At 48.4% G+C, this 71581-nt stretch overlaps 1 protein-coding gene across 8 annotated transcripts; it reads left to right on the top strand.

Moving 5' to 3' along the window:
- Positions 1 to 33059: 33059 nt before the first annotated feature.
- On the top strand, positions 33060 to 49243 carry CALCOCO1 (calcium binding and coiled-coil domain 1). 8 transcript variants are annotated; one of them, XM_059683105.1, is made up of 16 exons: positions 33060 to 33166; positions 35577 to 35756; positions 36090 to 36192; positions 36921 to 37111; positions 38820 to 38978; positions 39376 to 39524; positions 41852 to 41942; positions 44104 to 44259; positions 44461 to 44715; positions 45166 to 45291; positions 45750 to 45845; positions 46187 to 46295; positions 46525 to 46724; positions 47087 to 47193; positions 47425 to 47496; positions 48160 to 49243. In XM_059683105.1, exons 2-16 carry the CDS (start codon positions 35601 to 35603, stop codon positions 48335 to 48337), a joined length of 2148 nt encoding a protein of 715 aa, XP_059539088.1. In that variant the 5' UTR covers positions 33060 to 33166; positions 35577 to 35600; the 3' UTR covers positions 48338 to 49243. The 8 variants fall into 8 exon arrangements, with proteins under 8 accessions (XP_059539088.1, XP_059539087.1, XP_059539089.1 ...); XM_059683104.1 differs by having other exon boundaries at positions 33103 to 33194; XM_059683106.1 differs by lacking the exon at positions 33060 to 33166 and adding an exon at positions 34601 to 35484.
- The last annotated feature ends 22338 nt before the right edge of the window (positions 49244 to 71581 follow it).

The following is a 71581-nucleotide window of genomic DNA, read 5'->3' as shown; positions in this document are numbered from 1 at the left end:
AAGAAACCCAGTCTGAGAAGAAGGGGGGGGGAAGTATATTAAGTTAATAGAGCCCAATCCTTCACGGGCTGAGGGACCGATGGAAAGGAGATAAGAACAGAGATTGAGAGTATAAAACAAGATTGGAGGGAAGTAAATGCCAGGTTTAGAGGCTGGAGGGTACAAAGGGCTTGGGAGGTGGGAGGCTGATGTGCTCAGCAGGTATGGAGAGAATAAGCTGGGAAGATATCAAAGATAAGGATGAGGATGACTAAAAATGCTAATACATTTACATTTATAAATCTGTACACAGTTCTTCTACATAAATCTTATTTTATCCTGAATAACAAGCCACAGAAGCAGGTATTGATATTGTCATTTTATACTAGTAGATATTGAAACTAAGGCACAGAGAGGTTAAGTAACTTGCCTCAGGTCACAGAGCTGGTAAGTGGCAGAGCAAGGAATCAAATTGCTGTGTTCTGGTGCCAACTCCTGCAGATTCTGCGCTGGGAATCATCCAGGCTTGGGGCCTAACTAGGAGAGATTATGCCCCAAAGGGCTAAAGACCTGACTCTTGTACCCTTTTCAGCATATTCAGCACAGGAAACCTCTAGCAAATTAGTTTCCTTGTCTAAGCCTCATTTGTTAACTTGTCTAATACCTTAGCTTCTGAAAATGGAAGGCCAAACCCATCTATTTGGAAATTTTTTTTAGCTTCAAAATGCACAACTCAGTCCATGAAAAGGGTGAGTAAAGGGGATAGCCAGGGTAAAGGTCTCAAAGCCTTCAGTCTCCCCCGTCACCCCTCCCCATCCCCATCCCTGTCTCCTCCCTCTTTCTGTCTACTGACCCCCAGAGGCCTCTTCCCCACATTTCACTGCCTGAGCAGCTGTCTCCACCCAGCCATGGCTCACTTGCCCATGAAATCCAGGCTCATTCATCTTCATACCATATGAGGACACCTCAAGGCCAGAGAAATCAGCCTGGCTTCCCAGCATCGTGCCCACCCAGCCCAGAGTCATGATGGAGCTACAACATGAAACATTTTACATTGCTGCCCCACATCCCCGCCACCGCTGCTCCCCTATCACAGGTCCAACCCCTGGAGGGGTGGCCCTCCAGGATATCTCAGCCCAAGCTTTCTGCCCACTCCCTCCAGCAAACCTGCCCTCCCAAACCCTGCCTCCTCCATCGCTCTGCCTCCCCAATGCGAGCACACACACACACACACATGCACACCTACACATTTCTCCTCATCTACCTCCAGGGTCATTCCCTACCCCAAGATAACGCATTCTCAGTTTCACTCCTGCTTGTCTTCTAGAAACCTTCTGGGCTTCCTCTATGTCTCCCTCCATCTTCCCTCCCTTGGTCATTTCTAGTCTCCCATCATCAGGGTCATGGGGCTTGGTCCAGTTGCTCTTGACCAACTCAAGTCACAAGCATTTGCTGAGGGGGTGCCCAGCACTGCACCTCTGGGTCTGGGCTATCGGCCTCATCTTCCCATCCGTCTAGGGCAGTGGGGCCTGTGCTCCTCCCACTGGGTCTCCCCTCACTCTCCGGGGTAGAGTGTAACTCACTAATTTCTGCTCCAGGAGAGAGCACGGATATGAGAAAGAAACCCAAGGAGGGGTAAAATTCCGGCACTTAGCTCTGTAAGGTTGGCAGTAGTTCCCAACCTTGGTTGCACATTAGAATCGCCTGGGAATCTTTTTTAAATCCTGGTTTCTGGGCCTCATCCTCCGGAAATTCTGTTTTTTTTGTGTGTTACTAATGTTGTGGCCCCACCCCATAACAAAGAAACAGAATTTCCGGAGGATGGGGCCCAGAAATCAGGATTTTAAAGATTCCCAGGTGATTCTAATGTGCAGCCAAGGTTGAGAACCACCGGTTTAGGGTCAAGGAGACAGGCAGCTGGAGGGAATTGATTCCTTTAGGAATCCAGGGCCCCTTTTGAGGGGTGGACGTGCCTGGGGGCGGGAGGATGCCAGTCTGAGGCTCTAGGGGTCCAATTCCTGTCTGGGGTGGGATTATGGGGGAGCCAGATCCCAGACTCACTGCAGCCTTGCGGCAGACACCATTTACACACGGTGTTGCTGCTTCTGCCGCAGTCGCCTCCGTACTCCCTGGGTTTGGGTTTGCCCAGAGCACTGCGCCGGTGTTCTGTAGTTCAATCCAATTCGTATCCTCCCTTCTTGTCCATACTCACAGGCATGTCCTGTGCTCAGAGCTTAGTGCATGAAATTCCTGATCTTCGATTGATTCTTCTCTCCTCGAACCATTTTTTTATTTTATTTCAGGCTAAGGAGTTGGGGGAGCAGACGGAGGAAGGGCGAATAGTGACAACATGAGCCAATATATATCGAGTACATACCCTGTGCCAAGCATGTTACACTGGTAATCACATCGCCAATTCCCACAAGCCCACTGAAGCACCTGAAATTATTTCCCACATTTTACAGGTGCGTAAGCCCAGGTTAAGAGGTTGCGTGGTGAGGACTGGGCTGGGGTTCAAACTCAGCCCTAGGCCCACTGCTGACGGTCACCACAACCAGGGACGTCCTGGCAGAGGCTGGGAGAAAACGGGCGACGCCTGTAGCTGCACAGAAAGGAGGCAAACTCCAGAAAAGCCCCCCCCCCCCCACCACCACCACCACCACACCTGAAACCTAGGGGTGGAGGGGCCAGTCCGAGAAAGAACCCGACGGGAAAACAGAGATGGATGGAGACTGGGGGCGGGGGGGGGGGGGCCGTGGTAAACGGAGCTGAAGGACAACCATGCGGAGTCGTCTACGGCGGCATGGCGGGCGGGGAGGAAAGCTAAAGTCCAGGCGAAAGTGTGCACAGCGGGAGCGGAGACCCTGTGCGAGAGGCGCGGCGACTGCGGCAGAAAGAGGCAGCGAGGGAGGAGGGAGAGCGGGGAGAGGCAGCTGGAGTCCGCCGCAGGAGAGGGAGCGAGGCGGGGAGAGCGAAGGAGAGAGACAGGCCCGGAAAAGGGAGCCAGACGCTCGCGCCACCGGTCGTCTGGTGGGGGGGGGGGGGGGGACCTTCCTCTCAAGGACACTGAGAAAGGCAGATGGAGGGTGGAAAACCGGGGAGCAGCGGGCCCGGCAGGGCGGGCGCCGCGCCCGGTGGCGCTGCCCTCGCCCCGACGCCCCCGCCCGGCGCCCCGCAGCCCCGAGCGCGCCCCCGCCCGGGCGCGGGCATGAAATTGGCTGCAGCCGTAATGAGTCCGCGCGGCGCGGAGGAGGCTGAGGGCCCGCCGGGGAGCCCTGCGCAGCTCGTTGAGCTTGTTTATTGTTCAGGCCTAATTAAAACGTTCCGCCGCGCCGCGCCGCGCGGACCCGCCCCCGCTAATGAATTCTCGGCCGCCCGGCGATCGCGGAAACTGCGAGCCGGAAGGTGGGGGGTGGGAGGAGGTGGGAGGTGGCGGGGCTGGGGAAGGAGTGAAAGAAGGGACACACACACCGCACACGCGCGCGCACACACACACACACACACCACCACCGCCCCTTCCACAGCCCGAGGAGCCATTAGACATCCGGCGGTTGGCGCCGAGGTCAGGGTGAGCGCCGCCATCCCCCCAGTACCAAACTCTGGCAGGCGTTTGGAGGTGGTGGAGTGATGGAGGTGGGGAGAGGGAGGTCATGCGCGTGGTGTGTCAGTCCGTGGTGGGCCTGTGTGTGCCTGAGCACGTGTGTGCACGTGAGTGCACCTGCTCCCCAGAGCGCGCCCCAGAGCGGCCGTGCGCGCAGGACTCTGTGTCTGTCGGGTGGTGGGTCGCTCTGGCTGCGCACGCAGGTGTCTCCCCCGCAGGGGGAGTCTGAGCGTGGCTTACAATGTCTGGTCTCTCTGGGTATAACAGTTGGCCGTTTTGCTGTGTGCCTCCTTGTCACGACCTCAGTGAGGGCAGACGGAGCCAGTGAAGGGAAAGAGACAGACGGTGATGCTTGGGCAGCCAGGGCTCCCTGCCGGCCCGCTCCTCCTGCAGACGCGGGCGAGCACACACACGCTGCCCGCCTCCGCATGCAGTCAAAATAGACAAAAAGCAATCGAGATAACATTCATACATTCATACATGACCACAGAAACACACAAATGAAAAAATGCTCTCATAAGGACATGCCAATCACACACAGAGATAAAAAGACAAGGGCCTGGGGCACAAAGCCACCTGAATGTGTATGCCCCGCCCCCGCTCCCCAACCCCTCTCCCCCCACACACACACACAACCGCACACGCAGAGAAGGCGTGCAAACTTGGGTACACCCTTTTACAGACAAATGTGCACACGCACCACTGCCTGACACATGTCAGTGTACCCTCCAGTGGGCCCCAATTCTCTGGGAGCAAATTCAGGTCACCCAGACTGGCCTTCAAACTTTGCCCCTCTCCATTATCTTTATGATGGTTCCCAGCCCAATTCTTTATTCCCGTCCAGCAATGCTATCGTCTGCCTCCATTATAGCTTGCTCATCCTGCCTCAGAACATCAGGGGAGGTACTCCTCCCCTTCTACTCCATTCCATGCCCTGTTGGGTTTCTCCTTCCACACCCCACTCATAACTCCCCTCCTCCAGGCAGCCTTCCCAGATCCTGAGTTTTCCCTAGTCATTTGCCCTTGTTGATCTGTGCTGTGGTGCCAGCAGGTTACTTTGCATATGATGTTGGCAGAGAGGGGAACTCTAAACTCCCGGGGGCAGGACCACCTGACAGAGTATTTCTGTCAAATTCCAGGCCTCTCCCCCCACACCAGGCTGTGATGCTCCTGGGAGCACTGCTACCTAGTTTTGTTTTGTTTTGTTTGTTTTTAATCCTCACCCGGGGATATTTTTCCATTGATTTTTAGAGAGAAGGGAGAAGAATAGACAAAGAAACAGAAACATTGATGGGAGAGAGACACACCAAATGGTTGCCTCCTGCACAGGTCCAGGGATCAGGGCCAGAGATCGAGCCAGCAACCTGGGCATGTGCCTGGACTGGAATCTAACCTGGGACCCTTCAGTCCACAGGCCAACACTCTATCCACTGAGCCAAACTAGCCAGGGCAGCTACTACCACCTCGTTTTAACAAACAGATGGAAAAATGAAACTGGGCCTCAAGCAGCCACTAGGAAAGTCTCCTTCTGTCACATCCTGCAAGTATCTCCTTCAAAATGACCTTTCAAGGCCACTTGGGGGGAGGGCACACCCTCCAGTGTATTCACCTTGCTCTTAACCAGAAACACTGCTTACTGACTGGCTTCTGCCTTATTATCCAGGAGAAAACTTGGCTGTTTTCAAATATTAGATCCACCCTAAAGGATAAAAAGTGAGCTCTGGTGAGGATGCTCAGAGCTGTACTGCAGGCCCTATCGCCGATCCCCAACGAGAACTGTCAGGAATGACCCAGGCAGCTGCACCAGCACCTGCAAGCGCTGCTTTGAGGAAGAGGCCATGCTGTGGGCTAGTATCTTTGTTTTTTGTTTTTTTAAAAAGGCAAGATCGCCCTAAAAATCCCCTCACTGACTGCCTCCCGATCACCATGGGGTTGTTTTATCCCAGCCCAACCTCTTTGGGGAGGTCGGTGCCCTGCCTGCTTCTCCCACCCACTTCCCCTTAGTCTCAACAGCAGGCACTGCCTCCGTGCCCCTCTCCCTCCTGCAGATGGAGCCTCCCTCCCTCTCCCTGCCTTCCACCCGCATACTCATCCATCATATTTCTTTCTCCACCCCTGAATTTCTCTGTCTTCTGTTGATTTCTCTCCTCCCTTTTTCAATATCAATTTCTTTCCCTCTGATTTCTGTTCGGGCTCTGCCATTTCTTTACCTATGTCAGTCTTTCTCTCACTTCCACCCTTTTCTGTCCTGCCCCCCGCCCCCCAGATACACACACACACACACACACACACACACACACACTGCATTGCTCAGAGCAGGCACTGCAGAGGGAGGGTGTGTGGAGGTCTAGCTCACCAGATGACTGGCATTCTGAATAGAGCTTAGAATTGCTGTGTTCCTGCTCCCCTTACACACACACACACACACACACACACACACACACACACACACTTATGAGCCTCTCCTCCCACCTGAGTCCCAGGTCCTGAGAGGCCAGCAGGGCCCTTGCCCCAGAGCCTCCATCCCACCCTCTGCAACCTCTACCTGGCCCTTCTCACTACCTCCTCCTCCCCTCCCCTCCTCCCTCTCCCTCCCTCTGTCTCTGTGCACACGTCTCTAGTATCTTCTCAGCCAGGCCCCAGGTTGCTCCGTCTTTGGCTCTGGGCTCATGGTTTTTCGGTTTTCTCCTAAGCCTGATCGACTCCCCTCTCGGAGTCCCTGCCCGCCTCTGCTTTCTCTGGCCTTTGGTGTGTCTGCCTTTGTGTCTGCCTTCAGCTCTGTGCCCTTTGTCTTTCCTCTCTCCCTCCGGGCTCTGCCTCTTCTCTCCGAGGTCTCTGTTCACTTGTGTCTCGGCCTCTTGTCATCTCCAGGGCGCTGTGCCTGACTCTGCCTTCTGGTCCCACTCTGGGTCTTGGATTGAATTTCCTGGGTCTTTCAGTCCCTGCCTGTGTGTCTGTCTACCCCCTTCTCTGCCGCTTTGCACGGCCCCGCAGTTATGGGGGGGGGGGGGGGGCAATGCGGAGGGCTTTGAGGGGGCCGGGGCGGGCGACCCTTTGTGTGGAAGATTGACGGCCGGCCGCGTGGCGTAGCCGCCGCAGCACTGATTAGGATGCAGCACGGGCTCCGACTGCAGCATTCTCCTCCTCGCGGAACAGTCTCCGACTCCCAATGCTGGGCCCCGCCCTGCCTGCCTGCTGCCGGTCCCAGGGCTGTGTGCCTCACCCCTCCCCCGGCCCCAGTTCCTCCACTGGGAGCCACTGGGAATTCTGGGAGGGCACTCAGGGCCCCCTCTCTCACCCAGGTACCCACACGTCTTGTGCATTCTAAGAAAAAAGGAATGAGGAGAGGTGGGAGGCCGATTGGGGGTGCTTTGCTGGAGGGGGGCAGGCATGTGAAGAAATATGCCTGGGAGCTCTGCTCAGCATCCGGATGGAGAATTGCCAAGCAGCTCCTTACACCCCTCAGACAGGAACACGAGGAGCAACAAGTCCAGAGAGAAATGGGACAGGAAGGAGAGCAGGAAATATGTCGGCCCCTCTTTTATCCCCTCAGAGCACCTATCAGCCTTCTTTGTATATAGGAAGCCCCAATAAATTATTGGCTCGTATTTCACCAGTTCTCCAATAATTAGTGCCTAAATCAGTGGAACTCAATTCCTTTAAATATTCCTCCCACTCATCCACCCCTAACAATGCAGTATGAACCCCCAGGACAATTTCCCCTGCCAAGCCTGCCAAGCGTACCAGTGACCCTCAGGCCTCACTCAAAATCCCAGTCATTCCAACCACTCCTCCATCATCCACCCTCCTCCTCTCCCTCCCTTTCCCACCCAAATGCAGCTCTGGCCGCTGGGTTTCTCCCCAAAGACAGTCACTAGTAAGCAGTGAATACTAGAAGGGGAGGGCCAAGGGCAGCCTGGTGGGTGGGAGGGGATTCCAGAGCCAGCAAATAAAAAGCCCTGTCAGCATCTGTCACATCTGCCATCTCCCTCCATCATCCCTGTCTCTTGCCTCCTGGCTCCTGCCAATCAATCTCCCTGCTGACACTGACGGACTGAGCTCAGGTGCGGATCTCTGGAAGACGTGTAATGCCTGGTCTGCTTCAGACCCATTTTCTCCAGGAGTGTCACTAGACCCTGATTGTCTTCCTTTGAAAACTCCCAGCGAGCCTAGGAGTCTGTGGTTGTAGAAGGAACCCAAAGAGGAAGAAGACAAATTGTTCTCCCCGCTCAATATCTTGGTCTCAGCCCTGGTCTCCTCGGCATATCCCCAAAAAGTAGAACTTAAAGCTTCAGGCAATAGCAGAGAGTTAAACCTCAGGAAGATTTTTCCCAGCATTAAAGAGGTCTCAGTTAGTGCCTCCAGAAACCAGGAAATGGTAGGGGGGGCAAGGATGTGGTTGCTGGGCTGGTATGGCTCAGTGGTTGAAGGCCAGCCTGTGAACCAAGAATTCACGGTTCGATTTCCTGGCAGGGTACATGCGTGGGTAGCAGGGTCGATCCCCAGTACGGGGTGTGCAGTGGGCAGACGATCAATGATTCTTTCTCATCATTGATGTTTCTATCTCTCTCGTCCTCTCTGAAATCAATAAAAATATATTTTTTAATGCGGTTGCACAACCGAAGACCTCTTCTTGTAATATACTAACTGTCCACCAGGGGGCGAGGGACTTGAGCGGAACCTTCTCCGCTGCGACCTGCGGAGGGCTCGGCGGCCACACGAGGGCAGCAGAGAACAGAGCTCCCTGAAGAGCCAGACCCCGGCCCAGGCTGAGGTCTGAGATGGGTGGGGCCGGGCTGCCCGAGCTGAGGGAGTCTTGCTTCAGCAAGAACTCATGAAATTCCGAATTCAGGAAATATCGTGCAACCTTCCCCACTGGCATCCTTCCTCAGGCTCTCAGGACCCTGAAATGCCATCACCCATCCCAGCCCGCTTTCATTTTCTGGTCTCCCAGCGCTGGGGTTGTTGGCACAGAAGGACCCTGTGACTTTTCCTTCACGGTTGTGATGACACCCAAGCTCGAAAAAAGAAATGACGTTTCACAGGCTCCCAGGTGAATACTGGAGCCAGAACTAGAACCCAAGTTTTCTCAATTCTCAATGCAGGGTTCTTCCCACTGAGCCGGCTGATGCTGCTGAAAGAAAAGCACACTGTTCAGGCCTCAGTAGAAAGCCAGCTCACAACTCTTGGTTTAAAAAAAAAGTCAATATCAAAGCTACAACCTTCCCCGTGTTTACATATATAACTGATGCATATAGGACTGTTAACCAGAGACAGGGACCCACCCTCATCTTTAGGCACACCCCCCTCTGCCCTCAGAGTGCAGCCCTTTCCTCTCTCTTCCTACTTCCTGAACTGCAAGAGGAACTTTTCTTCATTTATAATTTGTGTTTTTCACTGATTTCCAGTAGCTCCTCAAAGCTGCAAACAGAGAAGCACTTTCCCAGTTCTAACCATGGTTCCTCTTACCACATCCCTGTACAGATGGAGAAGAGGGCCTCCCAGGCCCCAACTCTCTCTTCCCAGGGATCCTCTCTCCCAGGCTCTTCACTCCTCCCTCCCCTCCCCTCCCCACCCCTCCCCTCCCCTCCCCTCCCCTCCCCTCCCCTCCCCTCCCCTCTCCCTGTCCCTCTGCTGGCCTGCCTATTCTTCCTCCAGATCCTTCTTGCTACCATTGGCCTCCTTTAACCTCAAATGCTGAGTCAGCTAGGAAGGCAAGCGCAGAAAAGAGAGAGAAGGAAGGGCAGGAAGACGGGGGAGAAACCTAACTGCAAGTCCCCAGAGAGCTCTGTCCTGTTGGCTTTACCCTCAGCTGGGAAGTTCTGCTTTGAGTCTGATCGCAGTCTTCTGTCTAGCCCTCACTCCTTCCACTCTCCCTGGAGCTGGAGAGCTGATGGAGGTCAGGGTGACTGAGGGCTGGAGCCAGTACTGGGGGGCCACATGTGAAAACTCAGGCTCATGGGCTGAGTATGTACCCACATGTGAGCCACACACCACCCCTTCCGGATAGCTCACACACACATACTCCATGCCATTCCCCATCAAGGACTCCTTCCTTACAAAACAGGAGAAAAACATCTGTCTCTCAAACAATTTACTCCAACTTTCATCCTCTTTGGGAAACCCGTAAAGACGAAACCCTCCTTTCTTTCCCTCTCCTCGTCGGCCTCCTTGTCCACTCTGGCTTTTGGAATTTCCACCTAGACCCTCTGGGCGCCGCGGGCCCCACACACTCCTTCCCCCGTACCAAGGAGGCACCAGACAGAGGCTTCTCCCTGCAAAGGACTGAGACAAATGCCAATCACGTTGGGGCCTCTCACGGTGCCCATTCTGCGATGAATTCCCAAGGTCAAAACCATTCTGGTGTTATTAAAAACATAAATGTTGCATACCAGGCAGCGGGGGGAAAAATTATAAGGCAGCCAGATGAGAGGGAGACGGAGGGGCCGGTAATTGTCTTCGTCTTCCCAGAGTCAAGCTCCATGGGGCTGGAGCTGCACACAGAACATTGCTTTTTAATTTAACTCAGTAAGGTCAGCGGCAGCAAATGAGCCAGCGGAGGAATGGCACCTCTGAGGGAGGGCGCGGGGGCACAGCCCTCACCCTGCGCCTGCAGAGCCAGGCTCCGGGCCAGATCTCCAGGCAGTGCCAGGGGAAGCAGAGGGAAGGCGGCAGGGAGGATTCCGTGGCTCTAAGCCCTCCGAGGAAGGGAGCGGCTCGGGAGGTAGAGAAGGAGATATCATTGAGAGGGCTCCCTAGGGACTGGGATTTGAGTGCACAGGAAGGAAAAGGCTTCAAAGGGACTCGAGGTGTGGCCAAAAGGAGTCAGGCTGTTGGAGACTATATTCCCTTCCCATAGACCCATTCTACAGAAGAGAATAACAAGGGCCATGATTAGAACTCAGGGGTTCACCTTGCCCCCAATACCTGTGAACCCTGAATTCCAAGCCGAGAGAGTTCGCCAGTGAAGTGAAACACTCCGTCCTGTCCCCTTCATCTCCAAGGATCCAGTGGGGCAGCGGGAAGGAGGATGGGAGGAGAAACTGAGGCAGAACTGCCCTCCCTCAGAGCCTTCCTCGCAGCTTCCGCTCTGCCACCTTCCCTTCCGCAGCTCTGCTAGCTGTATGGGGGCCTCTCCATTTCCAGTGCTACCGTTAGACCAAAGAAGGGACTTCCCAGATCAGCATCTTGGTCAACACAGGCTGGGGTAGGAAAGGCCAAGGAACCTGGGCTGAGCACGATGAGATCAGGGGACCTGAAGGTGGAGCAAGTCACTGGGCATGGGGTGGGGGCTTTTAAAAAGCTGTGCAACTGTCAGAAGCAATGGTGTCCAAAAACGCTTTGGGATTCATTGGGAAGTTCTTATACAGGTCAGACCCCGACTCCTCCTGCTTCAGTGTTAGCCTGTTTCCCTTTCAGGAGGAAGAGTTTGACTAGTAGGTTTGAGACTTTAGGACAGAGTTTCAATTCTCTCTTTTCATCTAGAAGTGCCCTTGCTATTTGGCTTCCCTTCCAAGTTTCTGCTCCCCTGTCAGCGAGGCATCCTAACGCTCCCTGAGGGAACCTCCGATGTCGGTTAGGAATTCTGAGGCCCACCACTGTCACAGTGCACAACGCTGCAGGCATCCCCTCTCCCTTTGCAGGGGGTCTCCTCTCAGCTCATGGGCCCCAACCCTGCAGTTCTCAGTACCTGCCACAAGGTGGCGGCCAATGCGTCGATTGATCCAGAGTTAGAGCCAGGACCGGGTCCTCCACCCAGATCTCCAATCGTCCCAGCTCCTCCTCCCGGGGGAAGGAATCAACCCTGACGGTCTCTGGAAGAAGACAGCTTTCTGAAAGAATTCTGGCTCTGTGTAATAGGTGGGCTGAGTGAGGACTGGGACGGGGGAAGGAAAGGGAGGGTGGAAGAGAAGCCTGAGAGAAAACTCTGAACAGAACCAATGGTCAAGGGCAGTGCAAAGGCCAAGGCGAGGAGTCAGTGGGGCTGCCTGCTGCTCCCCACACCAGGCCCAACATCCCAGGGGCTCCAGAGCAGTAGGCTAGAAGGGCCTGTTAACTGGGCCAGAGGCAACCGAGGAGGAGAAGGACCAGGAGCTGCCGGTGAGGTCTAACCCAGAATAAACACCAGGATGCATACAGGGAAAGAAAGGCCCACGCTGCCGCCTCCCTCCTCGGGATGACGCCCAGTTGGACGCCATTATCTCTGAACACAGAAAACAGGGACGGGTTCGGTCAGTTCTCCCATGCAGTCCTGACCTACCTGGCACATGGAGAGGGCTCCTGGGAGAAAGGAGAAAATGCAGGCCTGCCCATGGGTGCTAGGCCATGTGGGTGGGGAGTGGAGAGGGAGGAACGACGACAAGACACACAGCTAGGAAACAGGAGAGAGAAGAACAAGGAGAGACCTGCAGGCACCTTGGCAGTGGTTTAGAAAGAGGAAGTTTGGCATCTAGAACCAGGAGGATTAATCAAGGAAGACTTCCCAGAGGAGGAGAGTATGGGGTGATATTGCTGAGAGGAAAGGGCTGAGAGGAAAAGAGAAGATGCTTCAGACTGTGGACAGACTATGAGGCTAGGAGATGGGGAGGGAGGACTGAATACTGAATAGCTGCCCAGGTGGATCTCACAGACCAGAGTCCTGGGGAGGGAGAGTGGGAAGTTAAAAGAACGGGTGTTGAGAGGCCTTGAAGCCCAGCTGAAAGTCACTATAGGCTTAAGCAAGAGGAAGGGGACCGCGCCGGTCTGGCTGCAGTATCCCTCCCTCTCCCCACCCCACTCCCCAAAGCCCAGAGAATACGAACAGAGTATAAGGTCCTCCAAATGGGGCACGAGAAGGGCTCCTAGATCAGGATTCGGGCCTGGGTTTTCCAGAGGCAACCACCACAGAGCAGGGACATTTAGGGAACCCTCTCCCGCTGAGGCCTCTGGCCCCTCTCTGTAAAACAGGGGGATGGAACTTATGGCCTTTGATCTCCCGTCTCCGAAACTGCCCTGCGGGTCCTTGCCCACCTCCCCCAAAATGGTCCAGCTCCTCTGAGATCCACCAGGCCCTCGCCCCACATTTTCTCAGTGTGCCTATCCTCCAGACCACGCCCCTAACCAGAAGAATCTATTTCCACATGGGGAGGGTGCTAGGTTCCAATTTCACAAGCTCAGGGTGGGGTTGTGAGCACAAAGTACAAGAGGATTCAAGGTTAGACTCTGGAAGAACTTCCCAGCACAAGGAGTCTGAAAGCTTCAGCTCGTGTGAAGGTCAGTAAGAATGAATCCATGGACTTACCAGAGGCCTCCCAGAGACAAGGACATTGGTTTGAACCTGCCCAGGTAGTGCTGACTAAAGAGAGAAGTTTTCACGCTGGGTATGGTCCCCCAGAGTCAGAAGTTTGCACACAAAGATTTCTGGGGACTCTACCACCCTAGGGCAGAATAAGTTTAGCCTAGAATAAGAAATGGCAGCCTGGTTAGAAGTTTATTCCAAAAACCGGGTGGGGGGGGGGGGAGAGAATAGACATGACCCCTCCACTCTTTGAGTACCCTCTCACCCTGGCCCACCTCCCCATTGCCCTCTCCAAGCAGAGCAGGGCCTATGCAAGTCCTGAGTGGAGATCTCAGGACCCAGTTTCCACCCAGTCTCAGATGCAGGAAGTTGACACCATCCCCCTGTGCCTGGCAGGCCAGAGGCACCCACTGCTCAGGCTACCCAATCCCCCACACCCTAAGCCAGTGATGGTGAACCTATGACACGCGTGTCAGAGGTGACACACAAACTCATTTTTTTGGTTGATTTTTCTTTGTTAAATGGCATTTAAATATATAAAATAAATATCAAAAATATAAATCTTTGTTTTACTATGGTTGTAAATATCAAAAAAATTCTATATGTGACACGGCACCAGAGTTAAGTTAGGGTTTTTCAAAATGCTGACACACCGAGCTCAAAAGGTTCACCATCACTGCCCTAAGCAGATACACACCACTACGTATCATAGCCTGGAACCTGCTAGAGATTTAGGCAAATCAAATCAAAGATATCTTCAGCGATGAGTCTTCAGGCTCCCCTGGCACACCACACACACATACACATATGCACACATTCACCTGTACACAGGCAGATAGACACACATATGCACACACCCATACATCACAAACATTCTCACACATAGTCAGCACAAAGACACATACTCAGAAATGCATACATTTACAGACAGGCATAAACCCACAAACTTATACATACATCAGACACACTTGTACACACACACACACACACACACACACACATTCATGCCTTCCTTTCTTCTGACAAAGGATCAAGAGCCCTGTCCTCTAGTTCTGAGGTCTAGAATGTCCAGGGGAAGCATGGAAATCCACAAGAAACCTCTTTCCAGTTTCCTGGCCCAAATTGGAACTCCTTTGCTCTATTCCCTTTCTCTAGGATTCTGGCCCACACCATGGAAGTGGAAGCTGCAAAAATATTTCATACAGCAAAGATTTCTGAGTACCTACCTCCTGCCACCCCCCACTTGCACACACCCACTTTGTGCCAGAAGCTGGGGCAAATGCATAGAAGAGTAAGACCTTTGCCCAGTGGTGTGGTGGAAAGAGCAAAAGTTCGGGAGTCAAAGACCTGAGTTCAAATCCTGCCTTTGCTTTTTCTTTTTTTAAATTAATACATAGCCTTTGCTTCTTAAGCTGTGTTACCTTGGGCACTTTACACAACCTCTCTGAACCTCAGTTTCATCACCTGTGAAGGGTGAGGGGGTAATAAAAGTCACCCAATCATTCTGTGAGGATTAAAAGACCGGGAAAGTCTCCGTCAGCAATGTGTCCACCCGTGGCAAGCGACCCCCTTCCCTTTCCCAGCCTCTGTGGTGAGCGTCTCCCCAACACCCTCCCTGTCCTGAGTCGCTGACACGGAAACCCGTCTTCCTGGGCCTCAGACCCCCAGGTGCGCGCATCTCGGGAAACTTGATCTTCGACTTGGCCAGCTCCATCCTCCGTCGACTCCCGCCCCCACCGACTCCCGCCCCTCCTGGTCCATGATGCCTCTCGCCCGCCCGTTTGCAGGTCGCGTTTTCCGTAATAACCTTTAATGCGGCTGGCCACGGCCCAAATGTTCGCGATGGAGCGCTGGGCCCCGCGCATCAGATGGACGATGAAGTGTTAATCATCCCCCAGGGAGCCGTCCCGCGGAAAGTCGTCATTAATTTCTCTGAATTACACCAATTCCGAGACATTCTTTATGGACAGACAGTGCGGGAGACAGTTATATGACAGGACTTGCTGTGCTAAGCAGATGTGGGAGAGATTGCGTCGCCCCATGAATACTAAACAATCGCTCGGAAGAAACCCACAGGCTTCCGCGCTCGGAACTGGGAAGCTGCCCGGGCCGCCCCCACCCTGACAGGGGGCGCACCCTGCAGGCGCCTGCAACCGCCGTGGGGAGGGGGCGAGCGGGGGTCGCACCTCCAACCCCTGCGGCTTAGGTGGCCCCCTCGGTTCTGCTCCGCGGCCAGGCCTCAGCCCGAGTGGGAAGTGGCTCTGGGAGTCTTACCCTCACCCTCCTGGACCCTCCGAGGACCCACAAACACCCTTGCTTTCCCCCTGTCTCAGCCTCTGCTGCCTGCATCCCGCCCCCCCCCGCCCCCCCCAGGGCCTGCCCGACTTCGGACGGCAGCCTCTCCCCGCCTCCCCCGCTCTGATCCGCCTCCTGCTCTCCCTGCAGGGCAGGCCGACCACCTCCGAGTTCCCGCCTAGCACTGCTTCCCCTGGCTCGTCCCCCTCCCCACCCTGCCCGCTCCGTCGCTCTGACCCCTCATCCTGCCCACCTCCCCTCCGCGCCCCGCTCCAGCCTGGCCACCTCTTTCTCTTGCCCACCTCCCCCGACAAGCCCGCCACCTCCCAGTGGGCTCCACTGCCCCATTACCTCCGTCTCCTCAACCTGCTGCCTCTTCCATTTTCCCCATTTCAAGCCACCCCTCCTGCACCTGCTCTCCCCTCTCCCACCCTTCAGGGCCTGGGGGTGGCAGGGCTCCGAGCAGAATGAACGGAGGAGGCTTGCCCCTTCTCGCCCCTCAGGCCCTCTGCCTGCCCCCTCCCTCTCTTCCTCTGGCAGCCCAGGGGGTGTTATTGAGCGCTCGGGTCATCTCCCCACAAGCAAAGCGGTGGGCGGGCGGGAGGGGTGAGGAAGAGGGTGACCGGGGAAAACCTGAGCCGGCAATTCATTCCCCCCTTAGGGCAGCCCCGCCCCCTCCCGGTGGCCTCCGGAGGACCGGCCCCAGCCCACCGCCCGCCCCCGCCAGGCCCGAAGGGACCTTGGGCAGCGCTGGGCCCAGTTTCTGGGTCACCCGAAGCCACTCCTCTTCAAAAGAGGACGGAGGCAAAAGGTGACTGTTCCCCATCAGGTCGCCCCCCCCCCCCCCACCTCCACCTCCACCTCCACCTCCACCTCCACCTCCACGCCAGCTGGAGAGAAGACTCCCCCGCAGCTCCGAGCGCGGGTCGGGGGGCGGGGGGGGGGGTAGGAAAGTGCGCAGCCTCTGCGCCTTTTCTCCTCGCAGATAATTTATGTCTGAGAGCCGAGCAGATGGCGGGTAATTTAGCAATTACCGTATGCAGGAATGGGACTCGTGCCTCCGCACGGAAGCCGCACATTCCCCGCCGCAGTCTCACCTTCTCTGCTGCCTGTTTCCTCTATTTTATCTCCCCAACCCCCTGGCACACCTCCCCGAATCCCAACAGACCAGGCGAGAGCCTTTCCTAAGGGTCCCTTCTCATCTCGATCCCTTCCCGTTTCCAGCGCAGAATTTCTGGAAACAGGAGCGCTGTCTGCTCGCTGGAAGTTCGTCCTCTCCTCTCACCTTAATCTTTCTTGCTGCTATAGGTGATCATATTGTCCTGGAAGACTGCGGGGCTCTGTCCCAACCTTCTCCCTTCCCCCAACGTCTTCAGATTTTCCACGGCATTTCTCCCGGATGCCTAGGTTCCAGATCCCCAGGCTTCAGAGAAATCACCCCAGGAGCTGAGGGGTCTGGGTACCTGCGTGGGCGGTGAGGGGAAGGCAGTGATTATTAGGTGACAGAGGTCCGAGAGCACTTTGGGGCTCTGTGTACACAGTGGGTGTGAAATAGCTGATTGAAAAGCTGATTTTGTGACATGAGGGAGGGCAGAGGAGACACGAATGAGACGGGAAGGGTCTGAAATACCTCCTCCCCCTGCCACACTTCCTCTGGGCACTGGAAAGAGGATGCTATACGACAGGCCCTAAGCCTCCTTAGGCTGAGGGTAAGTGTCCTCCCCTCCACCCAGCCCAGGCCCCCAGGACACCTACCACCAAGCGCCCAAGCCACCGTGCCCCCCACACCCTCTCTTCAGTGGGCTCCCAGATCGCTGACCCCCACCCTGTACACTAGCCTGAATGCCCTCCTTCTGACAGAACCCTGGCTGGCCTCTGGGCTCTGAAAAGCTGGGCTCTCAGGCTTTGAGACACCCCACCGCCATCCACCCCAGTTCCTCCTCATTCCTTAACACCAGAGGAGCACTAATTAATTAGCGTGTGCAACCAGCCATGGGCACGATCTTGTTCCTCACCACGGGGACCCGCTGTTAACACACCAGACCCCCTGGGACGGGGCACACACCAATTACACAGCCAGCAGCTCGGTTAATCACGGCTCCTGGTGACACTGGCTCACAGAGGAATCCCCGGCTTCCTCTCCCTACATCCACCCCACACCCATGCTCGCCTCATGGAGCAGGCGGCTGGAGGGAGATAAAGACTGTGGTGTCTGTGTGTTGGGGCGGGGGTGAGGGGAGGTGTTGAAATTGCTGGGAAACAGAAGGCCAGCATGAAGTAGCTGAGGGAAGAGTTGGAAGGAAAAGTAAGAAAGAAAAGAAAGTTTTCCTACTAATCACTTGGGGCTACAGATGGCCGCTCTGACATTAGTAACTGCAGCAAGAGGAGTGCTGGTTAGACAACAAGGACTTCCTAAGGAGGCCCTCGGGGAGGCCTGGGCCTGCGAAAGAGCAGCCTTCCTCCCTGTAAGCAGGAGGCGAGAGAAGATGGCCACTGAGGAGAAGTTGGAAGGGAGATAGGCTGCTCCTGGGGCAGTTCTAGGAACTTGCGTGTCTGCTCCATCCTGTCCCCCAGCTGCAGTTCAAGGGTACAGAGAGGAGGCAGCCTCACTGCAGACACAGATAGACGCCTTCCCCCACGCACGTCCCATTGACTTTGCCATTCCGCTGTCAATCCACAGCTTCTCTGAGATTTAACATATTGACTCTCCGAGCTGCAGAAAATTGAATTTTCTTCATTACGACTGTCTCCCGACAAAAGCAGCTCATAAATTCTCCATCTTTTTCAGGCTTCCCACCCCCTCATCACCCAACATCTCCCCAGGGGATTCACATATTTGAACATACAATTCACATGGCTGTAAAGGCATGACATGACCAGCACTCCCCACGGACACCCCACTCACGAAGACCATCCCTCACTTCCTGGACATAGATGCAGCCTACACCCAGACCAGGCCACTGCTCTCAGAAAGGAGGGCGTGCATCTCTCACAACCAGGGTCCACGTATACGGTACTCATATGCCCCACAGAGCAAATGCGGTTAATCCATACCAAGGGACTGAAAAGTCCCATGCCTCAGCCACGCTTGTACTTCTCCTGTGCCCTCACAGCAGTCTCACAGCTGCCATTCACATGCAGGATAGAGCATATGCCCTGGCATGCAATATTCACCCCGGTTTACCTTACCATTGCCTGGGCACAGCTAAAGGCCTCCCCCCACCACCACCACCAGTCTCAGAGCCTTGCACACACCCCCACCTGGGGATATACCCACAAGTAGGAAGCATGCACAAGTCTACATGCTTTGCACAGGCATGGACGGAGAAGAGGAAACATCTAGGCCTTGCAGAGAGTCCTCCTTCACACCATAGCAATCGCTGTTGTCTCCTCCCAACACCGGCCCCAGCCCATACCCATACTAAGGTGCCCTCCTCCATGGACTACAGCCTAGCTCCTCAGCAGTCCCTCCCCAGGCACAGACACCCCTCCCACCATCAAGGGGTGTATGTTATCATTGGTTCCCCACCCAGAGTGTGCTCTCTCCATCTGATTCTCCATCACTTCAGCCCCAGGAACAGAATTAGGGGAGGGCAGGGCCTCGCAGAAGTTCCTTTTGATACCTGTGCCAGCCTGGCAGCTGAGGCTATAATGGATGGGCAAGAGGCCAGGCTGATGGCCAGCACCATGTGGCTTGTGCCCAGGGCCAGATTGGGGCGGGAAGTAGTGGGCTAGGTGCCCAGGCACTCCACCCTCCAAAATGCCACACAATCTGTGAGTGAAAAGAGATAGAAAGAGGGACCCAAATAGATACACACAAGGCCATCTTCTGAGACCAAACTAAGCCAATTTCTGCCCCCATACTGGCCTCTTAACAGTCTCTCCCTTCCCCCCAACTCTGACCCAGGCACAAAGGGAAGTCACCCTGATCTGACAAAAGAGAGTCCAACCTGTTATTTCTTTTTGAGTATGACCAGCCCAACCTTACACAATATAAGCTAAAGGTTTGGGGGTGCAACCAGAAAAGAGGAGAAGGATGATTCCTCATTTAGGACAGGGGTTGACTTGGGGTGTCTCCTTGCATTTTTATGTGTATTATTTACTGTGCAAATGTCATGCCCAATGCAGATGAACATTTATTGTCTTTGCAATTTCAACCCTGTTTTTAATGGCATTTACACACACACACACACACACACACACACACACACACACACACTTATCTAATTCATCTATGATTGGCTCTTGTGTTTCTCCCAGCACCTGAATTTCTGAACTACCTTCCATCTTCTCCTTTAAGAGAAAATTTAGAGCTGCAGAAAGATAACCAGAAAAGTTGAGTTCCACAGTGCAAGGAATGCTTTCTGGAGACTGAGAGGTACTTCAAACCATCTATGTCCAAGAGACAAACAGTTTCCCCCACCCCCAAATCTGCTTCTGCTGCCAAGGTCCCCATCCACCAAGCCAGGAACCTAGGGTCAGCCATAATTTTTCTTTCCCTGGGTTGGGGTTGGGACAAGGTAGTCAGTTGCACTCATTAAGTGACTTTGTTGACATTTTTTAAAAAAAGCTAAAATTTTACTTTGGGGGGGAGGTGGGGCGGCCACACATTCACAGGCATCAAAATTATTTTTTTAAAAACAAAGTGTCCTGTTTTCTTCTCCTTCATCCCCCCCCCCAACACACACACACACCCTGCCCATGCTACCTCCTAAATATCTCCTGAGTACATCGCTTCCTTCTCTCTGGCAGATGCAAGTCAGTTCTCAGCAAGATGACTGAGCTGTCTTCTTCCTGCTTTCCCAGGCTCCAGTATTCTTATTGCTTCTCCATGCCCCAGGCACCGGGGAGGCCTGGAAGCTTAGGAGACATGCCCACCCACACAGCTTCCCAGAGTGGAGTGTTTTGAAAGGTGATAGAATTGTCAAGTTCATGAAATCAACTACTAAAATTATGACTACAACATAGCTCTGTTTATTTTGTGATGGTGTACAAATTTCCAAACTTTTGGATACAATATAAAAATAAAGAAAAATGATAGGAATACACTCTCTTTTGGTGAAAAAGACCACTTCCACCACCAATCAGCCTGTGGCCTGATGCCTTACCAACATTTTAGCTGCCTGAGCTCCAATCTGTTCTTCAGTCAAGAGATCTTTGACTATGAGTGGTTCACAAAGTTGGTGCTTTATGAATTCTGGTAGAATGAATGAGAGACAAATAGAGATACAGATATATGGGCAGATTTGAATCATTGTCATCAGAGGCATCTTTTCTCCCATGACAACTCTATTAACTCTACAATTTTGACTCAACTCCATGTTGATAGAAAGTGGCACGGGCACACGACTAACTCAATCTCCAGCCCCTTTGCAACGAGGTGAGGTCTTATGTAACTGGTGATAACCAATGGAATATAAACGGAAGTGTATGTTACTTCCAAGCTGAGAAAATTAAGAATGGTTGTGCCTTCTCCACCTGTTTGCTCTTCCCTTCTCCTGGCAGGATGACACCTGAGCAACCTGAAGCCACAGCATGAGCAGATCTGGATTCCTTGACCCCGAATATTCACATTGGACTATATGACACACAAATATTTCATGTTACTACACTGAGATCTGGGAGTTGTCTGTTGCAGCTGTTATATCTACTCTAACTAATGCATAAATCATAGTAAGACTAAAATGGCAAGAAACCAGGCTTGAGGAACCGTAGGATTTGAACTGTGATGGATATAGAGGGCAGAGGGGAGCACTTAGGAGACAGATATTCTTTTTTAACTTCCTTTTTTCCTTTTTATATATTTTTCATTGATTTCAGAGAGGAAGGGAGAGGGAGAGATAGAAACATCAATGATGAAAGAGTATCATTGATCGGCTGCCTCCTGCATGCTCCACAGTGGGGATCAAGCCCACAACCCTGGCATGTGCCCTGACCAGAAATCGAACCGTGACCTCCTGGTTCATAGGTTGATGCTCAACCACCGAGCCATGCCAGCTGGGCAGGAGTAAGAAATTCTTTATTTGGATCCTATACTTGCAGTGTTACCTTGGTCAAGTTATTTAATATTTCTTAGCCTTGGTTTCTGATAAAATTACATAACAATATGAGCCACTTCATAGTATTGGTTGTGAGAATCAAGTGAGTCCAAAAATGTAAAAGACGTCCTAACCAGTTCTCAGTGGTTAGAGCATCAGCCCATGCACCAAAGGGTCACAAGTTCAATTCCCAGTCAAGGGCACAACTCCTGGGTTGCAGATTCAATCCCCAGGCCCAGTCCAGCCATGTCCCCAGCTCCAGGAGGCAACCGATCAATGTGTCTTTCTCACATCAATGTTTCTCTCTCTCTTTCTCTCCCCCTCCTCCCTCCCTTCCAGTCTCTCTAAAAATCAATGGAAAAGATATCCTCTGTGAAGATTAACAACAAAAATATGTAAAAGGCCTTTGAAAGCAGAAAGCTACAAATGTCATTGGCTATTATTTCAGCAGTTGACACAAAATGCTTATTAAAAACCTTTTGAGGGGGCTGGAGGTAGGTTGAAGAGGGTAAAGGTGGTCAAATATATGACGACAAAAGACTTGACTTTGTGTGGTGAGCACATAATGAAATATACAGATGATACATTATAGAATTGTACACTAGAAATTTATATAACCAATGTCACCCCAATGAATGTAATTTTAGAAAATGTTTAATAAATAATATGTATGAATGAATGAATGAATGAATAAGAATAAATGGGTGGAAGATTTCTCAAAGCCACATCTTACTCCCTCCTGATAAAGGAAGGACTAAAGCAATCTGGACACTTTGAGATTAGAGTGGGATTGTGGGTCCATGGAGTGAAGCAGGAGCTACAGGGCCTGAATATTATGGAGAACCATAAACCACACTTCCGCCCAGCCCATGGAGCCAAAGGACTAAAAGGACAAAAGAAAACGGGACAGGGCCCTAAAAAAAGTCCAAAACAATAAGAATTTGCCCTAAAATTATGTTAATGTTTTTCCTATTGCAATGGACTGAATGTGTGTGTCCACCCAAAATCCACATGTTGAAGCCCTAAACTGCAATGTGATGGTATTTGGAGATGATGCGTTTGGAAGGTAATGAGGGTTAAATGAGGTCATAAGGATGGGACCGTCATGATAGCATTAGTGCCCTTATAAGGAGAGACCAGGACGTCCACTTGGTGGTGTGGCTGCGACCGCATGTGGTCAACGGCGTCCACCTCAGACTCTGCTGCACTCCATGTCCTCAGTACCAGCCACTTACCTTCCTGCTCATCTCACTCACTATGTCCAGGTTCACGAGCTGCCCAATTCCTGGGGGCAGAGACCGGCTGCCCGACTGCCACAGCACCATGCGGGGGGTGGGGGCACGCTATACCCACTACCCTGGGAGGCACCAGGATCATTTACAACAGAAAGTTCCTGCTGGGGTGCAAGAACTCACCCATTCCCCCTGCTGCCTCCTGGGGTCACAACTCCTCCAACAGCCCCACCCTCCAAGCTGGAGGAGCTGAAGGAACAGAAGGAGACAGGGGAAGAGATGGACACCTGATCCAGTGCAGATGACCTGTGTGTGGAGTTCGCAGCGGTTCTCAACCTGTGGGTCGCGACCCCTCTGGCGGTCGAACGACCCTTTCACAGGGGTCACCTAAGACCATCCTGCATATCAGATATTTACATTACAATTCATAACAGTAGCAACATGACAGTTATGAAGTAGCAACAAAAATAATTTTATGGTTGGGTCACAACATGAGGAACTGTATTTAAAGGGCCAGAAGGTGGAGAACCACTGAGTTAGAGGAATCCCTCCTGCTGTTGCTGCCACCACCTCTTCCTGAGGTATCCAAAGACCAGCGGGCCTCAGCTAGTCTGGAAGGGAGTGCTTGGTTCCTGGCCTCCCTTAGTTCTGAGGCAGCTAGACCAAGAACAGGAATGGGCACCTTGCCAAGCCCTTAAGTCTACTTTTTGTTCGGCCTGTAGGCACTCCTCTCAACCCCAGCCTCCCACGCTCAGGCTGAGGCAGAGACTGGGGGGTGAAGTATGTCACTGTCTGTGTGCTTAGTAAACATTCAAAGCAAAAAATAAGAGACCAGAGATGTTGCTTTTTCTCACTCTCCTCCATGTGAGGACACAGTGAGAAGTTAGCTGTCAACAAGGCAGGCAGCAAGTCCTCAGGAAGAAACCAAATCAGCCAGCATCTTGATTTTGAACTTCCAAGCCTCCAGAAATGTGAGAAATAAATTCCTGTTGTTTGTGTCACCTAGCCTATGGTATTTTGTTATGGCAGCCTAAGCAGACTCCAACACCTACTTCCCACCGAGTTCATAGTTTGGAAACACTAAGTAACAGCCTACAGTAACTGATACAACAGCTGCTTCTGTTATGTTTGTAAAGCACCCAACATGAGCACCTGGTACATGACAGCCGCTCGGTAAATACCAGCCATTATGATTTTTTGAGAAGCATCTTGTTATATTGGAAAAGATATGGGTTGTTCAATGAGATTGTTCTGAGAGACCTCGGGTAAGTTACTCTTAGAGTTTCCGTTCTTCATCTGTAAAATCTAACAGCACCTTGCACAGTTACTGTGATGGTTTGTTAGGTGAAAGAGCCCTCTCACATCATAGGCACTCCACCAGTGGTAGCTCCTCAAAGCTTTCCAAGAGTCCAGGACCAGCTTCCATTCAAAGTTTATTATGCATCAGGCACAGGCTAGACAGGGGTGGGCAAACTTTTTGATTCGAGGGCCACAATGGGTTCTTAAATTGGACCGGAGGGCCGGAACAAAAGCATGGATGGAGTGTTTGTGTGAACTAATATAAATTCAAAGTAAACATCATTACATAAAAGGGTACGGTCTTTTTTTTTTTTTTTTTTTTTTTTTTTAGTTTTATTCATTTCAAAGGGGCCGGATCCGGCCCGCGGGCCGTAGTTTGCCCACGGCTGGGCTAGATGAAGAAATACCAGAGGTAAGAATTTTACAGAAGAGAAAAAAGACTTTAAACTTCAGGAAATAGGATTCATTTTGCAGCAGCTCCTTCCACAACCTCTTAAGAGCCTTGTCAATCTTCTCCCAGCCACAGTCAGGAGTTAGCCTGTATTCCGAAAACCACAGTTCAAGATCTCACAGCCTCACTCAGGAGTATTTTTTTTTTTATCCCTATAACTGTCACTCCCAACAGTCTTCACAGTATTATTCCCTGTGTTTAAAAAAAATCGTCAGTGACTAACTTACTCTTTCTAATAGGAATCAAGTCCAAACCTTTTAACATGATGTATTGATTAATGAAACACTACTGCTCTGGCCAGGTAAGCTCAGTTGTTAAAGCATCATCCCGCTACACCAAGGTCACAGATTCAATCCCCAGTCAAGGCACATACAAGGGTTAACCAATGGATGCATAAATAAGTGGAACAGCAAAGTCAATATTTCACTCTCTCACTCTCTCCCTTCCTCTCTCTCTCAAATCAATAAACAAAAAACATTTATTTTAAAGAGAAAACACTATCTACTATAAAATATAAAGCCCAAAATTCTAGTGGTGTAGCAAATGGAAATTAAATTATTGGTTAAGTGAAGTCCCAAACACATGTTGATGATTAGCAGGTAGTTCTCTGACAAGTGGTGATTAAGGGAGCTAGATTCCTTCCAACATGTGGCCCCATCATCTTTAACATTTGGCCTTCAAGGTCACTGTGCTTAAGGTCATATCCATCAAGCCAGAAAGGAAAGAACATGAAGGATCTCTCTTGAGAGGTTTCCATGAGCCAAACCTGGAAGTGAAACAAATTACTTAAAGGGAAACCGAAAAATATGGTCCAGGTATGTGTCTAAGAAAAAGAAGTAAGTATGAAGTTTCTGGGAGAACCAAGATGGCGGCATAGGTTAACGCCGGAGTTTGCTGCTTTGAACAACTACTTCAAAAGTGAAACCAAAAAACGGAAGGGACATCACCCAGAACCACAGGAACGCTGGCTGAGTGGAAGTCCTACAACTAGGAGGAAAGAGAAACGCACACGGACACTCAGAGGAGGCGCAGTGCTGAAGTCAAATTCTGAGGTGCGGAGTGCGCGGACCGGCTGGCGGCGGAGGGCGCGGTTGTTGTTTTCAATCGGGAGGGAGTCGCAGACTCTGAGCACCAGATCCGGGCGAGTCTTTAGGGACCCAGACTCAAACGGGAGAAGCGGGACTGTCTGGCTTCGGTCAGAGCGAGTGCAGCTTTCTCTCCCAGCTTTGCAGCGGGTGCTGGGACTCAGAGAGGCAGAGCCCCTGGGGACAGGACTGAGAGCCGCCATAACTGCTCTCTCCCGCCCACCCTGTTGATCCTATGCGACCCGCCCCGCCCAAGCCCTGCACAGAGGCATTTGCCGGATAGCCTCAGGCAAAGGCTAGATTAGCACCTCCCTAGAGGACAGAAGTTCTCTCACTGCTGACACAGCTGATTCTCATAGCCACTTGGCCTGGAGGTCAAACCCTCCCTAGTATTAGCTACAACAATCAAGATTTAACTATAAGACTGCGAACAAAGACCACTAGGGGGTGCACCAAGGAAGCATAACAAAATGCGGAGACAAAGAAACAGGACAAAATTGTCAATGGAAGATATAGAGTTCAGAACCACACTTTTAAGGTCTCTCAAGAACTGTTTAGAAGCTGCCAATAAACTTAATGAGATCTACACGAAAACTAATAAGACCCTCGATCTTATATTGGGGAACCAACTAGAAATTAAGCATACACGGACTGAAATAACGAATATTATACAGACGCCCGACAGCAGACCAGAGGAGCGCAAGAACCAAGTCAATGATTTGAAATGCGAGGAAGCAAAAAACATCCAACCGGAAAAGCAAAATGAAAAAAGAATCCAAAAATATGAAGATAGTGTAAGGAGCCTCTGGGACAGCTTCAAGCGTACCAACATCAGAATTATAGGGGTGCCAGAAGATGAGAGAGAGCAAGATATTGAAAACCTATTTGAAGAAATAATGACAGAAAACTTCCCCCACCTGGTGAAAGAAATGGACTTACAGGTCCAAGAAGCGCGGAGAACCCCAAACAAAAGGAATCCAAAGAGGACCACACCAAGACACATCATCATTAAAATGCCAAGAGCAAAAGATAAAGAGAGAATCTTAAAAACAGCAAGAGAAAGAAACTCAGTTACCTACAAGGGAATACCCATACGACTGTCAGCTGATTTCTCAACAGAAACTTTGCAGGCCAGAAGGGAGTGGCAAGAAATATTCAAAGTGATGAATAGCAAGAACCTACAACCAAGATTACTTTATCCAGCAAAGCTATCATTCAGAATTGAAGGTCAGATAAAGAGCTTCACAGATAAGGAAAAGCTAAAGGAGTTCATCACCACCAAACCAGGATTATATGAAATGCTGAAAGGTATCCTTTAAGAAGAGGAAGAGGAAGAAAAAGGTAAAGATACAAATTATGAACAACAAATATGCATCTATCAACAAGTGAATCTAAGAATCAAGTGAATAAATAATCTGATGAACAGAATGAACTGTTGATTATAATAGAATCAGGGACATAGAAAGGGAATGGACTGACTATTCTTGGGGGGGAAAGGGGTGTGGGAGATGTGGGAAGAGACTGGACAAAAATCGTGCACCTATGGATGAGGACAGTGGGTGGGGAGTGAGGGCGGAGGGTGGGGCGGGAACTGGGAGGAGGGGAGTTATGGGGGGAAAAAAAAGAGGAACAAATGTAATAATCTGAACAATAAAGATTTAATTAAAAAAAAAAAAGAAAAAGAAGTAAAGAAATCTTGATGAACACATAGCCAGGCTCTGGCATTCAAGATTCTCCACAGTCTGTCTTATACTTACCTTTCAAACTTGATCTTTCAAAGTTGATACCATTTACCTTTCAAACTTGATACCGTTTTCCAGATATGATTATTAGTCAGCTTTGCTGTAGTAGCAACCACTCCCAAAAATCTCAGTGGTATATAGCAGCAAAGATTTGTTTATGCCTTATTATGTATGTTGTGAGCAGGCTGCAGCTCTGTTCTATGGGTATTCTGATTTCAGGACACAGGTAGAGGGAGCCAGTCTCTTGTGGAAAACACCCATTCTAGTGGCAAAGAAGAACAAGAAAAATGGAAACAAATCATACACCATGACCAAGTAGGATTTATCCCAGGGATGCAAGGATGGTACAATATCTGCAAATCAATAAACGTGATACATCACATAAACAAGTTGAAAGAAAAAAACCACATAGTCATATCAATTGATGCGGGAATAGCATTTGACAAAATCCAACACCCATTTTGATAAAAACTCTCAGCAAGGTGGGAGTAGAAGGATCATACCTCAACATAATAAAAGCCATATATGACAAACCCACAGCCAACATCATACTCAATGGACAAAAACTAACACCATTTCCCCTAAGAACAGGAACAAGACAGGGAGGCCCACTCTCACCACTCCTGTTCGACATAGTACTGGAAGTATTAGCCATCGCAATTAGACAAGAAGAAGAAATAAAAGGCATCCAAATTGGAAAAGAAGAAGTAAAACTGTCCTTATTTGCAGATGACATATTATACATACAAAACCCTAAAGACTCCATCAAAAAACTATTAGACTTAATAAATGAATTTGGCAATGTAGCAGGATACAAAATTAACACCAAGAAATCTGAGGCATTTCTATACACCAATAGTGAACTTACAGAAAGAGAGACTAAAAAAAAAAAATCCCATTTACCATCGCACCAAAAAAATTAAGATACCTAGGAATAAATTTAACTAAAGAGGTAAAAGACCTCTACTCAGAAAACTACAGGACGATGAAAAAAGAGATAGAGGAAGACATAAACAGATGGAAGAACAAACCATGTTCTTGGATTGGTGGAATCAACATCATTAAAATGTCCATACTACCCAAAGCAATCTATAAATTCAATGCACTTTCCATTAAAATACCAACGGCACATTTCACAGACCTAGAACGAACTCTCCAAAAATTCATCTGGAATAAAAAAAAGACCCTGAATAGCTGCAGCGATCCTGAGAAAGAACAAAGTAGGTGGGATCTCAATACCAGATATCAAGCTGTATTGCAAAGCCACGGTTCTCAAAACTGCCTGGTACTGGCACAAGAACAGACATATAGATCAATGGAATAGAATAGAGAGCCCAGAAATCGACCCGAACCAATATGCTCAATTAATATTTGACAAAGGAGGCAAGAACATACAATGGAGTCAAGATAGTCTCTTCAATAAATGGTGTTGGGAAAATTGGACAGATACATGCAAAAAAATGAAACTAGACCACCAACTTACACCATACACAAAAATAAACTCAAAATGGATAAAGGACTTAAATGTACGACGGGAAACCATAAAAATACTAGAAGAATCCAAAGGCAACAAAATCTCAGACATATGCCGAAGCAATTTCTTCACCGATACAGCTCCTAAGGCATTGGAAACTAAAGAGAAAATAAACAAATGGGACTACATCAAAATAAAAAGCTTCTGCACAGCAAAAGAAACCATCAACAAAACAACAAGAAAGCCCACTGCATGGGAGAATATATTTGCCAATGTTACCACCGATAAGGGTTTAATCTCCAAAATTTATAGGGAACTCATACAACTTAACAAAAGGAAGATAAACAATCCAATAAAAAAATGGGCAAAGGACCTAAATAGACACTTTTCAAAAGAGGACATTCAGAAAGCCAAGAGACATATGAAAACATGCTCAAAGTCACTAATCATCTGAGAAATGTAAATCAAAACAACAATGAGGTACCATCTCACACCTGTCAGAATGGCTATCATCTGGAGAGGATGTGGAGAAAAAGGAACACTCGTGCACTGCTGGTAGGAATGCAGACTGGTGCAGCCACTATGGAAGACAGTATGGAGTTTGCTCAAAAAACTAAAAGTGGAACTCCCATTTGACCCCATGATCCCACTTCTAGGAATATATCCCAAGAAAACAGAAACACCAATCAGAAAGGATATATGCACCCCTATGTTCATAGCAGCACAATTCAGCCTAAGTGCCCATCAGTAGATGAATGGATTAGAAAACAGTGGTACATCTACATGATGGAATACTATGCTGCTGTACAAAAGAAGGAATTCTTACCATTTGCAACAGCATGGACAGAACTGGAGAGCATTATGCTAAGTGAAATAAGCCAGTCAATGAAGGAAAAATACCACATGATCTCACTCATTTATGCATAATAAGGACCATTATAAACTTATGAACAAAAATAGATACAGAGGCAGAGCAGCCTCAAACAGATTGTCAAACTACAGTGGGAAGGCCGGGGAGGGTTGGGGGGCAGGAGGGGAGGGTAAGAGATCAACCGAAGGATTTGTATGCATGCATATAAGCATAACCAATGGACATAAGACACTGGGGGGTAGGGGAGGCCAGGGGATTGTCAAGGGCGGGGGGGAAAAGGAGACATATGTAATACTCTTTGTAATACTTTAAGCAATAAAGCAATTAAAAATTTAAAATAAATAAATAAATAAAAATAATAAAATGAAAAAAGAAAAATGGAAACTCACATGCTCAAACATGGCATGAGTCACATTTATTCACATCCCATTGGCCAAGGTATGAAACACAATCAAGTCCAAAATCAGTGAAATAAGATACTGTAAGTCACATAGCAATGGGCAAGTAAATTATTTCAAACAATAAATCCATCTATTACAACTGCCATCTTCTATCTGAAGTACATGACAGACATTACTAATTAATCCCAGAATTCAATAGAAATTGAGTTATTTGGTTAAGTGAAGTCCAAACCTTCTCAATATAATATTTCAGGCAGTAATTACCAATAATCTGAATTTAGGGGGAAAAAAGTTAAAATTGATGTGCTGTTCCCAAGTGACCTCTTAGACTCCAGCAAACATTACACATTTCCACCTCTGAATCTGCTTCAACCTGCTTCATCCTTCCTAGACCTTGTCCTGCGAAACTATCCAAATCTAATCCATCCTTCGACTATCTATACATTCATCCTTTCAACAAAATGTAATGAACACCTAGCATAGTACCTGACACGTGTTTGTCAAATGAATCTGTTCTAACCTTACGCCTTGCACATAAATACTCAGTGAACATTTGTTCCCTGATTAATTAACAACACAGTTCAGTTCTGAAACTGGACAACCAATGGGTCTGGGCAGCCTGTCACTACTTGAGCCAATTAAGCAGAAACAGAGTTGAGTCATATATGAGTGTTTATTCTAATAATGCTGCCAGTATGGAAGATCAACAGGTCACCCATGAAAATCTGCTCTGCACTCTGCCCCCGCCTCACATAGCCAGCTGCTTATATGGGGTAGAAGGACAAAGATTATAAGAGAAAGTAGGAACTACAGGCATGGGGAAGTAGGCAAGTATAATGGTTACAGGTTACAGGCAAATAGCAGGCACCTCCAGGACCAGATTGTATAGGTAATTTTTAGAAAAGGATGGACTGCATTCTGATATTAACTACTCTGCCCGGGGCCTACAACTTTCAGCCAGGTTAGAATGTGCTTTCTCTAATCAGAATAGAACAATCACGGTTAACAGAACATGATGAATATTTCTTATAATTGTAGTTAGTCCCCACTGTTCTATTTCTACCCCTAACAGTTCCTTAGAACAATGGAATTTAGTATCACATACCAGGAGTTTCTGGGGTGGGAGTATGGTGTATCTACTAATACTACTATGGTGTACTGACTACCTGTGCTTGAATCCTGATTCTACCACTTACTAGTTGGATGACCCTAGGTCAGTGATGGCGAACCTTTTGAGCTCGGCGTGTCAGCATTTTGAAAAACCCTAACTTAACTCTGGTGCCGTGTCACATATAGAAATTTTTTGATATTTGCAACCATAGTAAAACAAAGACTTATATTTTTGATATTTATTTTATATATTTAAATGCCATTTAACAAAGAAATATCAACCAAAAAAATGAGTGTCATAGGTTCGCCATCACTGCCCCAGGTAAATCATTTAATTCACTTAATTATCTGTGCCTCAGTCTTCATCATATGTAAAATGAGGGTGGGGGGCGGCTACTATATAAGGCTATTATTGTATTAAACGGAAAACCTCAGCATCGTTTTAACACATAATTGTAACCACCCAATAAATGGAAGTTATTATTTTTAGCTTTAGCTGAGACTGAGGCTGAGTTTTCTTCCATGCATTTATTCTGGGTGTAAGACATAAACCAAGAACACTTGGGACTTTGATTTCTGAACAGGCCTCACTCTTTTTTTTTTTTTTCCAGGTCTTTTGTTTTGTTTTGTAAGAGGACCTCACTCTTAATTTACCCAGGACCTTGAGCTCATCCAGTGGCTTGTAACTCATAAATCCTGACTAATTGTACAGATGTGTCTCAGTGTTTGTGCAGCCCAGTAACTTATAGTTAAGTGCTTGGAGATCTTCAGATGAAAGGCACACAGGGCAGGCACCAGACACCCTATCCAGTCATAACAACAAAAAATACTACAAAAAAAACTTGGAATAAGCAGAGACCCAGAAAGAGCAAATCAATCCCCTAACATGAAGGCTGGGAAAGAGATCATAGAATGCCTGACTACGTACTTGGAGGGCCCAGAAGGGGGAGGGCACATGATGCCCAAGTCTTTGACATAACTTGGGCTGTGGGAGGAGTGTGACTCTTTCACCCCTGCTAAATAAAAACAGGAGCAACAACATGTATTGTTACCCTAATTAATTTAAAGGCTTGGGCACACTGGCCCCAGTAAGTGGCTTGTTTGTGAGTTGTGATCGGTCCTGAATCATGCCAGGCTCCCCTTCCAATTTCATGCTTCTAATTCTCCTCCCTCCCACCACCACCCCCACCCCCACCGCCCCCTCAGGATAGACCTTCTTCCTAGACCTAGAGGTCACTCTAGGGCAGTGGTTCTCAACCTTCCTAATGCCGCGACCCTTTAATGCAGTTGTGATGACCCCCAACCATAAAATTATTTTCGTTGCTACTTCATAACTGTAATTTTGCTACTATTATGAATTGTAACGTAAATATCTGATATGCAGGATTGTATTTTCATTATTACAAATTGAACATAATTAAAGCATAGTGATTAATCACAAAAACAATATGTAATTATATATGTGTTTTCCGATGGTCTTAGGCGACCCCTGTGAAATGGTCGTTCGACCCTCAAAGGGTCCGCGACCCACAGGTTGAGAACCGCTGCTTTGGGGGGGGGGGAGGGATCCAGTCGAGGGGTGTATTGGCAGGCCCATCACTGAAACCCTCAAGTTGTAAAGAAATAGCGGTGCACAACACGTAGTTTTTACAGGGGCTGTCCCTGGGGTTGCAACAGAGAAGAAACTGCTAGCACAGCTATTAGTTTCCCATCCCTTAAATGGCAGGTGGCTGTGAAGTCGTGGCATTTATAGAGACATGCAGTCCTGCTGTTCTACCATTTCATAACTTTGATATTTTAGACCGGCTCCTTAACCCTTTCAACTTCAGATTCTTCCTCTAGAAAGTGTGTAAAACAAGACTACCTATCTCAAAACTTGTTAAAAGTAAACTAAAGAGTGCATCTGAACTCGTTCGGCGCAAGACGCACTGTAAAGTATTACACAGCGGGCGTTAAAGCCCTAACCCCTCCCCACCCCCCAACTACGCACGTTACAAACCCTCAGTCACCACTAATACAGCCTGCCCCCTCCTAAGGAATCATGGGCCGTGAAGTCTTTTGATGGCCACACCCTCGTTTGCTGTCATGGACGTGAGAACTACGTCTCCCAGAATGCAGTGGTGAGGCCGCCGCCACGACCTCCCTCTTCTCCGCCCTCCTTGCACAATAGCCTCCTGGGATATGTAGTCCCAGATCCAAGTCAGCTCTCCAGTAAAAGACAGTGGAGGAACCACAAACCCCAGAAGTCCTCGCGCTCATTCTTCTCCCTCCCCTCTCGGAGACTGAGTGCTGTTTTTGTTGTTGGTGAAAGGTAAGGGAACAGCTGATCCGTCTGTGGGGTAAGAAACTTGGCCTAATTTGGGGGGATCTTATGGCTCGTCACCCCACTTTCAGTCTATGAAAGGATAAACTAAGGGGACTGTAGAAAGGGGTTGCAGAAACGTTTGGGTTTTAATACTTTACGTACGGGAGAAGCCAGCTCCACTGTTGTGGGAGTTCTTGGTCTCAAGGGGGGCCCTGATCAAAGGAATACCGCCCCTCACTGTTCTCACCTTCTTCTCTGTCCTTCTCAAAAAAAGCTTGATATGCTTAAGGGAGTTGGGGAGAGACTGAACTATTTGCTCATCCTTCCACATACAAAACTTGGCCCTCACAACCTTCCCTTTCCCCTTACCACCCCCACACCCCTCGCCAATCCAAAGGCCTTTACTACGTTTGACTCGCTGCGGGGCGCGGGGGGCGGGGAGGGGGGGACCTTCCAAGGTGTAGAATGTCAAGGAACTCTAGAGCCTTACAGAGTGGGATGATGGTATCCCACCGTGCGAACACTTCAGTTTGACTACACACGTACAGAGCTCTCTTTCAGGCCTGTCCCAACTCTTAAGGATTTTATTTGTGGCAAGTATTTGGGATTCCCCAGGCTTAGATCTTTGGGATAATATATACCCCCTTAGAAAACCGGAGAATTGTATTTGAAGAAAACATGGAGTGGTTTTTTTGTTTGTTATATTTTTATTGGTTTCAGAGAGGAGAGGAAGGGAGAGAGATAGAAACATCAATAAGGAGAGAGAACAATTGATTGGCTGCCTCCTGCACACCCCTTACTGGTGATCGAGCCCTTGACTGGAATCGAACCTGGAACCCTCAGGTCTGCAGGCCAACACTCTATCCACTGAGCCAAACTGGCTAGGGCTGGACTAGTTTTAACTAGGGATTTTTAAGAGAGATGAAAATCTAAAGAAACCCATTTTCCTCAATTCAATTAAAAAGTTGCTCTTTATGGTAGAGCTGGCCCACCTTTCCTTCTCTGCTGTCTCTCTTCTTTTAAAGTTCCTACCCCCCCCCCCACCACCACCACCTTACTTCAGCCTGGTGTGGGGTTGTGATGTTCAGGGGTGTGCACATGACTAGTGGCTATGGCTGATTGGAGGCAGTCAGCTGTGGCTGACACAGGATGTAGATTAGTGGGCTAGAGAGAGGGCTGAGGAGGGCCATCTCACAGCCCTAGGCTGAGGAGTTCTGTTGATTATTATTGTTATTGTTCCTCTCCCCACCTAACTCAGAACGCCTCTTCCTCTCACTTTCATCCTATCGTGTGCTTCCAACGATCAATCCAAGCAGATGGAGGAATGGAGGTATTCAACACTTAGAATTGAGGCTAGGGGAGCAGAGAGAAAATAGGGAGGAAAATACCAAAACTGGGTTACACATAGTCAAACCAGTAGGTGTGCCTGAAGAGATGAATGTTAAGTTTTTTTTTGAACTGTCTCTTCCTTCTCTCAACATTATATATAAATATCCCCTTCCCAGGGCTCCTTCCTTCCCACCTTCCAGTCTGTCCCCTGCCCAGGGGTGGGGCTTTCCTGGCTCTAGGCCCCCACATTCCATCTCCCCACACCACCACGTTCCTGCTGAGTGTATCACTCCACCCTTATAGCCGCCGCCTACAGAATTCTTGGCTTCCTGAAATAATGAAGTTGAGGACACAACCTGTCTTTCCTTATATCCTCCCTTTCCCTTTGTCTCTTAGATGAGAGTCGAAGCTGTTTTGTTTGATTATTTGTTTGTTTTTAATTCTTGGGATTAGACAGCTCAGAGAAGGGGAAAGAACAAGAGCTCGTGGGCCTGAGGATTGGGCTGTCCCTCCACCCTCAGCCATATGTTAGCTCTGAAGATGCAGTCGTTACTTTAAGAGATTTGTTGCTGTTTCCAGGTGTCGTAGTCATTCCTGTGTAGTTGGGTCAGCAAGCTCAGGTGTACACAAGGAGACCTGCTCAGAATGAGGGGGCTCCACACCTCAATTGGATTTTTAATTCAGGAGCCAGAAGATGTGGGGGATGTGATGCGGACATGGAAGCTGAAGAATTTGGAATCCTCAAAGATGTTAAAAGATGGAAGAGGAGGGACTGAGGAGGGCAGAGCCTAGGATACTGAGACTTGATCAATGGGGCAGTGAAGAGGAAGCAGAAATTAACTCTAGGAAGAGTTTATGACTTAGAATGGGAGAGTGTGAGACAAGACCAGGATTGACATGGAAGGCCAGCTTCGGTCCTGCAGGCTAAGAGTGATATCTCTAAAAGGGTCCTAAAACCCTCAGGGACTGGATACTAAATATGACTTCACCTCCAGGTAGTGGCAAGGGCTGTGTGTAGGGGTGGATGGAGGTAAAGGGGGAAAAATGAAGTGGAGAGACTTTAGGATATTAACTCTTTGTTTCCTAGGAGGGCACGTATCTCAAGGGAAGGATGGAAGAATCATCAATAAGCCGGGTACCATCTCGGGGAGGAGTCAGCTTTCTGAATGTGGCCCGGACCTACATCCCCAATACTAAGGTGGAATGTCACTACACCCTTCCCCCAGGCACCGTGCCAAGTGCCAGTGACTGGATTGGCATCTTCAAGGTACATCTGGAACCCCTTTTGATCAAGTTCATGGGCCATGGGTTGGTTGGAATAGGGAGAATGACTAGGCTCTTGGATTCTCAGCCTCAAGTTGATAGAGAAGAAGGGAAAAGATGGCAAGATGACAGAGAGTTTTCTGTATAAGCAAAGCTCATCTCCCCGTCTTAGCTTTGCTCTCTTTTGACACATTATTGTCCCCCCACTTTCCCTGTCTTTCATCATCCTTGCCACTGTAACACAATCCTATTCTCCCATTCAATCCCTCAGCCCTTTCTACCATCTATAGCTGGTAGTCGCATCACCATAGCCCTCTCTCACCTTGGACTTTCACAGGTGGAGGCTGCCTGTGTTCGGGATTACCATACATTTGTGTGGTCTTCGGTGCCTGAAAGTGCAACTGATGGTTCCCCTGTCCATGCCAGTGTCCAGTTCCAAGGTACAAGGGAAGATAGACGACTGGGAGGGAAGAGTCAAGGGGGATAGAGGTTTGGAAAAAGGAAGTGGGCTCAGAAACACAAAAGTTAGGCACAGAGAACAAGGAAAAATAAGCTCAAAAAAATAACATAACATCCAACAGGCTCAGCAGACATGGGGTTATCATAGAATCAAGGACTTAGAGGTGGAAGGACCTGTACAGTGCAACTAATTCCACCTCCTACCGAAAGAAGCAGGAACTAGCGGGTAGGGAAGAGGGAAAAGTGGTGTCGTATATTGAGAAAAAGGTGGTCATTAGATTCTAAAAGACCTGGATTCAAATCTCAGCTCTAATACTTATAAGCTGTTTGACACTGGGAAAATTACTTAACCTCTATGTGTCTGTTATCTTAACATTAAAATGAGATGCCTGGTTTATAGGGATAATAAAAGGATTTTAACACTGTGCCTGGTACATGGTGGGCACTCAATAAATATTATTATTATTATTATTATTATTATTGAAGATAGATTTGGGAGAGGAAGGAAAGGACTAGGCAGAAAGGAGCGAGAAGAGTATCCCAGGGAACAGAAATAGTGTATGGGAGGTGGAGAGGAGAGAACAGAATAGGAACAGGCAGCAAGGGACCAGAGCCAAAGAGTGGATAATAAAATATACCAAGGGGACCTGCTGAGCACTGGAGGGCCTGGGGTCATACTGCGGTCCTGGGTCCATTCTTTTTCCCACAGCCAGCTACCTGCCCAAACCAGGAGCCCAGCTTTACCAGTTCCGATATGTGAATCGCCAGGGCCGGGTGTGTGGGCAGAGCCCCCCTTTCCAGTTTCGAGAGCCAAGGCCCATGGATGAACTGGTGACTCTTGAGGAGACTGATGGCGGCTCTGACATCCTGCTGGTTGTCCCCAAGGCAACGGTGCTGCAGGTGAGAACAGAGCAGCAGCTGCTCCTGGGCAGGGGAGTGGGAGGACAGCATTGCCAGGGGGCCCGTCCCACTGCACCTTCCCCTCGGCTATAGCTTCAGCTGGAGACCTCACTGGGAGTTATACAAAGTCTTGCCTCCAAGAAAGTCTCCCTCTAACACAGACAGACGTGAACACGTAGGGCAGGAAAGCAAGCCACCCACAGACCAATGTTACTCGATTCCATAAGAACTTTTTGAGCATTTCTTCTTCAAGTGCTTCATCCTGCCCTAGGCCCTAGAGGATACAAAGGGTAGAGGGAGGCCACTCCAGGGAAGGAGCAACCAGAGGAGGGGAGGATGAAACCCACTTCCGGGACAGGTGAGGAGTGAGAACAGATAGACAGGGCCCAGACCTGCGCTGTCCTATCCTGGAGGTGCTACCCTCGTGTGGCTCTTGAGCACTTGGAATGTAACTGGCCCAAATCGAGTTGTACTGTGGGGGTAAAAGACTGACTAGATTTTGAAGACCTAGTGTTAAAAAAAAGTGTACAGATCTCCATAATTTTTTATATTGATTACATGTTGAAATAATAGTTTTGATAGACTGAGCTAGATAAAATATTATTAAAATTAATATCTTTCTTATTAGTACTTTATTTTTAAGTGTCTACTATAAAATTTTAAATTATATATGTGGCTTGTATTATTTTTCTATTGAACCAAATAGAGAAGAATTAGGGAGTAGAGGCAGATGTTAGCAAGGAAGACTTCCGGAAGAAAGGTGAGGACAGTGCTAGGTGGGGAGGAAGTACACTCCCCAGGCAAGAGGACGGGCCTGAGGAAGGTCAGAAGAGGAGAATGAGTAGCTTGTCTTTGATTTAGATAAACTCCAGCCCTCTAGAACCTTCTAAACACATGTAATCAACACAAGAATAGGAAGAAGATGTTTATATCTTACATTAGTCAGAGATACGTAAGCTCCTACACTGTATTCTGTTTTTATATTCATCATTCTCATTACAGTTATCTTGCAACAACCTAGGCTAAGGGATCACTTTACAGATGACACAGAGATTAAGAGAAGTTAAGTCACTTGTTCAGAGTCACATAGCTCATAAACATTGTGTTGGAGATTTAAACCCAGTGTCTGACTCCAAAACCAATAGGTTAAAATTAGGGGCGCCATCTGTCTTGTCTATGTGGATTGAGAAAGATTTCTACCAGATTTCTGCAATTGCTGAGCCAAGGAGGGGGCCAGCCCTCAAGTGGGAAGAAGTAAAAGAGAAAAGAAAAGAAACAAAAAAGAAGTGAAAGAGGAGTGAGGTCCTAGCTGGTGTGGCTCGGTTGGCTGAGCATCATCCTGTGCACCGAAAGGTTGCCAGTTCTTTTCCCAGTCAAGGCACATACCTAGGTTGGGGATCCGATCCGGGTTGGGGCACATATGGGAAGCAACCGATTGATGTTTCTCTCTCACATCAATGTTTTTCTTTCTCTCTCTTTCCCTCTCCCTTCCTCTCTCTCTAAAATCAATAAAAACATTTTTTTAAGAGGAGTGGGCAGTTAAGAGTGCCGGGAGCTGGTGGGTGGACAGACTTCAGTAGCACACAACTCACCTCTTTGTATCCTGTGCTGATGTATCTTCCCAATCCTGAAATGAATCTGCAGAGTGATGGGATGGGACCTTGGAATGGGTGCTGCACAAGCACACCCTCTCCTCCTGCCCCTGTAGAACCAGCTGGATGAGAGCCAGCAAGAGAGGAACGACCTGATGCAGCTGAAGCTGCAGCTGGAGGGGCAGGTCACGGAGCTGAGGAGCCGAGTACAGGAGCTGGAGACGGCCCTGGCAACTGCCAGGCAGGAGCATGCGGAGCTGAAAGAGCAGTACAAGGTGGGATTGGAGAGGGGGGCGGGACAGGGCCGGCTGCTCTCCCGAGATCCAAAATATTAACCCAGTGAAGAGGGTAAAGGGGAGATATTAGTGGGCTTTTACAGATGGTTCTGACATGAAAGAAATAGGCTTAAGTTGTAACAAGTAGGATTAAATTTGATATGACAGGAGCCATGTCCCAGATTTGTAAAAGACTCAGTTCTCTGAACACAGGAATGCTGAGGTCGGGTTGGGGTAGGTATGTCCGCTGGTAAGGGAATTTTTCCTTGTGTCTTTTTTCAAGGAAGGTTACTGGGTAAGGGGGTTGGAATAAACTCTGGTATGCTCCTTCTAAGCCTTTGCTCCAATCTTTGAAATGAGTTTCAACTTTTCTCTTCTGGGGGAACCTTAATTCCAGGGGCTTTCCCGGTCCCACGGGGAACTCACAGAAGAGAGGGACATCTTGAGCCGGCAACAAGGAGATCATGTGGCACACATCCTGGAACTGGAAGATGACATCCAGATCATCAGTGAGAAAGTGCTGACAAAGGAGGTGGAGCTGGACAGGTGAGGGAACCTCCTGTGCCCCATTACATTTCCTGTGACCCTGGAACTCCAGCTTCTTTTTTCAGGGAGGCAAACTGCTCTGTCTCAGGTGGTTTTTCTTTCCTTTCTCAACTTCTCTTAGGGTATTTCGTTAACTGAGGATATCTTTTTCTGCCTCACTCTCTTCCATCTTTCCAAACTTACTCTGTATTCCTCACCTTCAGAATTAATTTTAGTTACCATTTATTGTGTAGCAAAGGCTAAGCAGGAGCTAGGAGTAGAGGATTTGAAAAAAGAGAAGTGGCTAGAACAGTCAACACAAGATAAGAGAGGATGGATTTAGGCTCGTACCACAGCAAAGAATAAGATTAGACTTGTTCTCTCTTACCATTTGCAACGTCATGGATGGAACTGGAGAGCATTATGCTAAGTGAAATAAGCCAGTCAATAAAGGAAAAATACCACATGATCTCACTCATTCATGGACAATAGAGACCATTATAAACTTTTGAACAATAATAGATACAGAGGCAGAGCTGCCTCAAACAGATTGTCAAACAGCAGCGGGAAGGCCGGGGAGGGTTGGGGGGCAGGAGGTAGGGGGGTAAGAGATCAACTAAAGGACTTGTATGCATGCATATAAGCATAACCAATGGACATAAGACACTGGGGAATAGGGGAGGCTAGGGGACTGTCTAGGGCGGGGGGATAAAATGGACACATATGTAATACCCTTTGTAATACTTTAAGCAATAAAAAAATAAATAAATAAAATAAAATAAAAAAAAAAGATTAGACTTGTTCTCACTGTTAGGAAATGATAGAACTGGTGATCCATGAATGTTATGGAATCTCTGCCCTGAAAAATGGAATAAATCATAGATTTTTAGCATTGGGAGCAATGTAAGGTATTCAAGACGACATGTGAGAGAAGATCACTACCTCAGGAGGCAGCCTCTTTACTACTGGACAGCTGTCATTTTTGTACCTCTTGTGTTGATTCAAGCTCACCCATTCTGTAACGTTCACACTTTGGTCCTGCTTTAGACCTCTGGAGCCACATAGAATAAATTTCTTTCTTCTGGCAGGCAGCTATTATTTCTAGCAAATAACACAAGTACTGACCACCTCCCCTTGCCTGTTCTTCAAGAGAAATACTCTAATTCTTTTTTGCGCCAAATGACATAAGTTTCTTTCATTCAGTACTGGTAGATTTGATATTTTTTCAAACTCTTTAAAGGAAAGAGGCATTCTGTCCAAGGCCCAGAGTAAAAAGTGAGTTGATCCCTGAGGCTTCTTCAGTTCAGGATGTTAGTCTTGCCCTAGGGAGATACTAAATGTCTAGGTTCTAAATCATGGAATAGAAAATCAGGGATCAGACTGAGCATCTGGAAAAGATTAGTTACTGTCTAGACCAGGGGTCAGCAAACAATGGCCCATGCGCCAAATCTCACATGCCACCTGTTTTTGTACAACCCACAAGGTAAAAATGGTTTTGATAGTTTTTAATGGTTGAAATATTTTTGACATGTGAAAAATACGTAAAATTAAAATTTCAGTGTTCATGCCCTAGCTGGGTAGCTCAGTTGATTAGAGTGTCATCCCGATATGCCAAGGTTGCAGGTTCGATCCTCTGTCAGGGCATATCCAAGAATCAATCATTGGATACTTAGATAAGTGGAACAACAAATTGATGTTTCTCTCTCTCTCTCTCTCTCTCTCTCTCTCTCTCTCTCTCTCTCTCTCCCTCTCCCCCCCCCCCTGTCTCTCCTTCCCTCTCTCCCTCTCTCTCTCTCTCTCAAATCAATAAATTAAAATTTTTGAAGTTCTCAGTGTCCATATAGTTGTATTGGAACAGCCATGCTCACTTACTTACTTATTATCTATGGCTTATTCCTCACTACAGTGACAGCGTTGAGTGGTTGCCATGGAAACCACATGGCCTACAAAGCCAAAAATATTTACTGTTAGGCCTTGTACAGAAAAAGTCTGCCAACTTCTCACCTAGACCAAAAGTTTATAATTAACAATGAGTGTCACTTGTCTAGAAAAGACTGGATTCTGGTCTCTTGACTGAGTGAAAACAATGAGGGAACCATCGACAGGACATTCCTTAAAGTGATATGAAAGAGAAAAGAAAAACTGTTTATTTCTAGATTGTGCTCTAGAATCAGGAGTCTTGGGTACTTCGGGCTTCGAACTCGGTTTGGGAATTTGAGCATCCCACAGAGAAGTGGAGGCCTGGGCCCAGAGGAGCACCAGTCGGAGAGCTCAAGACAGAAGTTCGAGCCCTTCATTCCTTCTCTGGTGACCAGTCGGTTATCTGACATTCTGTCCCCCACTCACAGGGTTAGAGACACAGTGAAGGCCCTGACGCGGGAACAAGAGAAGCTCCTTGGGCAACTAAAGGAAGTACAAGCAGACAAGGAGCAAAGCGAGGTAAGGGCTCAGGGTTGGTTTGCTTTCTCAATTGTTCATCCAGTGTTTATTGAGTTCTTTCTGAGTGCTGGGCACCAAGGGCGATAAAAATGTAAAGAAACATTGTGTACACTCTCCTGGGGAACGTAAGTCAGGATCAGTCAAAGGGGAGTATAGGAAGTATCAACAGAGAAGTGTAATCAAGTGTGATGGTGCTCCACAGAGATGAACGGGAGCGCATTTGTGGGGGACGTTAGGAAGGACTTTAAAAGGGGACATAAGCTAGTTCAGTGTTTCTAACCTTGTTCAGCAGCAGGAGCTTTTCTCCCCCATCAGTCAAGTTTTGCATCTTAAGTGGAACCTCACTGAATAAATAACAGCAATATTTCATTGCTGTAAGTTTATTTTTATAAATGTAAATGCATAATATTTACATATAAGATAGTAAAAGCAATTAGGTAATTTTGATGGATACCAAACTTGGAAACTGGAGGTTATGGATGACTGTTCTGTCAGCCTCAGTGGCTAGGTAGAGTATTTTGTTGTAGTTGTACAATATTGAGAACACCTTGCGTCACACACAAGTAGGTGCAAATTGATAACAGTTTTTAAACTGTCCACCTTGCAATCTCATTTTTCTCTTCACTTCAATAGAAACTACAATAGAAACTTTATTCTGAGATTTATATAAAAATTAATTAACCTGGCCCTAGCCTTTTTGGCTCAGTGGATAGAGCATTGACCTGCAGACTTAAGGGTCCCAGGTTCGATTCTGGTCAAGGGCACATGCCCAGGTTGTAGGCTCGATCCCCAGTAGGGGCTATGCAGGAGGCAGCTGATCAATGATTTTCTCTCATTGATGTTTCTATCTCTCTCTCCCTCTCCCTTCCTCTCTGAAATCAATAAAAATATATTTTAAAAAAGAATTTAATTAACCTGGGAGCACATGTCAGTGGATTGGTGATTTCCAATGTGTTAACTTGTGAGATTGTGCATTTTTTCACATAATTTTTAATACTTTTAAATATTTGAAGTTTAAATTAAATATTTTCAGAACCTCTAAATGACTTCCTAAGAATCCTAGGCTTCTGTAGAAGGTTGTTTAAAAACCATTTGCGCCGTAACCGGTTTTGCTCAGTGGTTAGAGCGTCGGCCTGCGGACTGAAGGGTCCCAGGTTCGATTCCGGTCAAGGGCATGTACCTTGGTTGTGGGCACATCCCCAGAAGGGGGTGTGCAGGAGGCAGCTGATCGATGTTTCTCTCTCATCGATGTTTCTAACTCTATCCCTCTTCCTTCCTCTCTGTAAAAAGTCAATAAAATCTATTAAAAATAAATCAAAACCATTTGCTTGGCACTGATGAAAAGGTAGAATTTGAGTAGGCAGAGATGAAGGGAGGCCATTCTAGAAACAAAGGAAAACATGAGCAAAGGCTTAGAGTCTGGAACACTCAGGGCAGTTGAATATGTGAGTGAAGAGTTTGAGATAAGCCCTGGTCAGATTGTAGACGCTCTTGAGTTTAATCTTTATTCTGTAAGCAGTGAGAGGCACCGATGATTTTCAAGTAGGTGACATGCACTCAAAGATGAATCTGATTGCCTTGTGGAAAATGAGCTAGTTGTGAGGTTTTTCAGTACTCCAAGCAAGACATGACCAGAGCCTGAGCTAACATGTTGTGGAAATAGTAGAAGAGAAGATGGATGTGAACAAGATGAAGAATGGAGAAGCAATAGGCTTTTTATGGGCTGCTAGGGAGAGAACAGATCCAAGCATGGCACCAGGGTGTCCAGCTTAAGTGACTTGGGAATTAGTTTGAACCATGGATAGAAATAAGAAAGGAAAGACCTATAGTAGAATGGGAGGTAGAATGTGTTGAGTTTGAAGGAACTGGAGGACATCTAGACTGATGTTTTTATTTAAAAGAAAAAGTAGAGAAGCAGAAATGAGACATGGGCTACCTAGTTATGTAAGACCCTAGACTGTGACGCTGGATACCGCACTTCCTGGGAGCGGTAGACTGGATGTTCAGGATTGAGTCACTTTGAGCTGAGAACCCAAGAAGGGGTGACGAAAGCTGAATGCTTGAGTTTGTGTTAAATCTGAGAAGTGGAACCTTGACCTCTCATCACAGTGGTTCACTTCCCTGGCCACCTCTTTCCTTACCTGTTCTTCACCTCCGTCAGGCTGAGCTCCAAATAGCACAACAGGAGAATCGTCGCTTGAATTCGGAGCTGCAGGAGGCTAAGGGCCGGCAGGAGGAGCAGGGTGTGCAGACCCAGCGACTAAAAGACAAGTTGGTTCAGATGAAGGACACCCTAAGCCAGGCCCAGCAGCGGGTGGTGAGTGAAGCCTCTAGGCAACAAGAAGTAGAGAAAGTTGCAAGGACTCACTACAGAAGTCTGGGGAAGGATATGCCTAAACACTAAACAACCCAATCCTGAGTCCTAGTGCAGTGGGGGAGGAGGTAGCCTAGTTAACATCTTCCTGGTTCACAGTGACTTACTGGGAGCCCTGATCTCCATCTCTTCCTTTCTTCTGAGGCTGAGCTGGAGCCCCTGAAGGAGCAGCTTCGAGGGGCCCAGGAGCTTGCAGCCTCAAGCCAGCAGAAAGCCACCCTTCTAGGGGAGGAGTTGGCCAGCGCAGCAGGAGCCAGGGACCGCACCATAGCCGAACTACACCGCAGCCGCCTGGAAGTGGCTGGAGTCAACGGCAGGCTGGCTGAGCTCAGTCTGCATTTGAAGGAGGAAAAAAGCCAGTGGAGCAAGGAGCGGGCAGGGATGTTGCAGAGTGTGGAGGTAGAGGGATGGAGGGACCTGGCAAGCTCACAGCCATCACCCCCACCTCTATGTGGTCAGACCTCCTAGGAGGAGAGAAAAAAAGGGGGCAATGGGAACCTCAGAAGACTTAGGTGGGGAGGAGCTGTGAGGGAGGAACACTTCATTGTCCAGGTGTGACTCATCCCTAAATAGTGTCCCAACCCTGATCTCTGTAGCACCTTGGTTACCATCTTGATTCAGACACATGGACCGTTCTGGGCACCAGACCCTTGCCCTAATGCCCATTACTGATCAAGCAAGTCCCTTGCTTTCAGGCCTCTTCCTTTGTTCATGGGTTTGAGGGAGTGGGGAAGGCAAGAAGGGGAAATGGCTCCAAAAGTAGAGGAAGGTCACAGGGAGGGATGGTGCCATTGCCAGTGGTGCCCCTTTTGCTTCATCTTCCCATTTTCCTTGCTGGCCATCTCCCAGGCAGAGAAGGACAAGATCCTGAAGCTGAGTGCAGAGATTCTTCGGCTGGAAAAGGCAGTTCAGGAGGAGCGGACCCAGAATCAAGTGCTCAAGACTGAACTGGCCCAGGAAAAGGATGCTAGCCTGGTGAGGCGCCAGGCACCCCTGACCCTGGTCCTGTGACCTCTGGAAGCCTGTGCCCCCTCTCTCTTAAGTGCAAGGGGCTCCCTTATTTATTGGGCAACATCTCACTTGCACATCTCCCAGCCTTCATTGGTTTGAAACATGCAGTGTCCCTTTCTGCTCTTACATTTGGGCCTAGTAGTGATGACTTAGGAGAAGTATGGCTTGCCCCTTCCATGCCCCTGCTATGTCCCTGCACCCAGCCCAAGTCATCAAGGTCCACACTCAAGAGGCAGAGACTGAATTTCCCGTGGCCAAGGAAAGGGGCTCATGGAAAAAGTGTTGGGGCTTCCCCTGTGTGTGTTGGGGCAAGGGAGGAACGAAGGCACAGAGACATGATTCTAGGTTGTTGGGTCCCAATCCCAGAACCCGGGTTTTTTAGGTACATTTTAGGCTCCTTTCCGTTTGGCCCTTTCCCTCAGGTGCAGTTGTCAGAGAGTAAGCGGGAGCTGACGGAGCTGCGGTCAGCCCTGCGTGTGCTCCAGAAGGAAAAGGAGCAGTTGCAGGAGGAGAAGCAGGTGAGAACTCCCTGGTGGCCAGAACTGAGGGCTTGAGGACTAGACACTGTGTCTCTTGGCTTAGGAACTGGTACCTCTAAGAGGACCCTGAGGCTAAAAATGGGACCATTATCAGCTGATTTGGCAGGACGAGATGATTGCTAGGGGAAGAGACATTGTAGGGGGCGAAGGAGGGCCCTTTGGGGGGGGGGGCTGTGAGGATCTACCTTAAGCTTCCCCCCCTTTGGTGAAGGTGTCTAATCCTCGGGGGCTCAGAGTTAAGATTGGATGCAGAAGGTTCTACAGCCCAGCAAGGCGGGCATCTTTCCAGCCTCTTGCACCTCTTTTCTCCCCAACACCAGGAACTGCTAGAGTACATGAGAAAGCTGGAGGCCCGCCTTGAGAAGGTGGCCGATGAGAAGTGGAATGAGGATGCTGCTACAGAGGATGAGGAGGCAGTTGCAGGGCTGGGTCTGTACACCCCCAATTTTGTGACACCTCTTCCCCGCCCCACCTTGCCCTGTTGGGGAGAGTTCCATGTGACCACCCCTGGGAGCTGCCTCTGCCTTCTGTGTTTTGCCTTTTTCTTCCCAGACTCGCCCTTGTCTGATTTAACTGTATCTTTTATCCAAAGGAGTCAGAGCTGATGCAACCCTCTAACAACATATCCTTCTTTCTCTGCCCACGCCCTCACCTACAGGCTGCCCGGCCGCTCTGACAGACTCAGAGGATGAGTCCCCAGAAGACATGAGGCTCCCACCTTATGGCCTGTGTGAACGTGGAGATCCAGGCTCCTCTCCTGCTGGGCCACGAGAAGCTTCTCCCCTAGTTGTCATCAGCCAGCCAGCTCCCATCGCTCCCCACCTCTCAGGGCCAGCTGAGGACAGCAGCTCTGACTCGGTGAGCAGGGGCAGGGAGGAGGGGGTCGGGCCAAACTCAAGTGGCCCAGCCTCCAGAGCAGCAAGACAGGCATATGGGGCTCTCATTTTTCTTTGGGGAAGAGGAAGCAGGCCCAGTCCCAGGTGTCCAAGGCCACCCAATGGACACCACCACAAAACCCAGTCCCACTCAATAGCCTCACTACTCCCCACACTCATTTTCTTCTTATCCACCAGCTCCCTTCAAAACACCTTTCCTGCCCCACTCTTACTGTCGCCCTCTGTTCTGTCACGGCCTGAACTGTTCTTCCCTTACCTGTCCCACTGTGCTACTCCCCCATCTTGGACACTACCCCAAACACAACCTATCTCTTTGGTGCCCAGGAGGCTGAAGATGAGAAGTCAGTCCTGATGGCAGCTGTGCAGAATGGGGGTGAAGAGGCCAACCTGCTGCTTCCTGAACTGGGCAATGCCTTCTATGACATGGCCAGGTGAGAGTAAAAATGGGGGGCAGGAGAGAGGTAGGAGAATGCCAGCAGAAAGGCTATCCAGGTGAACAGTCCCTGCCCTTCCCCCAGCCAAGAAAAGGAGACATAGGTGTGATTGACACAGAAAATTATCTACCACTCTAAATCCCAGGTGCCTTCGTGTAATCCTTCCCCTCAGCTTATCGGCACACATGCACTCAGAGGCCCTGCCTTTAACTGGCTTCTGTTTTCTAGCACCATCTTTCGTGGAGCCCAAATTGCCCTGCATCCTCTCTCACCTGCCCCTAACGTTTCCCCAACCACCAGGTAGGTTCCTAGTCTCCATCGGGGGAGGAAGGGAAGTAGGAGACCAAGCCCACAGGGACAAGAACAGAGAAGAGACTGGGATCCAGCATCCGTCTGACCGCCCCTGATATGCCGTCTCTTTCCTGGCTTCCCTGGGGGACCCTTTGGGTGGTGAAGCCACAGGGGCGGGGAATTCAGGTATCAGATTGCCCCCTCTGCCTTCCTTTTCTTCTGCAGGTCAAGAGGGGAAGGCAGAGGGAAGAGAGATTTTATCACCTAGTCCCCAGCTTTGCCTGGATGTGAGATGGGCTCAGGGTGGGGTGGGGGTATGCTGTCATCCTTAGCTGGAGCAGGAAGATGAAGGACGATGTCAGGCTCATTTTCAGCTTCATTAGGCAGCAGATAGAGATGGAGGGAGGAGAGCAAGAGGTTGGGGGATGGGCTCTGCACTGTGGGGACCAGCAAGGACTAGAGAAGGAGGGCACAGGGAACCGGGAAACTCCCTAGCATTGTGGGGAGAAAGATGCTATGGAAGAGGCTCAGAGAGAGAGAACTACCAGGATGCTGTATTAGGAACAAGAGAATCTGGGAACCCAGGTGCATGAGTCCCTCTCCCTGAGGTCTGCAAGTCAATAAGGCAACAGAGCACACTGACCCTCTCCTTTTCCCTCTGTCTCTCTTTAGTGGCTTTGCAGTGGGTCCCTTGTCAGAGGCCAGCACTGGGGGCCCTGCCACCCCCCCATGGAAGGAGTGCCCTATTTGTAGGGAGCGCTTCCCAGCTGAGAGTGATAAGGACGCCCTGGAGGACCACATGGATGGACACTTCTTCTTCAGCACCCAGGACCCCTTCACCTTTGAGTGATCTCACCTCTCCCTAGTACAAGCACAAACACACACTTAAACACACACACACTCACACACAGACACACATTTAGGTCTCATGCCTCTTTTCCGACACGGTGGGCTCCATGATACTCTGTCCCTAAGAACCACTCCTGTGTGCCGTTTTTATTCCAAGCTCTCCAACCTCCTCCTCTCCTACCAGCCCTTTTGTCCAGGCAGGGGCCCTTCATGGAAGAATGGCTGAATTTACCCCCTGAAAGCGGTTTGGGAGAAACCAGAATGGAGGAGGCCTCCCCCAGGGGGAGTAGAACCTGCCCCCTCCTAGCCCTGGTTGCTTCTGTCACTCACCAGCTACTGCAAGCACCACCACCACTCCACACACACACACACTCACACTCACAGTCTCTGATGCCCCAAAGCCAATCCCTGGGGCACCCTACCCTCTCTTCTTTTGGGGTCTATGTTTGTTCCCCTGGGTTTCCTCTGGGGCCTGCATTGAGGCAGCAGCATGGACATCATGACCTCCTCAGGTCTCAGTTCTGAACTTCATTGGTTCCTCTTACTGCCCCCCCCCCCCACTGCCTTCCACACTCCACCCCAGCCTTTTCCTGTACCATTAAGATATTAAGTTTGGAGGTTTCTTTTTGTATTTTTGAGGTTTTCTGTACTCTTACCTTCTACCCCTCCATGCCAACCTCCCTCCCCCCACAATGTCCTCACATGGAAAGAAATAATGCATTGTGCCTTCTGTGAGGGATGGGGGAACAAATGGTCCCAGGTCCTCCCACTTCCCAGCCCTTCCTCCCTCCAGGCTCCCCATAGCAGTAGAGCTTTCTCCCCAATATCCCTCCCCCTACCTGTAGTTTGGACAAATATATTTATATGGTATGTATAACTCTTCTAATAAAATGTGTTCTTATTATAAGGTGTGACTAGAGCAAAGAACATCCAGACACCTGGCTTTTAGACTTCAGTGGAGGGGTAAGCGAGGGAGGGGGCTTCAGGAGGCTTTATCCCATTCTGCATGCTGCGCTGGCCACCAGTGGGAAGAGGAGGAGGGAGGAACCTTTGTCCCAGGTGGAGGTCTAGCTTGGAGAATACTGCAGTGCAAGAGGAGCAAACTGTGGGTTGGTATTGGCTTGCTCAGGTTTTAATCCTGGATGCGGGCGGGGGGCGTGGGGGGGGGGTAGAGGGAGGGACTCGGGTATAGGGCCAAAGTGCATCCCTTAGAAGGCAAGGGTGGTTTCCACCACTCAGACCTTCACCCTCCATAGCAGCCATCACTGTACCTTGGGCCAAAGGACAGGCATTACTCCTGTCAGGAGTGTACACCTTTGAGTATCCACTTTATAAAAAATGCCCTAAACCCCATACCCCTAAAGACTATTTGATATTCTTCCCATCTCTGCCTCCCTCTCTTCCTCTGTTGCCATCCTCACACACCCGTGTGCACACTCTGACTCCACAGTCATGAAAACACATTCATCCACTCTAACCAGCTTCACGGGCTAGACAGAGACGGCATCATAAAGCATTTATTAAGGACCTGCATGCTCATCACGGCTCTCAGGAATGCCCAGTACAAGCCATGCCTATAGCCCCCTTGTTCACTATCCCAGTAGCTCCCTTATCCTCCCTTCATTCCCTTTAGGGCCCCTGGGTGGGCCACTGCCACCCCACCATTTCTTCTATCCACCTGAAACCCTCCACCCCCCCCTTCCAACCCCACCTGAATGACATCTTACATCCTTCCTTCTTCCCTCACATCGCTGTCTCCTAGCAACCCCATTTCATTCCCTGAATCCCTTCCAAGGAAATTAGAGATAATGGATCTCTCCTCTCTCCATCTCAACTCCTCTTTATTGATCCTCCTTTAATGAAAGTTAATTATAACAATGATTTAATTAATAGAATCCCTCTCTTCCTTTATTGCTTCCCGTATTAAGACTATTAATAAATACGAGCTGGGCTGACAGAGGCATCCATCACTGGCCTGGGATTCCCCCCATACCCTCCTTTTCCCCTCCCCCGTACCCCCCCCCATTCTTGGCCTATAAACTTGCCGGGGTAGTGGGGGTTAATCAGAGAGGAATTATGAGCCAACATCCCCAGCAGGAGGTGCATTTAATGAAATCACTTGTGATTTATGTCTGGGGGAGGTTAGAGAGGGAAGAATCTGGAACCCAGATATCCTTGCTTCTAGAAAGGTGGCCCCTAGTGCAAAACAGGAGGAAGAAATAAACAGAAACCCAGGGCCCCTGCTCCCACCCACAGCCCCTGCCAAGGCGCGCACACCCCCTTCCCCAACAGGAGCTTCATGGGTAGCTGCACAAGGCCATTGACACACCGGCTACCAGACTAAAAGCACTTGGGAAAACTGCAGCGTAGGTTTCCTTCTTTCCCACCTAATAAAACTTGACATGGGTCATTCTCACCTCACTTTCTCCCCAGCCCAGTTCTGCTTCATCTTCCTAAGCCTGCTCCATGCTCCCCTCCTCCATGAAGCCCCTCCGTACCTCATCAGACCCCTCCATGTAACTATTTAGAGCCCGCAGCTGCTCCTTGCTCTGCCCTTGCTCTGCAATCTGCACCTTCAGGCTAGACATTTAAAGCCATTTCTCTTACCTACCCCAGGATCCAGGGCCTGGCCTCTGACACAGGGAGCCCAGGGAAGGGTAATTGATTGCATGGGCAGAGAGGAAAGAGACTTCCAATTTGAGTTCTTTTTCCTACTTACTGTTTGGTATTTGGCAGCTCAGCCTTTCTGCTCGTTTCCCTTAGACCAGCTCGTTCCCCCCTCCTTCCCAGCATCCATACAGCATCTAAACTGAAAGGGCTTGAGAGCCTGGTGTGAGAAGAAAAGTCAGACCAGGAAGCAGCAGATAGGAACTAGGATGTCAGTATTGGTAGGAGATGAAGGAATGAATGCAAACATCACTCCCCTCGTACAGAACCTCGGTGGCTGCCTGGTAACTGGGAATGCGAAGTGCAGGCTGCTGACTGTCCCACTTCCATTTCCTGTCCTGAGGCCCTGGACTCGTTTTCCAGAACCACTCCACAGAAACAGGCACTACTATTGCATGCCCCCGAACACATGCTTTCCCCTCAGTTCAAAGGCCACCCCCTCCTACTTGATTCCTTCGGTTATTTTTGAGATACCACATAGAGCACTTTGCAAATACACTCTACATCATGTTTACAAGTTACAGAGTTTTCCATGGATGACAAACAGTATGGGGGCTGAGTCTTAAAGAATGAGTAGTTGTGAACCAAGCATGTGCAGGCAGAAGGAGCAAAATGTGCAAAGACCTAACTCGCTCAGAAGTCTAAACACTCAAGCAGGGCTGTAGAGTGAGGATCATACACGGTGTGTGAAATGAGGCTGGAAGGATGGACTAACAGACATTTACTCATAGAGTCACTCAACAAATATTCATTGAGTGCTCACTATGTGCCAGGTATCTGTCTAGGCACTGGGAAGCAGGAATGCCTGCCCTCATGGAGCTTACACTCTACTGGCAGGTCATGATAGTCCAGAGAAGCCAGTTGGGAACCACTGTAATGACCCCATGAAAAATGGTGAGCACCAAACTTAAGCTGTGTCAAAAGGTAAAGAGGCAGAATTCTTTAGAATACGGAATTAATGGGCCTCAGTGATAATTAGATATGGGAGGTGAACAAAAGGAGTCAAGTTGATCCCAGGTTTCCGGTTTCAGTGTCCAGATAACCAGTGATGCCATTCACCAAATAAATAATACAAGTGGAGAAATACATTGAGGGAAAAGATGATTGGTATAATTTTGTCTTGTGGAATTCCCAATGTCTTTGGGGTCTTCTGACGGAGAGAGATATACAGTAGGCAGTTGGATAGATATTTTAAGTCCAGAGCTCAAGAGAGTTTGGAACTGGAGAAAGAAACAAGATCCTTGAAAGTAAAGGTGATGAGAGTGAAGAAAGATTACCTAGGTCTCCCCCATGTACAGTAAGAGGGTAAGAGGGCCAAGGGCAGCACCCAGGAGACCGTCAATGTGGAAGGAAGTATGGAGAATGCGGAGTCACAGAGAAGACAGAAGGATTGGCCAGAGAGGTAGTAAGCAATTCAGGAGAGAGGTTAGCAGAGAGGTGGGTATGGCAGTGAGGCCAGGTAATGACTCCTGGAAATCACTGGATCAGCAGCTGGGGTACCTGGTGGCTCAACAAGAACCTTAAAGGGGAGTGTTGCAGGTGGATGTTATTGTGCAGCTGGACTTCATGGAGCTTGCAATAGAAATGCAATTCTTCTGACCTGTGGGATTAGGAATGTGTCTTCAAACTCACATAGAAACAATGAATTCTAATTTAAGGTATAAGAAAAATCAAGGGAGGGAGCCAAGATGTGTGGGTCCAACATCAGAGATCCTGCTGTCTCTGACTAGCCAGGTGTGAAGCACACTCAGCCTGCACTGCCCACTATAGTAGCCACCAGCTACATGTGACTATCAAACACCTGAAATGTAGCTGGAATGAATTGAGATGTTGTAAGTACAAACTACATTATAGATTGCAAAGAATTTGTACAAAAATTTTTTAAAATAATTTTATATTGATTGCATGTTCTATAATATTTTGAATATATTGGGTTATATAAAACTAGGGGCCTGGTGCACGAAATTCGTGCACTGGGTGTGTGTGGGGGGGAGTGTCCCTCAGCCCAGCCTGCCCCCTCTCACATACTGGGAGCCCTCAGGCGTTGACCCCCATCACCCTCCAATCGCAGGATCGGCCCCTTGCTCAGGCCTGACGCCTCTGGCCTAGGCGTCCGGCCCGGGCAGCGGGGACCTGCAGTGGCAGCGGGGGGTGCCACGATTGCGCAGGCTCTGCCCCGCCCCTGCAGGACACCTCTGGCTGAGGCGTCCGGCCCAGGCAGCAGGGACCCGCAGCTGCAGCGGCCCCGCGATCGTGGGCTTCGCTTTAGGCCCAGGCAAGGGACCCCTAGCTCCTGGGACTGCCAGCTTCGACCATGCCCAGCTCCCATCGCTGGCTCCACCCCTACTTCCTGCTATCACTGGCCAGGGCGGAAAAGGCACCTGATTCTCTGATCATGGCTGGGGGGCAGGGCAAAGGCGGCCCCAGGGCCGCCTTTGCCCTGCCCCCTAGCTCTTAGCTCCCCCCTGGGTTTCCAATCACTGTCAGTGGCAGGGGGCTTCTTCCTGCTTTCCCTTTCGCCTCCCTGCATTGTGCCTACATATGCAAATTAACCGCCATCTTGTTGGCAGTTAACCGCCATCTTGTTGGCAGTTAACTGCCAATCTTAGTTGGCAGTTAATTTGCATATAGCCCTGATTAGCCAATGAAAAGGGTAGCTCGTACGCCAATTACCATTTTTCTCTTTTATTAGTGTAGATATGTTATTAAAGTTAGTTTCACCTGGTTCTTTTTACTGTTTTTTAAATGTGGATACTAGAAAAATTTTTGTTGTTGTTGTTAATCCTCACCCAAAGACATTCTTCAGTTGATTTTTTTAGAGAGAGTGGAAGGGAAGGGGAGAGACAGAGAGAGAGAAACATCGATGTGAGAGAGACACATCAATTGGTTGCCTCCTGCATGCATCCTGACCAGGGCCAGGGATTGAGCTCACAACCGAGGTATGTGCCCTTGACTGGAATCGAACCTGGGACTCTTCAGTCCATAGGCCAATGCTCCACTAAGCCAAACCGGCTAGGGCAGAAATTTTTGAATTATATATGTGGCCTGTGTTAAATCCCTACTACACAACACTAGCCTTGCCACTGATTAGAACCCCCACTGCTTGGACCGTCCCTGGACTCACTAACCTCCCAACATCCCTTCTAATGGGAAGATAAATACCTGGAATGTCCACTATTGCATTCTATATGCACCCCTATGCCCCCATGCTCCCAGTGCCATAACAATGACAAGAAATTCCAGTGCTTAATACCCATCTCCAGTTCCCCCAGTCCTGGTCCTTCATATTTTTTTTCTTTTTCTGGGTCTGTTGATAATCAGGTGAGAACAGAAATGTCCTGTTCTCTCACAAAAGTGGATTTTTCCCCCCAGTGTAGAGTCCAGAATCTCCCAACCCTAAATTTAGAAACCATGTCTTCTCCCTGTTTTCCCCATTCCTCAAGTCCTTTGTGTTTCTGAAACTGTGGAAATTTCCCAAATTGATATAAACACGGTGTTGTGGCAATAGCACAGGCTTTAGTCTCTAAGACAATTTGTCATACTTCCTAACCATGTGACCTGGAGCAAAACACCTCATAGCTCTAAGCCCTCATCTGAAAAAATGTGGATAACTCCTACCTGTAAAAGTTATTGTGATAATTATATGAGTTCAGATGTATAAAATGCTTTGTACAAAACCTAGCACACAGTAGGTACTTTATAATTTGTGGATCCCCCTTTACATCTTACCCCGGCATATTTGGAGAGCTAGTGAAAGAAACAGAGCAAACACAAGTTTATGTATATGGACTGACAGAACCTCAAAACCAAAAGGGTGTTTAGAGATATATTTCCAGCTTCTCATTCAGTACGGAAATTCCCTGGACTACATCCCTTATTGGTAGTCATCCAACATCTGCTTAAACATCTCCAGGGGCCAATCATTGGTTCACTCAATAAACAAGAACAAGGTACTGTGGGAGCCACAAAGAAGGGCAGACACAGATCTTGCTGGTAAGGAGCTGATGTATTAGCATAAAGAATACATAGAAAAATAACTGTAGGATAAACAGGGTATGTGACAATTGAGGTGCCATGACAGCCAGCCAACAGCCTTACAAGTTAACCTATTTCAACAAAGGCTAGTTCTAATATAAAAATTCCTCCCAAACCTCACACCTTGGTTTTCCCAGTCATTTAATAGAAAATGGAACAAGATCCATACTAGGTCATGGTTCATCCTTAGGGAGGACATTTCTGTAATAATCTTAAAATTCCAGGAGGATGTGAACATGGAAAATACTAGAATGGACGAATGGAAGCACAAGTGTGGGGAAAATTGGATTAGCTGCAAGATCCTCCAGCCTCTTCTGTATTACAGAATTTCCTGGGGTCCCTAAATGTCCACCCATCCTCTACCTCTAGGTACTACCAGCAATTCCTGCCCCCTGGAAGGCCCTGCACATCCCTACTCTCAAGAGGTATTCAAATGTTTTCTGTCTATGCTTTTCTCTCCCTTTTATCTCTATCCCTATCACATTTTCTTCATCTTTTATCAGAATCTCTCTAATTTTCTTTGTGTTCATCTCGGCTTCAGTCTGTCCCTCTCATCATTTAGATTTTTATCTGTTATTCTTGAGGTCTTTCTGCCTCTGTCTTTGTCTTTCTTTTACTCTTCCATCGTCCTCTGTTTCTTGGTCAATTTCCATTTTTCTGTATCTGGCCTAGCTTTCTCCCCAGCTGCCGCAAAGCCATAAACCCAGCCGCCATGCAGCAGGCAGCCGCCAATCACTGGGCTCCAGAAGATGAGGGGAGGGAAAGGGAGGGCTGAGAGATGGGAACATGGAAATGCTGGGGAGCTGTTGCTACAAAAGGGGAGGGGAGAGGCAGAAAAGAGCAGAGAGATGCCACTCCCAGAAGGCAGCCACAGCTGCCTCCACAACCTGTGTCTGGACCCCATCCCAGCAGGGAGCAGACACCTGGCCTCTCTTTCTGCTGTGAGGCAGGGTATCTGGGTCCCTCCCATATACTCCCCAAACTATGATTGCTTATTTAAAACCTCCGGCCACAGATCTATAAGAGATTTACCTCCTCCTCCATTCTCAGGCCTCCCAAGATGAGGGAGGTATAGGGGTCTGATGATGTCTGGGACAAGTGCTTACGTGAACATTGGTACAATAAAATGATGGTCAGGACAGGAGGAAGTGAAGGATACTGAGAAGTAATGTGTTGGAGAGGCACTGAGAGAAGGGGGAGTTCTAATTGGCCAAGAGTGAACCAGGAGTTTGGGCACTCCAAGCTTCTTACTCGCTCCTTGGCTGTTCATTCCTAAAGCAAGATTGACATCCAGAATCCAGGTTGGGATTTGGCAGCTTAGGGTGCTGCATAATGGGCAACTACCCAGCGCATGGTCACATACATACAGGGTCTGGGCGTCGGGGTGGGGGCTAGAAGGAAAAGCAGGAAAGGGGAGGGATTTTAGAGAGAGATTTTAGAAGAACAGACAAGGAACATTTCCATCCCGCTGGGCAGGAAACAGACCCAGCGAGTGGTAATTCCTGGTGTGCCGGCGACCCCTGCTGGCTATGCACACCAATGCCTGGGAGAAGAGAGTACAGCCAGCCTCTGTGAGTTCTGTGTTGGTTGAATGTGACAGTATGGATATGTGGCTGTGTGAATGTGACAGTGCGTAAATGTGTGACAATGGGTGCAGCGCTGCCTGTGATTATGTATGGGCAACCCTGGATGAGGGCAAGTAAAGAGCACAAAGCCACAAGGTTCAGGCCCTGAACTCCTGGTTCCTATGTGGGGAGCGTGGGTATCTGGGAAGGGTGAGATCTCTGAGCCCAGCATATCTCCTCACCAGTGTCACGTCAGTAGTATAGATCCACTCGGTGAGGCACTGATGGCATCAAAGTAAAAGTAACTAGTTCAGGTTTAGACTTTCCTGAGTTAAAATTCTGATTGCCTGGTTACTAGCTGTATGACCTCAGGCAAGTTACTTAACTTCTCTGAGCACAATTCCCTCCCCTGTAAAAGCATAATCATATATATCTCACAGGGCGAGTGTTTAGCCCAGTGCCTGATGATAGTAAGCATTTAATCGATGTTAATTTTCTGTCTCCCTCTTCCTTTATCTACTCCCACCCCCAAAGTTGAGCTGGGATTTCAAAAGGCAAATAAACAACAGAGGATGATGTTGACAATGATGACGGTGGTAGTTTATATTTACATCACTCAGGCAAATCATTTTAAACATTTTTAATACACAGTTCTTTTTCCTTTTTACTAGCCAAGCACATCATGATCGTGTTTTATTGGAATAGAAATATCCTGGTGTTATGGCAGGTAGCTAGAAGGATGGCCCAATGAAGTGATAACAAGGCATGGCAAATCTTTCTTTATTGTGATATGTTTTCATTACTCGGGTTAATCAGGAATTAGCCATTAGAACAAGAGCTTAAGATAAGTACATGACAATTATCTGTGGAGATCAGAATCTCCTGATTTTCCAATGAGTATCTAATTGTTATTGCTGTTGTGGGGGACAATTAATGCTTTGATTGAGCTGGTCTTAAAACATTAGGATATGTCTTAGGAGATATGTCAAGGAGATATGACAGTAGTTAGAAATACTATATTCTGAAATTTCAAAGAGGACAAATTTGAATTCAACCTAAGAATATTCTAACCTCTATACCTGTCCAGTGGCAGGGGCAAACTGTCTATAAAGTAAAGAGCTCGTTTCAACAGAAGCATTCAAGCAGAGTCTGGCTGACTCCCTGGCAGGCTTACTGAGAAAGAAATGTGGGCTGCAGAGGGAGACCGGATAAGAGGCCCTCTGAGGTCCCTCCACAGATACACTCCAGTGCATAATGAATACTTAGCTGGGTAGAAGTGTTGTTCCAAATGGCATTACTGCCTACAGTCATTGTATGTCACCGTGGGGTGGGGAGGGGGCGGATGATAACAACTGTGTTTTTTCCTCCCTAAGACTGTTCTTCCCCAAAAAAAGACAAAGTTCCAGAATCTTTCCTTCTCTAATCATCCCCACATTCCTCTTGATTTCTTCTGCAATCCTTTCTCTCCTCCCCACCGCCTTTCTTGGTATAATGGGATTCATCTTCAAGTAACTTAAAGAAAGGGCTTTCTTCATCCTTTAGTTTCCTGCCTCTAAGAGGCAGGCTGGCAAGGGTGGGGGCGGAGGAGGAAACAAGCATTTGTGGAGGTTATATTTAGTGCAGATGTTGTGATTTCTGCATGTGATTAAGAGAAATGTGTATCTGCTTTCCTGCAGGTAAATGAGCATGTGTATATTGTTTTGTAAATGTGGGTGTAAATGTAATGGGTCTGCAGGAATTCTCTGCTGTTCGGTTCCCTCTGAGAGATTTTGCTGTCCAGCTGCCTGCGAGGGAAACCTGTGTGCAGCTCCTCTGAGGATTTCAGTGCCTCCCATGTGCACATAGATTAGCCAGGAGTTATTCTTCCAGCTTCAGGATCCTTGTACACGATCCCAGGGTAGTCTGTCCCCATCCTAGGTACAAAGGGTGCTATCACAGGACTCGACTGCCTTCCATGTGTGCATCACTATATTTCCCATCTGTCAGCGGGCATGTAGGTCCCTGTGCCCAACCAGCCCCACATGAAGCTATGTGTCCCACAGCCCCTCCCCCCACTTCTGTAAAGAGTCCTTGGCACCCTCCCCTCCTAGCCACCCCCACTCCCCACTTTCCATGCCAGGAGAGATCTAATTACACAGAAATTAGTACAGAGAAGGATCGTTTGCTTTTATGGCATCAGCGCCAGGGCAGCTGTAAATCTGGGGCTGCTGCTGCAGCAGCCTCTGGGCATGTGCAGTCTGTAGGGGGGCTCTCACCTCCACACCCCCCTTTGCTCCATCTCTGCCCAACTGCAGAGCCCTATTAGCTACCTATCTTAATAGAGGGGGGAGCCTGGGAAAAGGGAGGGTATGGTCAAACAAAAGATGACATGTAATAGGTGCTCAATAAATGTCCTCTGAATGATTAGAGCAGTTAATCCCAGCAATGCTAGCTCCTACCCAACTCCCAGACCAGTGGCCAAGGGATGCATATTCCTAGTAAGCACTTACCAGATAGTCTCCACTTTCTCACAAATCCAGATGAAGTATGCAGTGCAATCAGTCATTCTGACTTCCACTTTAGAGACCTTGAACTCCTTCGCAGGCAGCACAGATAACGAAGACAGCCCAGGGTTCAGGTCGTGATTCTTCCGTTTACTGGCTAAATGACCGTGGGCACACCACACATCCTCACCTGACCCTTGGTTTCCTCATCTGTGGAATGGTGGTCATGAAGCCTACTTTTCAGGTTGTTGTGAGGCATCAATGAGAAAGCACTGGACCAAGAGGAAAGTGGTCCACTAACCCTTGTTATCACTGTTCCTGTCTTGCTAGCGGACACTTCCATTTTCCCATTACCCCTTTATCCCAATCAACTCCCATTCAAGTGCCACCATACAATTTGTGGCAATAGGCTATGCAGGCAAGTTATGCCCAACCTAAAATGAATGTTTATTTATGTTAAGAGTCTCATCAGGCCCTGACTGGTGTGTCTCAGTTGGTTGGGTATGGGCCCATGGACCAAAAGGTTATGGGTTCTATTCCATTCAGGGCACATGCCCTGATTCCCAGTAGGGGGCATACAGGAGGCAGTCTATGTTGGGCTTTCACATCGATGTTTCTCTCTGTGTGTCCCTCTCCCTTCCTCTCTCTCTAAAAATCAATAAAAATATTTTGTGGGGGAAAAGAGTCTCATCAGAAGCCAGGGGTGAGAACAGGTGATTCCCACAATCCTTGAACACCTAAAGAAACTGTTTCACCCATAGCAAATTTTCTCCAAGAATCTACCTTGGCAGTGATTATTTTGTTCTCCGTTATTTTCATAAATGTGTTCCTTTTGGTACTGAAGAGTCTTGTATATGATTGGGTAGAAAGAATCAAGGACTTAGGATGTCAGGAGGGAGCAGGAGCTGGGGAGCTGCAGTGGAGACGGAAGACTTAAACCCATCCCAGAGCAAGGTTAGGGCCCTTGAGGGAATAGCAGAGACAGAAGCCCAACGTCCAGCTTCCCAACTTCCTACCAACACAGTCTCCAAACCAAGGGAATAAGGGTCTCCTCCTCCTCCTCCTCCTCCTCCTCCTCCTCCTCCTCCTCCTCCTCCTCCTCCTCCTCCTCTCCTGCTCTGATGGCTCCAGCCCTGGGCACTCAGCCAGGGATTCCTGACTTTACCCTTACGTGGATAACCCCGCAGTGCTCTAAGTGGAGCGCAGGCCAGGAAGGGGAGAGCCGAAGAAAGGAGGGAGTATTCCCCCTTCCCTATCGCCAGACTTCCCGGGCCTCCGAGCTCCGTTTGTGCAGGACCCCCTGCTCCCACCATTTAGGGGCAGGAGGAGCTGGCAGGAAGAAAGCTGAGCACGTCCGTGTCCGACGTCTCACCCCCTGATCTGCGTCCCAGGGAGGGTGAGGATTTGGCGTGAAGGGCAGACCGACTGGGGGATCTCTGGCCCCCGCCTCCCCCCACCCCCAACCCAACTCGGGCTGCAGTCTCTCTTCGTTGTAGCAGAGGGAGAGCAAAGGGACGGGCAGTAAAGATGAGTGATGGCGTGGAGACAAGCAGAAATACACCATCATGAAAATGCTAATGACTCCTTGCTCTCTTTCTTTATGGTTGGAGTAATACAGACTTCAATCATAAAAACAATCTCCCAACATTTTAATGGGCTCCATCATGCCCGCACTTGTCGGTATATTTGAAGAATAAATCACCCTCCCCGCTCGGAATGAATTCGCTGTCAAACTCGGCTCCCTCGGAGAAAATGGATGGGGAACGAGAATGGGGGGTGTTTTGGGGGAGGGGTCCTCTCCCCCTCTAACTCCCTCCTAAATCGGGCTTTAGATTGTTGTGCGAGACGCCTGCCTCCTGAGCGGGAGGAGAGGAGCAACGAGAATTGGAGGTGAGCCCAAAGGCAGGGTTTGTGGCAACAAGGCGCAGGGACTGAGGGACTCTACAGGCCCCTCGGACGGATGTGGACGAGAGAAAGGGGTAGGAACCGTGGCGGCAACGAACCGAAGGGGCAAAATCTTGACACTGAACCGAGAGAATGCAAAAAGCACACAAATCCGCATTATGTCTGCGTTATTTGGTCGCGTTTCTTTCACACTAGGCCTCAGGCAGGGGCGCCAGGGAGAAGGGAAAAATTCGAGAGATCTCTTCAGGGGAAAAGGAGGCAGAAAGGGCAAGAAACCGGCCCCAGAATTCCTGCTCTGAGCGTGCAGGTTGCAGCGCACTAAGCCACAGGTCCACAGGGCGGAGAACCGGCTGAGTCTCGTGTAATTCTCATTTCCATACAGGTGGCCGTCAGCCAATGAACACTGGCGATGCACATACTGCGAGCAGCCAATCCCAGTTACGGATGAGCCCGGCAGCCTGGTCTAATTGCGTCTTGATTGGTTGTGATGTTGCTAGGCAGAAGTGGGGTCCTGGAGATGGATGCGGTCAAGATTGAAGAGACAGGTGGATGTGAAAATATCTGGAAGCCTAGGCTCCTGGACTGACATTTCCCTTCCTTCCTGAGCTCCTTCATTCTTAGAGGATTAATGGGGTCAGTGAAAGACTCTCCCTTTCTCCTCCACTTGAGTGGGACAGAGCCAAATAGGTTTCCCCCAAACACTGGAGAAATCTGGGTCTTCTAAACCGAAAAGCCCCGGGGGAGGGGGGTCTTTACCTCTCGCTCGGTCTCCCCACCAAGGAAGTCCTTTCAGAGGCCTGTCTCCAAGCCCGCAGGCTGTGGTTTAGGGCCAGTTCTCTCCGATACGCTCAAGAGATGGAGAAATCTTGCCTCACGTTCTTCCTTCAGAGCAAAACTCCAAGAGCAGGGTGTCCCTGCCTCCTGGTTACCCCACCGCGGCCCAAGGGTGGCGCGCAGACCCTGGGAGGGTGAGGAGGCCATAACCTTCCCCCAAAGGGCAGTCGCGGGGGGGGGGGGGCATTCCCAAACTCGCGGCTTGTGCGCCTTCATCTGCATATCATTTGCATAAACCCTGTTCCCCTACCACCCCCCAAGCCAACCCACCCCCTCGGCCCAGCCTGGGCCCAGCTCCCTGGCACCCCCTCTCCCCGCGCCCGGCGCATTCCCCGCCCGCGTCTCCGCCCCTGGAGACGCGGGGCCGGATCCTCCCGCGGCGCCGGTGTCACCGCTCCCGGGAGGCCGGAGCGGGGCGGGGTGGGGAGAGGCGGGGGCTGCCGCCCGCAGCTAGGAACCCGCAGGCCCCAACTCGACGGTCCGCGGACAATATGGCACCATTTAAATCTGAACGCACGCCAGCCGCCGATTGTGATGTTAATTCGGCGATGATTTAAGGAGGCGGGACGGAGGGGGGCTGGCCGCCTCTCTGTCAAAATGCTGTCCGGGGGCTTAATATTTGTAATTGAAGCTGATGAGGACTCCGTCTCTGTTTCTACTGATAAAAAAAAAAAAAAAAAAAAAGGCAGGGAGGGAAAAAGACCAACTAAATTATGGGGCTGGGAGAAAAACATGATTAATCAAAGGTTTGAACTGTCGCCGTGTTGGAGGCCCAGTAAATCTCGCCCGGCCGGGGCTGGTGAAGGCCGGAGGATAAATCTGAGCCGCCCGGTGTTTGCCGCCCCTTTCTGTTTGCCTCTCGGTTAGCACGTCAATTAATTCGATAATTGGATTTGAAAAGATGTCAGGAGATTATGGAGGGGGAGCCGGGAGGAGCGCGTGCGGAGGAAGCGGCCTGAGGATGGCGAGGGGGAGGCGAGAGCCGGAGGGTCAGGCGGCGGAGGAGCCGGGCCGGGGCTACGGAGGGCGCCTCACCGGCGGCCCCGGCGGCCCCGGCGGGCGGCGGGCGGCGGGCGGCGGGCGGAGGAGAGCCCGGGAGGGCGGCCGGGCTGGGCTTACCCTCAGCCACGGCTCCCCCCAAGAAGCTCTCCACGTTTTCTCTAAAGTCTTTCCTTATGCGGCAGCCGCCTTTCCCGGGTCTGCTCTCCATGGGGAGCTGATGGCTGTCCCTGCCTGGACTCATTGCAGTTGCTTGTGTATTGATTTGGAAGCAAAGTTGCACTGTTCCCCGTCCCCTCCTCGGGCTCACCCACCTAACCCAGGTCCCTGCACCCGACAGAGGCCCAGAGGCAGGACCCAGACTGCTTTTTGAATCCCTCCCCGCAGGGATCCTCACCACCATCCCCACTTCCTCTCCCACACACACATTTAGAATTCTAACCTACAGTCAGAGCTACCTTCTGCTTAAGGAAAATACCTTTACAAACAGATGGTATCCACACGGCGACTGACCCAACGCCTCAGATCCCCAGGCCCTCAGCTGCAGCCTGACACGCCAGTAGATGCTTCAGAAATTCAGCCCTTGGGTAAACCACAGGAGGATCCCCAAGGGGTGAACTCATTTTCTAGAGGGAGTACTGTTTTTAAGGTTTCCTTTTTTCTCTCTCTCTTTGGGAGTGATCTTGACTTGATATTTGGGAACATGGTAAAGTCAGAGGAGAGATGAAGTTTTCCTGCCACTGTGTGTGTGTGGTGTGTGTGTGTGTGTGTGTGTGGTGTGTGTTGTGTGTGTGGGTGGGTGGGTGGTGTGTGTGTGTGGGGGTGTGGTGTGTGGTGTATGGTGTGTGTGTGTGTGTGTGTGTGTGTGCTCAAGCACTGCGCATGAGAGAGATTCCTCTGCAGAGGGGCCCCATCTCTGCAGAATTTTATGCAGGGATGGAGAAGGAGGCTGGAAAAAAAAAACCATACAGGAGAACGATGCAAATTATTCTGGAAAATGAGCTTAAATTGGAGGCCCGAGAAGGTGATGAGGCCGGGAATAAAAGCCATCCTGCTTGATCTTCAACATCAGGTTGCCTAGGAAAGGACACTAGCAGTCACCCCAGCCAGAGACTACCCTGATGAGAACAGAACACGCAGCTACAGACTGAGGAGAGCTGAGCCAAATAACAACATGAGGGGTACAGCAAGCCAATTTGTATTTATGCATATCAATTTAAAATATTGAGGCCAGCCAACCATGCACACTTGTTCAAATAACCATCATCCTTTGTCTGTATACCTGGAGGTGGAGGCAAAATCCCATCTATGAAGGGACAAAATGGAGGATTTTGACAGCTTCAATTTCAGTGTGGAGGCTCCTCAGAGTAGCAGATTTGCTGCTCTTTCGTGTTACCTGGTCTCAATCTCTTGCCCATGTTGAGCAAGCTGCACTCTCAGAAATGAATTGGACCTACCACCTGCCTTTTGGTCAGAGCCTGGTTTGGGCTATGTGCTCTCTTAATGGACCCTTGATAATAAACATCCTGTATTCTGGGGATTTTTTTTTTTTTTTAACCTAGAAATTGAAGGATGGGAGTCACAGGAAGAAATCGGGTTGAGGGGTCTTCTGCAACTCTCTCTCTATAGTCCCCATCAGCCAAGCCTTTCACAAAGCCATCAAGGTCTTCATATATAAGCTCTCAAAAAAGAAAGAAAAAGAGCACTCATTTTATGAATGACCATAGCACAGGCTGCTGCAGATGCCACAAGAAAATAAAAGATGAGATTTAGGGGAATCACCATCAGCTTTAGGCAGTTGAAACTGGTGGAAAGAGCACAGGACTTGAATTCAAACGAGTAGGGTTTAAGCCCTGGCTGGGTGGCTCAGTTGGTTGGAGCATCGTTCCAGGCACCAAAAGGTTAAAGGTTTGATTCCCGGTTGGGGCCTGTACAGGAGGCGACCAATCTATGTTTCTCTTTCACATCAATCTTCTTCTCCTTCTCCTTCTCCTTCTCCTTCTCCTTCTCCTTCTCCTTCTCCTTCTCCTTCTCCTTCTCCTTCTCCTTCTTCTCCTCTTTCTTCTCTCCCTTCCTCTTTCTCTAAAAATAAATGTAAAACATGTCTTCCAGTGAGGATTAAAAAAAAAAATGAACAGGCTTTAATACTGGTACTGTCACCCTTAAATTATGTGGTCAGAAGGGACTAAAGACCAGAGAGGTGAAATGACTTCTGCAGTCACACAGCATGCCAATGGCAGGGCCAAGTCAAGGACTCAGTTCTCCACTCTGCCAATTAATTCTGTAGGCAGAAGTGTGGAATCAGACTTTCTGGATTCAAGCCTGGTTTTTCTGCTTACTAGCTGTTTCCTTTTCTGTAAAATGGGGATAATAATTATACCTACTTCATAGGTTTGTTGTTAGGACTTAGATAACATATGTAAAGAAATCAGCACAACATCTAGCACATAACAAGTATTCAATAATAGCTGTTTTTATTATGGTGATGAACATAGTTCAATAACTCACCAACCTGAATGACACAAATTGGCCAATGCCTGTAAAATGCTTTGTAATTTAATCACTAGGCCTTAAGGGAAGGAGTGAACACTGCTCTGAAATTGCCTTGAAAAGACAGTAGGTTCTCTGTTTTGATGCTTCTAAAGACCACTTCTGCCCTCAAACCAGTCTTACACCTTAAAGTCCATTAGAACTAGGTTTATATAGGAGGGGTACACCTGGAACAGTGTTTAGTCGTTTCGTTCATTCATTCATTGAATACCTAGTTGAAAAGCAGCATGGTTCATCAATCCATCAAACATATATTGAGGGCCCATTATGTGTGCAACACTTTTATAGGCAGTTATCAAACCATGAGTCCATAACATTATTAGCTTTTCTAGTAAAGAAGATATATATATATATATATATATATATATATATATATATATATATATATATTGCATCTTTGAATCCTCAGCACAGTTCAGGCACACTCAATAAATGTACACTGAATAAATGCATAGACCCCATAAGAAAGAGAAGATAAATAGAAACATAGGTCTCCCTTAATAAGCTTAAACTCTATTTGGGGAGAGAAGACTTGCACACATGAAAGAGTTAGAGAACAATACAAGACAGTAATCATATTAAGACCTTGAATAAGTTCTAGGTGATAAAAACTAGGAAGAGCTCAAGGGAAGTGGGAGATGGTGGTGGACAGGGATGCTTAACATGAAAGGAGTGGACCTGAAATAAAGAGTAAAATTTGGAATGGTAGAAAAGGAGGAAGAGAGTGTTCCAGCTGCAGGAGCAGTGAGAGTGACAGCACGTGGTAAGAATCTATACATGCTGTCTCTGTGTTTGAAACAGTCTCAGTGTTTGAAAAATGGAATATGCCACCTGGCCCGTGTTGCTCAATGGTTGAGCATTGACCCATGAACCAAGAGGTCACCGGTTTGCAGTTTGATTCCCAGGTCAGGGCATGATTGATCCCCAATTGCAGGGGGGGGGGGTTATGCAGGAGGCAGCCAATTCATGTTTCTCTCTCAATGTTTCTGTCTCTCTATCCCTTTCCCTTTCTCTCTCTCTAAAATCAATAAAAGCATATATTTTTTAAAAAGGAAAAACAGAATCCATGTTTACAACCATGTGTTTCTCTGACCATGTTGCTGGTCATCAAGAAACGATGTTTGTATTTTATATTATTTTAGATTATTCACAACTTCCCCTATCGGAAAACCAAGAACCAAAACAGTAGCCAGCTGCTACTGTCAGCAAAACAAACAGATTGTAAAAGCAATTATGCCATTATTATTTCTCATTTATCTGCATCCAAGATAACTTACTCTTCCTCTTTCTCCCACATGGTCCCAGCCAGAGCTGGGATTATTACTGTCTCCCTTATAAACTTCTTTTTCCTAGACACACTCCTCCCAGAGAGCCTTGCCTGAAAAAGACTTTATATGTTTCTTCTCCAGCTTCCGTGGTTACTGTGAGGGAAGTATGGCAGTGAGTGGAAAGAAAACAATGTGAATTGTGGTTACTAACTACCAGGTGGTCTGCACATATTAGCTTATTTAATTCTTACAATAACCCTATGAGGCAGATATTATTATTGTCATTTTACAAGTAAGAAAACAGGCTCAGAGAGTTTGGTCAGGTTCAAAGAAGAGTCAATAAATATCATAATAGGAATTCAAATTCAGTCTATATGATTCCAGAGTCCACACCCTTAGACCTGGCAAGAAGGACCTCTTCTACGCTAGATGCCTGTTTCAGACAGCGTCTCCGCCTCCAGAGTGAGCCTAACTTAAGGCCAAAGAGTGTGCCTACCCAGAGCTCATGCTCCCCCTCTCCTATGTCATGCTCCAGTTGCCAGATTCCCCTGCCGAGCAACCTCAAGCTCACGTCCAGGGCCTCTTCCTTGGGCCCCATCTCCTGAGAGTACAGAGGAGCTGCGGAGGTCACACCACTAGCCCTGGAGTGTGGATGGAGTTTAAATGTGTGGCTGCACTGAGCACACACTTTTGTGTTAGGCCCCTCAGGTCGTGGGACAGAGCCAGGAATGCTGGCTGGAGGAGTCCCAGAACTCTAAATATAAATCTCTCAGTTGATATTGATATACTTGTCAAAATAAAAGGGTAGAACATGTTTTATTTAAGTTTGTTAGCTTTGATTTACAACTCTTACATATTTGGATATTTGGTATATAGGTTTATATATTTTTATCTTGCCCTAGGCTCCACAAATATGAGCAATAGGCCAACTCATCTCACTATAACATACTGACTCTTTGCCTCCTGCCTAGAAATCCCCAAACTTGCCCACTGGGCAATTCACCCCTCTTCATTCTCACAGCTTCCCAAATCCACCTTTCCACCCGAAACTTTTCAGCTTATTGCAAAAGGAGGTGCTGATTTCCTCTCTCCTGCCCTTTCAGAGCTGCCAAGATTTTTCCTGCTATTCCCAGACTGAAGAGGATGTAACTAACTTACAGTGCATACCTGTAGTCATTTTACTGTCTGTGCTGCCATTCTCCTGTTCTTTATTTCTAAAGAGGTGTGCTATATGCAGCCAGACGTCCAGAAGATGTCTGGTCTAATTAGCATATTACCCTTTTATTATTATAGATGTACATGCCTTTCTTACTGACTATAAATTTATGAGGGGATTATGCCTTCCTCTTTATTCTCAATATGTAGCACAACACCTTGCACATAGTAGATGTTCAATAAATATTGGTTGTTTAATTGAAGTCAGGGGAGACAATAGCAAACCAGGAAGGACAAATCTATGCTATTTATATTTAAAACTGAAAGAGAACTTAACAGGCACCTAGTGTTTTCCTACACTTTGCAAGAGAAGGGGGTCTTCAAGCTGCATATAGCACACCTCAGAGGTCAGGCCACCACCCTCAGTGGCTGGCATGAGCCACAACCCTGCCTTAGCCTCTGTGGAATGATACTTATTGTATAAGCTCTCCATCTAATATACAAGGCAGGGCCTAATGACTTAGGCAGAGTTAGAAAAGCAATGATACAACCAGGGGATCTATGATAGTTTCAGTTTCATTTAGCAGGGAGAAAATGGAGGGAGTAGAGCCCAGAAAAAAGGTTAGATTCCTGTAGGCTCATTGAGTACAGGACCAAGTTTAGAGGATGGTCAGCTAGGGGGTAGGACTCCTATGTTGTGGAGCAACCCCATCAGGGTGGTTCTTAGGATGTGGAGGTGCAGAAGAACTAGGCTTGGAAGAGAGCCAGGAAATGGCACCACTCAGTGACTCAGGCCAGCACCATCTTTATCTCTCCCTCAATCCTCCATCCTCCACAACAATCAATCACTGAGGCCTGATCACTTCTTTCTAAACCTCTTGAGCTCTGCCTACTTCTCTCCATCCCCACTACCACCTCAGAGCTCAGGCTACCACCATCTCCCATCTGAATTATGACAACAGCCTACTATTGCACTCTGTACCCCCAGTCCGACCCCTCACCCCTGCCGCCAAGCCATTCTTCACACTAGAGCTAATGATCTTTCTAAAATGCAAATCTGAGCTTCTCACTCTTCTGTTGAAATAATTCCTTGCTGCTTCCTGGATAAAATTCAAATGTCCTACCTTGATGCTCAAGATCCTTTAGGATCAAGCTGCTAACAACCAGTCTCACCTCTCTGTACCCTGCCACACCCACAACTGTTCATTCTGGCCACACTGAATTACTTGCCCTTTGGGGAAGAGAACATGCAATCCCTTGCTTCAAAGCCTTTGTATTTACTGTTTCTTCTCTATGGGATAGCCTTCTATTCCCTCCTTATACAGGGGCTTCAACTGTCTCATAAATGTCACCTCCTCCTGGAAGCCTTCCTTGACTACCACTTCTCAGAACTGGATTCGTGTTCTTCCTATGTGCTCTGATAGCATCACGTACTTACCCCTCTTGTAACACTATTGTACAGTATTAAAATAATTTGCCTTTTAATTCTCTGTATTTCCTGCTAGACCAGTTGTGGGCAAACTATGGCCCGCGGGCCGGATCCAGCCCATTTGAAATGAATAAAACTAAAACTAAAAAAAAGACCGCACCCTTTTATGTAATGATGTTTACTTTGAATTTATATTAGTTCACACAAACACTCCATCCATGCTTTTGTTCCGGCCCTCCGGTCCAGTTTAAGGACCCACTGTGGCCCTCGAGTCAAAAAGTTTGCCCACCCCTGGGCTAGACTATAAACATTCTAAGGTCAAGGACTCTCTTATTCACCATTCAATCATTCATGAAATTTTTGTTGAGAGCCTAGTATGTGCCAGGTACTGTTCTAAATGCTGAGGATACAGATATAGTGGTCAGTAAGGTCCCTGCCCTGGTGAAGCTTATCTTGGGGGGGGGGGGCGGGGGGAGGAGGGGGAGAGGAGGAGAAGCAATAAAAATAAAAATACAATACATGCTAAAAAGAAAAATAAAGGAGGATAAGGAGATAAAGAAGGGAAGGGGATGGCTATTTAGATTGGGTGGTCAGGAAAGGCTTCTCTAAGGAGGTGATATTTGAGATGAGACCTAAATGAAAGGAGAGAAGGAGCACGATTGGAGGAAGAATGTTCCAGGCAGAGGAAACAGCAAAGGGCCTGAGTGGGAATAAGTTTGGTGTGTCTAAGGATCAGTAAGAGTCTAGTGTAGCTGAACCCTGAAATTTTTTCTGTGAGTACTGGAAAACTATTGGGAGGTTTTAAGTTGCATTTTCTGACCTACATTTTAAAATATTACTTTAGCTACTTACTGTGTGGAAAGTAGACTGTGGCAAAGCCAGATTGGAATCAGGGAGGCCAGCTGAAAGGCTATTCTAGCAGTCCAGCAAGAGATGTCAGTGGCTTGGACCCAACTAGATATTGGAAGTGGTAAAGAGTGAATAAATGTGGGATTGTATTTTCAGTGTCTAGCATGATGTCTGGCTAGACATTCAATAAATATTTAATTAATGAATTAAGAATTAATTAATTCAACTAAATGAGGACTCTGAGCTGGAACTGAAACCATCCATCCTTTAAACCTCACTAATAGCTGCCACTAACAAAGGATCAGTCCTAGGCTATATATATATATATATATATATATATATATATATATATATATATACATTTCTATAAATCAATATGTAGATGACAAGTAACCCAATAGGAAAACAGGCAAAAGACATACATGAATAGGCATTTCACAGAAGAGGAAACATGATTGACCAATAAATATATGAAAAAGTGCTCAACCTCATTAATAACCAGGCAAATATAAATTGAAACCACCATGAAATACCATTTTATATTAAATAGATTGACTAAATACCAAAATTGGTAAGGATAGGTAGCAACTGAAATCTTATATACTTATGATGGGCATAAATATTGGAAAACAATTTGACATTATCTAGAAAACTTAAAGATTTTCATATCCTACAATCCTACATATATATATATATCCTGAAGAAACTATTGCCCATGTATACCAGGAGACATGTACAGAAATGTTCTGAGAAGCATTGTTTGTAATGGCAAAAAGCTAGAAACAAACTTGACTACTCATCAACAGGGTAATTAATCAACAAGTTGGTGGATGATTATACATCAATGAAAATAAATAAACTACAGCTGCCTACATCAACATGGATGAATATTAGAAACTAGTATGCTAATGATATTCTAAGGCTGCTCAACCACTTGCTATGATGTGCACTGACCACCAGGGGGAAGATGCTCTGACCTGTAGGTTAGCTTGCTGTTGGGGTCCGGCCAATCAGGACTGAGACAGACTGGACACGCCCTGGAACCCTCCTGAGGTCCCTCCCTGGCCCCAATCATGCACTGGTGGGATCACTTGGCCTGGCCTGTGACCTCTCGCAATTCGGGACCCCTCAGGGGATGTTGGAGAGCCTGTTTCAGCCTGATCCCACAGACCAGGCTGAGGGACCCCACTGGTGCATGAATTTGTGCACCGGGCCTCTAGTGATTTATATAAAATGTCAGCTCTGGGAAGGCAAGGATTTTTGTCCTGTTTTGTTCAAAGCTGTGTTTCCAGAACCTAGGATAATGCCTCACACATAGGATCTCAATAAATATCTGTTGAATAAATGATATTCATTACTTGCAACTTTTATGTAATTCAAATACTTCATGCTTTCTACAAAGAAGAAAAATACCTACTTTACTCATGGTGCCCCTTGATCATTGTAGTTGAAAGTCACACTACCTCCTCAACTCCAATTACCCATTTAACCTATTAAATTTTGCCA

The sequence above is a fragment of the Myotis daubentonii genome, chromosome 2 (genome assembly GCF_963259705.1).
Source record: "Myotis daubentonii chromosome 2, mMyoDau2.1, whole genome shotgun sequence".
NCBI classification, from domain to species: Eukaryota; Metazoa; Chordata; class Mammalia; order Chiroptera; family Vespertilionidae; genus Myotis; species Myotis daubentonii.
The sequence above is the reverse complement of the archived record's forward strand: the minus strand, read 5'-3'. Positions and strand labels throughout refer to the sequence as shown.

Excerpts from the sequence above, each read along its gene's own strand:
- CALCOCO1 (XM_059683105.1), top strand. The coding sequence starts at position 35,601 with ATGGAAGAATCATCAATAAGCCGGGTACCATCTCGGGGAGGAGTCAGC. Across the intron at positions 41,943-44,103 it reads CAGACAAGGAGCAAAGCGAG|GCTGAGCTCCAAATAGCACA; the intron begins GTAAGGGCTCAG and ends CACCTCCGTCAG. Across the intron at positions 44,716-45,165 it reads GGATGTTGCAGAGTGTGGAG|GCAGAGAAGGACAAGATCCT; the intron begins GTAGAGGGATGG and ends GCCATCTCCCAG.